Genomic DNA, 60,948 nt, shown 5'->3' with positions numbered 1-60,948 from the left:
ATCACTCCGTCTTTGTTACTTGGTGCATCTCTGCGTCTCTCTGCCCTACATTCTCTGTGTCATCCCTGCTCATCGCTCTGCGTCCTAATAGTTTCAGGTTAGTTCATTAGTTTTCCCCAGTTTAGGTTTTAGTAGCTCCCAGTTCTGCATTTCCTGTTTTTGCCACTTTGCCACTCCTGTAAATAAAGTTCACTCGCATCAGAGCCTATGCCTGCATCTTGGGTCCTTACTCTCACACACCACACGACTGCAGCCGCAGCTGTGACAAGGACTCTTCTACTATGAAGCCATGTTGTTATAATAGATGAGACTCTGACACAGAGTTTTCTTCTGCTACCAGGTGGTTCCTGTTTTATTTACTATAGTTTTTTTTTTGTTTATCTGTTGTTTATTTTGTTTTCAGTGTCCCTGCAGCAGCCCAGCATTTCTGTGATATCTCCAAATGGAGGACTGGTCGAGCGCCCTGAAGGTCAAAAGATCATCAAGGGTTACAGCTTCGTCTTCACCTGCACAAATAATGAAAACTATCCTGGAGGAGTTTTCAGTCTCATCTTCTATGGCTCCAATATGAAACACACCAAACTCACCAAGCCATCTGTCAACAACTCAGCCTCCTTTAGTTTTCCTGTAGCTGACTTTGGACATGAGGGCGAGTACAGCTGTGTGTATGAGACAACTCTGTTATCAGGGACATTCAAGTCTTATCAATATTCGAGGACTCATGTTTCTGTGATATGTAAGTAGACGACAGAACTCAACATTTGTACATCATATAACTGTGACTACACAACTGTTTGACTATCCAAAGATTTACAAATCTAAATGTAGGTAATTCATCAGTGGCTGCTGTTCAGTCTGATGCAATGTGGCCACCATATTGCTCCTAAACCATGTGTGTCTGAAGTGTCTAAGTGTGATGTAGTAAGGTTGTGGGTGGGCTGACTTTAACACACCATTCACTGGGAGCCCATTAATAATAATAATAATAATGGATTGGATTTATATAGCGCTTTTCAAGGCACCCAAAGCGCTTTACAATGCCATTATTCATTCACGCTCACATTCATACATTGTTTCATAATCATGTTCATTTTAACATGGATGGTTTATGAGGAGGTTTTTCCATATAACCTGTTTTAAGGCAGTTAAAACAATTGAAACTAATTATATCCTGATGATGACTGATCTCTTTTCACAGATTCAAGAATTCCAATCCTGAGATATGTTTTCCTCCCACTGATTCTGCTTTTGGAGAACATTGCCCTTCATTTCTACTATAAGGTACATCAGAGTAAATAACTGCATGTATGAAACAGAGTAGTAGCTGAGAAGTGTAGGAACAGTAACATGGATCGTGTCCCGTCTCTCCAGGTCATCAAAAAGCAGAAATCAGACAAAAAGCAGAACGATGAGACGGATGATTCCAGAGCTGAAGAAGTGGAGGCCGAGGAGGAAACAGTCCAAGAAATAGAATAGAAACATAGAAACAAACACACAAGTCTAAAGTTTTGCTAGAATTTATATTGAGACAGTTTAAATACTGTTTAATTATGTTTGTTTAAATGTCTGACAAATTACTGCAGCTACTCTATTTAACCTGCCTTTACTGTCCAGTATAAACTCTTAATAGCATGACTGTGACTTAAGTTTGAAAATAATCCTTCATTCTCTCCAGTCCTCACTTTCTTACATCTTCCTCCATCTCTGCCAGTGAAGTTTTCACACATTAAGTTTCTTACTTCTCACTAAACTGTATCTTTGGCTAACAGACAGAATGTGTGTCAATCTGGACATAAACAATATTAATTTTTTTTTGAAATCTTAAATTATCTGCCACTTAAAAAAAGTTCCTGCAATTATACCATCCTCTTCTGTGGCACTAGCTAGATGCTTCAATATTGTGATTGCAACTTTACTGACGGCTGCAGCATGGATGTATGACAGTGATGAGAGGGAGAAAGACCCCTCAGACCCCTAGTGGATACACCTATGGTACTGTTATGACAAAGAAATCAACATATATTTACATGTATATTTAACATGTATTTGGGTTATTTTCAATGCAAAGTATAACAGTGGGCCTCTGTCAAGAAGAAGTTCTTAAGGAAGAGAAACAGGGAGAAAAGGCTGCCAAATTACAATAGCTGTATCCCAATTCAGGGTCTGCATCCTTGGAGGACCTGGCCTTCGCAGTCTACGTGGGCCACGTCCTCCGAGGGCCGGAAGTGCGAGGCTTGTGAAATGGGACGGTCTTTTCTGGCTGGCAAGCGGAGTATCCTACAGAGTTGGTTCCAGAGTTTTCACAAGACCTCGTTTCACTGTTCACCGCATTATCCACAGGGTCACAGAAGAGGTGGTGGCCATTCGCCATCAGATCATCCACCTCCCTCGGACCCCTGAAGATCTAGACGCCGTGTCTCATGGGTTTGCAGGGCTGGCAAGACACAGAGCCTTTTTGAAAGCTGCTGGTGTAATTGACTACTGCCATGTCCGCATCAAGCCTCCCAGCGGCCTTGACGGTCCGTGCTATAGGAACAGGAAATAGTTCCCCTCCATAATCCTGCCCTCTACATGCCTTGTACAAAATGTAGGCATTCACTGCCACCAGGACCAGCATATTGTAGAAAACCGCTACGGGCCACCTGCGTTTTGCTGCTCTTACAGAATACATCCGCCCCACTTGGTCCAACACATCTACACCACACTGTAAAAGCAGAGCGAGAGAGAGTCATGAGTATATGTGCTTTTTTTTTCTATAGGCCTGTATAGCACACATCAGAAAACATTGTAGCACTGGTGTAAAATTATACACACATTCACATACCTTCATGTGGTTATAGTCTGTTATTAGGTTTCCTCTTTCTGCCGTCACCGATCGTCACGTCTTTTTGCATGGTACGTAGAACACACACAGTCTTGTTTTTTTAGGTGCATAAATTGTCAAGGAGACGCTGCCACTTCTAAGCACTGAAGTGGAGAATACCTCTCGCTGTGCGGTGTGTTTTGCAAGTTGAGGAAGTTCACGCCAGACTTTATTCACCGTGCCCAGTAACGTTGTTTTGCGCTGCAGCAGTCTGTGCGACAGTGACAGTGAAGCAAAGAAATTGTCCGCTGTGACTATTCTCCCATCATCCAAAAACGGCTCCATCAGTTTCATGACCATGTTCTCTGACAGCCTCTCTCCCTTCCGACGGCTTGGGTCCTTTCCCAAGTAAGGAGATGCATTGGAGACATATTTGATCTCCAAATCCGTGGCCATCCAGAACTTGATCCCAAATTTGTCTGGCTTGGTTGCGATATACTGTGTGAAAGGATAACGAACCTTGGTAGGGAACAGGTGTTCATCTATGGTCATGTGTTCTCCTGGAGTGAAACTCTTAGCACAGTTCTCGTTGAAGCATGTCCAGATGTCAGAGATTGCCGCAAATTTGTCTGTTTTCACCCGTTCTGCCCGCGTGTAGTTGTCATCAAGTCGAAGGTGTTGCATAATTAAAATGAGTCTATCTCGGGGTATTGTCTCTTTGATTACTGGCACCAGAAATCTTTCTGACCAGCAATCCACAATGGCACCAATAGGATACATGACTGCTCTTAGGGTTAGGGTTCTTTTTTAATTTTTGCTATTTTTACGTGAACAGGCAGAAGAGAGAACATGCAAAGCTGGAGAGATCACACATGTCACTCATGTCATTGTATTAGCAACTCGTCATTCTGTTTTCACACAATTTTTTATATATAAAACAGACTTGTGTTTCCATATATTGTGAATGTGTGTCTTTCATATTTGCAGGTCAGTCAATGTGTGGGATATTTTGTATAGATACAGCAGGCATTTTTGAGGGTTGTAACACAGATTTTCCCCAAGGAAAAACGCAGTGTTTTGAAAACGCTCTCGAAAACCCATACATTTCAAAATGGAGCTGTCCCGTCGCAGTGTGGACACTCGAAAACGCAGACTTTCGAAAACGATGACACATGTTGGTCATATGATGCAGTCAAGTGACTACTTAAACCAAGATTGCGGACAGCATCGGACAGCAGTTTCACGCATGCACGGAACTGCAACGTCATCGTTTTCTGCCATTTTAGTGTGGACGCGCAACACTTTGAAAACGACTGAAAACGCTAGTGTGAACACGGAGCATTTTCAGACGAAAACGCCGTTTTCAAATCTATTCGGGCTAGTGTGGACGTAGCCTGAGTGAACAAATGCAAATGTGCCAGGCCTCAAAGATAATGGGTGGTTTGCACAACAAAAGCAGGAGGCGAATCGAGCTGACGACCTGTAAAAATCTCAGCAGGGGTGAATAACACCTTGGGACTTGCACCAGAAAATAAAAAAGTCAATAATTCTAGTAGGTTTTAGGTTCAGGGAATTTACGCAAATTTGCGCAGGGTTAGTAAATCTAGGAGCTTGGAAAGAAAAGCGTCTGGACTTCTTTAAGTTGCTTGAAGACGTTTCACCTCTCATCCGAGAAGCTTCTTCAGTTCTAGGGTCAAATAGTGGAGAGTCCCAGATTTAAGCCCTGTGGGAGTGTTCCCCCCCAAGAGTTAAAATGGACCCCCTGATGATCCTCTACCTAATCACATGAGCCAAGGTGTGAAAATGGGTGTAGGTCACAATCAGCCAGGGTTAAGGATGAGCTCATTGTGAAACCTAGCCCCACCCTATCATGTGATTTCCTGAGGTCAGAAGGGATCTCAACACTGGATTATAGATGGCAGACAGTTGGTGTCGTAAGCCACCGCCTCTGTTCAAAGATGGTCGCTCACAGTGGACATACATGGCTTCTTTCACTCCTCTTTCAAACCATCTGTCCTCTCTGTCCAAAATGTGAACATTGGCATCCTCGAAAGAGTGACCTTTGTCCTTTAGATGCAGATGGACCACCAAGTCTTGTCCCGTGGAAGTGGCTCTTCTATGTTGTGCAATACATTTGTGAAGTGGCTGTTTGGTCTCTCCAATGTAGAGGTCTGGGCATTCCTCGCTACACTGTACAGCATACACCACATTGTTAAGTTTGTGTTTTGGAGTTTTGTCTTTGGGATGAACCAGTTTTTGTCCTAGTGTGTTGCTGGGTCTGAAGTACACTGGGATGTCGTGCTTGGAGAAGACTCTCCTGAGGGACTGTGCATTTACAGTCACGTAAGTGTAACGAGTGTCACAAAATTTACCTTACCATTTAAAATTAAAATTCCATTAACTTTTTTCATCTTAACATTTGTGTCACTACTTCAAAAATAACGTACATTTGACAGTGTGGGTGTCCTCCACCGTGATTACTAGCGTCTCCGAAGCTGATGCCATCGTTACAAACTGAATTGGCTGGGCTGTGCTATGAATCCTGGGATAGGTTGGACCACGAAGGATACACCTGAACCATCCTTCAAATTTGGGGAAATGAAGGACAGATTTTCGGCCGCATTTGGAGTAGCCTTTGAATTGGGACAGCCTTTGTCATGTTGCTGTGACGTAATTGGTCTACAAATGCGGCCTTGAAGGATGTAGGCCCTGAATTGGGACACAGCAAAGAACTGGATTGAGAATCAGAGGCAACTGATGGTATAAGGTTAGGGCCTATTGCTACAATATGTTGGCAGAGAAAAAAACAAAAGGCACTAAAAAGATTTGTTTGTGCTTTGAATCATCATCACGCCTGGAGAATTTTTTCTGAAGACTACTAAAGAAATTAGAAGAAAGCTGGCTAAGAGAGTTCAAGCTGTGTTGATCAAAAAAGTTGATCACGCCAAATATTAACTTTAATGCACGTTATAATTGCACAAACTGTTTTTGTCTTATATACTGTGTTTGTATAAAGAAAACAAGTGACTTAAGACTTTTGCACAGTACTGTAATGATGAACATGAAGCTGTCTCACATTCATGCAGCTTACAACTTAAAATACATAAAGTGTGAAAACAGAGCTGACAGCAGACACAGGAAGTCAGTGAGAGAGATAAGGGAATGACAGGCTAATAAACCTGAGATGTGTAACGCTTGACAAAAATAGACTAAATGCTCGCTTGAATTTGGTTGCATTACTTTCATTTTATTAAAGTAAACTGCAGGAAATTCAAAATCGGTTTTATTGTTGACATTGATTTTATGAAAATATATGTTTGTTTTATTTTAATTCTAAAATCAACTTTTATTAATTAGACAAATTTTATCTGTGACTGTGTGATGGTGAAAAAATATACACAGATACAGTGGGGCAAAAAAGTATTTAGTCAGCCACCGATTGTGCGAGTTCCCCCACCTAAAATGATGACAGAGGTCAGTAATTTGCACCAGAGGTACACGTCAACTGTGAGAGACAGAATGTGAAAAAAAAATCCATGAATACACATGGTAGGATTTGTAAAGAATTTTTTTCGTAAATCAGGGTGGCAAATAAGTATTTGGTCAATAACAAAAATACAACTCAATACTTTGTAACATAACCTTTGTTGGCAATAACAGAGGTCAAACGTTTACTATAGGTCTTTACCAGGTTTGCACACACAGTAGCTGGTATTTTGGCCCATTCCTCCATGCAGATCTTCTCGAGAGCAGTGATGTTTTGGGGCTGTCGCCGAGCAACACGGACTTTCAACTCCGCCACAGATTTTCTATGGGGTTGAGGTCTGGAGACTGGCTAGGCCACTCCAGGACTTTCAAATGCTTCTACGGAGCCACTCCTTTGTTGCCCAGGCGGTGTGTTTTGGATCATTGTCATGTTGGAAGACCCAGCCGCGTTTCATCTTCAAAGTTCTCACTGATGGAAGGAGGTTTTGGCTCAAAATCTCACGATACATGGCCCCATTCATTCTGTCCTTAACACGGATCAGTCGTCCTGTCCCCTTGGCAGAAAAACAGCCCCATAGCATGATGTTTCCACCCCCATGCTTCACAGTAGGTATGGTGTTCTTGGGATGCAACTCAGTATTCTTCGTCCTCCAAACACGACGAGTTGAGTTTATACCAGAAAGTTCTACTTTGGTTTCATCTGACCACATGACATTCTCCCAATCCTCTGCTGTATCATCCATGTGCTCTCTGGCAAACTTCAGACGGGCCTGGACATGCACTCGCTTCAGCAGCGGAACACGTCTGGCACTGCGAGATTTGATTCCCTGCCGTTTTAGTGTGTTACTGATGGTGACCTTTGTTACTTTGGTCCCAGCTCTCTGCAGGTCATTCACCAGGTCCCCCCGTGTGGTTCTGGGATCTTTGCTCACCGTTCTCATGATCATTTTGACCCCACGGGATGAGATCTTGCGTGGAGCCCCAGATCGTGGGAGATTATCAGTGGTCTTGTATGTCTTCCATTTTCTGATGATTGCTCCCACAGTTGATTTTTTCACACCAAGCTGCTTGCCTATTGTAGATTCACTCTTCCCAGCCTGGTGCAGGACTACAATACTTTTCCTGGTGTCCTTCGAGAGCTCTTTGGTCTTGGCCATGGCGGAGTTTGGAGTCTGACTGTTTGAGGCTGTGGACAGGTGTCTTTTATACAGATGATGAGTTCAAACAGGTGCCATTCATACAGGTAACGAGTGGGGACAGAAAAGCGTCTTACAGAAGACGTTACAGGTCTGTGAGAGCCAGAGAGATTTTCCATGTTTGAGGTGACCAAATACTTATTTGCCACCCTGATTTACGGATAAATTCTTTACAAATCCTACCATGTGAATTCATGGATTTTTTTTCACATTCTGTCTCTCACAGTTGAAGTGTACCTCTGGTGCAAATTACTGACCTCTGCCATCATTTTAAGTGGGGGAACTTGCACAATCGGTGGCTGACTAAATACTTTTTTGCCCCACTGTATATGTAAATTTCAAACCACCTCTCACCATCAGTAACACAAAAATATTCTTTGACCACCCTTTACTTTGTTGGGATCTGATCACTTCAGGCTGGAGGAGGTCAGTGGGAACCATTAAACCCTCTAACAGATTTAATCAGCCCTGTCTTTGACTCCCTCCTTGAGGCTCACAAATCCTGGTGGGACATATGTGGTGTTTTCATTCCACAATCATTTACAAAAGAAAGAAATCAAGGAAAATATACTGATTTCTGAGAGCATGTCAGACACCACTGATCCAACATGTGGCTGTATTGTGCTGAGTAATTCTGACACAGTATAGGATCAGTGAAATTTCTCACATCATGATCCCACTTAACAACATCTTTTGTTATACTTCCTGTATTTTCCTGCTGCACTCTGAGCTCTCACTGCTACTGTGATAATATGGTAAAGCTACGTCCCTGCTGTTGTGTGCAAGATCAACACTGACAGCAGGACTGTAGAGAATTTTCTTCAGCAGTTTGATTTCCTATTAGTACATTAAATACTTTTATTACCTGGTTAAAGAAAGTTTATTAACTTTATGACTGCTCATCACCAGTGATGGGAATAACAGCATTAAAAGTAACAGACCCGTTACCTTTTTCAGCAATTAGTTATCTAACAAATTATTATTTCTATTAATACAACGCCATTACATTACTAACAAGGAAATGCGGTGCGGACGCATTGGAGGTGGGGGAGAGGCGAAACAATCGCACAAGTGCTGCTGATTGGCTGAGGAAGAATAAAGTATGGTAAACCACATGACAAATTTAAGAGGACATAGGATCAAGATACTAAGACAACATTAAGTCTCAATTTCTATGTTAAAAGTGTGGACTTTAAACTATGTTCCAGTCTTTAAATTATGTTTATAGGCCACGTAAAACCAGAGTTACGATACAAAACATATATGCGATGTTTTTTCCTGAATATAATCGTTGTTTATGTTTACTGCAGGAGGAAACTGTAAAAACTGTGTTTTCTAAGGAAAGCGCTCGAAAGCACTCTCCGCTTGCAAGCAAAAACAAAAACAAAAAACCCCACCCTATCTGGTCTTTAAGTGATGACATGATGAACCCTGCTTCTGGGCCCAAACTACTCTGCATTTAATAAGGCTCTTGTGCTTTTAACATATTTTAATGCTTTGTATCTTGTTCTATTTAATCTCAATAAGCCCCTAGAAACAGTCAGTGATCACTGTCGGCCTCTCTCAGTTTCTATTATGGCTATTCATTTTGAAGCTCAGTTTTTAAAACCTTACAATGTAACTACAGCCCAGGCAATGCAGCAGTATATTAATGACTAACCTTGTATTGTGGATGGATTATCTCAGTTGTTCTCCTGACTGAAGTTTGGTCCATTTACAGCATCCTGCCATGCGATTGCATTTGCCCCTTAACCCTCGGGAACCCTCACGTGAATTTTTATTGAGTGGAAAAAAGTTAGCATTCATCCTCCAGCTTCACTGTTTATATTATGCTATGCTAACCCCAGAGGGTTAAACTTTTTTTTTTAAGTAACGCAATATTTACTTTTCCTAGTAATAAGTTACTTTTAAAATATTGTAACTCAGTTACTAACTCAATTACCTTTTTGAAGAAGTAACTAGTAACTACAACTAATTTCTTTTTCAAAGTAATTTGCCCAACACTGCTTATCCTACCTACAAAGTTCATGGTACGCCTGCTATTTGTGCTTAACCTTCTAAAGAGTCGAATTAGTGTTAGCAGCACAATGCAGTTGTTTCTGTCCTGGGTCCAGTTTCCAGTTTAACATCCCACCTTTGTTATTTTGTGTAATAAAATATAAATAAAATGTTCGTATCCACACTGTAGATTGCCCCATTATTTTTCTCGTTTGACACACAAACTGAAATCAGCTGATGTATCAAACCAATAAGCAGAATCGATATGCAAGCAGATAACATTCCCAAGGAACTGACTGACTGGGAACCAGTTCTCTTCTGAAAAGAAGAAAGCAAACATGAGAAGACTGTCAACAGCTGTCCGAGCTGTTTAAGAGTCATATGTAGGACCTCCAGTGACTTCATGCTAAATCCACACTGACTGCTCCATTAGCTCAGCCAAGACTTTTACATTTTCATTGTGGCATGATGTTATGCATAATTTATACCCATTACAGTGGTCCCCCGCTATAACGTGGTTCACTTTTCGCGGCCTTGCTATTTTGGATTTTTTTTTTTGCATGCTTTTTAAAAAATTTTGTTTACAGCGCATTGTGTTCTGCGGCCTCATCGGGTGTAGACCATTGTCAATCAATCACCTTCGTGCCGTGTCTACTTTATAGTACAGAATGTGATCAGCTTGTCAAATTTACATAAATCTTCGATCGCTAGCAGTGTGACTCTAAAGTGCTGTACTGCATGTTTGTAAGGTTTCTCCCCAACAAACACAACAATGTCAACAAAACGTTTTGCACCGTCAAAGGCACCTGCAGTGGCACCCAAAAGGCAGAGGACGATGCTAACCATCGCACAAAAAGTTGGACATCTGGACATGCTAAAGGAAGGTAGAAGTTACTATATTTTTCGGACCATAAGGCACACCGCATTCTGAGGCGCATTAAGCGAAACACAACAGTCAGATAAGTCAAACTTTACTCAACTCATTCTTCTTGCTTCCTCTACTTCCATACCATTGATTCATTAATGTTGAATTCTCTGGCAGCTGCTCTATTCCCATGTTCTGGACCTGAAAACAGGGTTTGATCTTTGGTTTCATTCTATAATGCTAGACTTATTTTTCCACGAAGGTTTGAACTTTGAGTGATTAAACAAGAGAGAAAAGTGTGAAGCCATAAGTTTCAGGTCAAAGTGTGAACCAGCATAAATAATATGCCACCCATGGTGACCCTTACATTTTATGTTTCAAACACTGGTTAAAATGTAACTGATAAAATGCTTAATGTATTTGTTGATTTAACTTAACAAAATCTGTGATTAGATTTTTTTTTTTTTAACAAGCTACACAGATTTTTTTAGTCAGTAGGCCAGCATAAATAAGTTTTGGTTGGTCCATGAATGCTGAACATTCTCATTAAATATAAACAGTTGAAGAAAGTTTCACAATTTTAAAAAACTACTTCAACAAACTGTCAGAACTCAAATTTAAATACAGTATGTTTTTAATATCACATGGCATCAGAAAGACATGAATGTGTTTCAGCCTGTGGCTTTCCTCACTGTTTCTCATACACATTTGAGTGTGACGCTCATTTAAATACCCCTTGGTCCTAACCTATGGTGGATAAAATAAAATAAATATCAAATTAAATGATAAATAGAAACACTAAAAGCACGAGTTCCTAACTAAGTTGGTAGTTAAGTAACAGAAGAAAAGATATCTGGCTGTAAAACACTTAGCAGTGTTTGTCCCAGCAGAGCTGTGCTTTCATAAATATGTAATTACGTTGAGTTGCAACATCTGATCAGACATTTGATAAGACTGGTTTCAGACACATTTTTTCAGCTGTCACCAACAAGTATCACTGAGGCTGGAACAAACTGTCAGTGGTTAAAACCTCTGAGGCTGGTGTGAAATGTTGACTTCCTCTTCGTGCAATTTTCCCTCACATTATATCTCTTTATCTCTGTTGATGCAAATTCTGCTGTGAGCCTGTGTATTAGAAGAAAAATAAAGTATTTTTTTTTTACATGTGGATATTAATGCTGTCACTATGAGGAATTTTGTTGACTGCAGATGACATTAAACGGATATGGTCATGATAGTCGAGCTTGTCCTGGCAAATGCATTCATTATTTTATTACCGTGAAACACTGTGGAGAGTTTATAAAGACTTGCTTCACAGAAGTCAAGCCATACCTGATTTAAAGTGGGCTGATCTCCCTTCTGAGTGTTTCAAGTTATTGTAAACCAATAATGCCAAATGCAGGATGTGATTATCCGTAAAAAGATTATTAAATGAAGTAAAATAATGTGAAAGAAGGAATCCAGGAAGATTTGTTATCCAATAGTGATTGAGGAAGATCGGCAGGCAACGAGCCCCTGGATAGTACTGAGACACTGACTGATGCACTGTGGACGAACGACATCAACATGAACTTTGAATCACTGAGGTAACTAAGAGCCTGAGTGTCACTAACACATAAGCAGACAGAACAATCTGAGGCAGAGATTTTAAACAGGAGGTAAGTGGAGTTTGATTGAAGGTGTTTCAGAAAGCAGAGTGCAGGAAACATGTGAAGGCCACAGTTTGAGCACGAGACAAACAACATAGAAAGAGACAGAGGGAAATATAGAAAAGACGAGTCAGTGGTGGAGGACAGGACGGACCATGACATTAATGTTTCAGGGCTTCCAGTGCTGCTATTTTAAAATCACTAAAGACACAAACACTTTTCTGACTCCAGCTCAGAGACTTCAGTTTGTTTCACAGTTTGAATTCGGTTCATCAGGTGAGATGTGTGACTAGGAGATTGGTTCAGTTATTGTTTTTTTGTTGGACATATGCATCATATACATGATTTTGCAATGTTGCATTCAAAAGAGTGCCAACACAGTTTTCTGTTGTAAAGTCTTGAGGCATTCCAGGAAAAACATTTTGTGCAAACAACACTGGTTTGTGCCAACATGTCAGTATGAGTTTTTGATGACAAAAACACAGTTCAACACAATGTCTGGGTCAGTCCAGATATTTAATGATTTCATCTCATAGTGTTGTTGAACAAATGTTTTATTTGTGAATAAAACGCCTCTGTCAGTGCGCCCCAGGGTGGCTGTGGCTACAACGTAGCTTGCCATCACCGGTGTGTGAATGTGTGCGTGAATGGGTGAATGACTGGATATGTAAAGCGCTTTGGGGTCCTTAGGGACTAGTAAAGCGCCATATAAATACAGGCCATTTACCATTTTACCATTGAATATGCTGTTTGGTAAAACTAGTTTCCTGTTTGGGATTGGGAGAGAAAAAAGAGAAACAGATACTCCTAAAGGACTTGTAAGCTGCACATTTGCATGGTTCAGATTAAAGTGTTTTCAGTGTGGGAAAATACTTGATGTACTGAGCTACATCACACACTGAGGTTTCTGTGGTTATTTTGCAGCAAAGTGCCAAAAATATCAATCAGATGATCTAATGTAACTGTGGTTTAACAGCAACATCACATCAGTTTGAGACTGCAGGTGGAACAAATACCTGCAGCCTTTAGATGTCTGCAGAGAACTGCAACTATCAAGAAGTAACCTTCACTTTAGCTTTCTAACTGTTGTGGATTACAGAACTGGTAAGAATACAAATTCATTGTTATTCCATCTGCCTCACAGTTAAATGAAACTGCAAATATTAGCTTCATTTGTCATGGTCACGCAAATTTCAACAAGTTCACCAAGTACAAGTTGAGGAAACAGTTTATTTGAACAATTTCTTTTTTTTTTTTTTTTTTTTTTTTTTTTTTGCCTGACGGCTAAAGAACCATTTGGTTCTTTAGCCGTCAGAATTGTTGTCTGAAGACCAACAAGGATACCAAATGGATTTATTTTGCCAAATGGATCATCATGGCATTGCCGTATTGGTCCATTTGATCAAACTTTGTTGTTATTATTTATTTTATTTTCAGTTGTTACAGATGGGACAGACATGACTGGGGATAGGAAAGGGAGAAAGAAAGAGAGGAAGGAAAAGAAAAACAGAAGGGAAAAGGGACAGTGAGAAAGGGCACTTACAAAGACAAAGAGAAAAAAAAATCTCCTGGATCACCTGTTGAGAGAAAAAGAAGAGAAGACAAGCAAAAAAAAAACAAACAAAAACAAAGCAACATACTAAACACAACACCATCACGTTAATCTAGCTAAGTGTGAACAGCAGTAAATACTAAATATTGAAAGTTGTTGTGCAGCACATAGGACAGACAGCGCACAATGTGCTTTGAAGTAGCAGCTAAGAAAGGTGTAGTTTATGTCCACGAACAGTGAACACCCGTGTGCACACCTGTGTGGATCAGCGCGCTTGTATACAAAGGTTTCCCCATGTAACGGTCTGCTAGAGGGTGTGGAGGCCCATAGCCCCGTCCCCAGGGCATGAAGCAGGCATGGAGGAGATCCAGGCTCCAGACATCCAGAAGCCCAGAGTGCGAGAGCCCAAGGAGTACCACCGAGGGGCATCCGTGCCACCTTCCTGGGAAGGGCTGAGGAGATCCCAGACGAGGGTCACCCAGTAGCCACGGGCAGAAGCCAGAGGGGCTGCACCGGCGTGCCCGCCGGCTCCGCCCGGCAGCCAGCTGTGCCAGAGTGAACCGAGTTGCAGGCCCGAGGCCGAGGCCGAGGGCCCCTTTGCCCGGAAGAGGCCTGACCGGCGACAGGCACCAGGCCCGCCAAGTAGCCACCGGGAGTGAGCTGGTGCATACCTGAGCGCCCAGCCCCGGACACCAAGAACCACCAATGCACCAATCCCTGAGGGCATCAGTTACCAGCAGGGAGTGTGGTGAGGGAGATAGGCCTCCACACTTGGAGGGCCTGGGAGTACCAGGAGGTGGAGTCTAAGACCCGACCTGACATATAGACACAGACAAACAGGCACACACAGACATAAACATGCTTTCCCACCCTCATGCACACATATACAAACACTCAGCACTCACCCAACGTAGGGATAGACATACATAGACATGTACACACAATCATACTCCCCAAACATACTCTATGCCCCGGGTCCAGGTACCCTCGCCCCAGAGGGGAAATGGCACCCAGACCCAAGAGATGTGACCCTTTCCCCGGGGTGGAGGCAAGCAGACCGCCCCAGGCTCCGCAGCAGCAGGGAGGCCAATCGGACAGCCAACACCTCCTCCCAGCCCCCGCCCCGATGGCTAGTAGAGAACGGGGGGTGTGAAGACCCCATACCTCCCTCCTCCCGCTCATGTGTAGTGTTGCTGCGTGTTGTTCTAAAGTGCATTTAAAACAAGGGAGGGCATGGTGCTGCTGCCAGAGAGCAGCAGGTGTTAGCACGACCCCTCCCGAGAACCCTCAATGTTTACATGGATTTAAAATTGAGAGGTGGGCACCGGCGCCAGAGGTAGGGTTGAAAACACAGACCGTCCTCTGGACGCGCCGTTAACGTGGTCACCCTCAAGGCCTATATATATATATATATGTGTGTGTGTGTGTGTTATGAGAGTGTGAATAATGTGGATGTCTAAGTTGTGAAATAAAATTGAGGCACAGGTGGCCAGAAGGGGACAGAGGGGGGGGGGATGCCTCCCTTGCACCCTGGTGACACACCCGCACCCCAAGGCCCTACCTGTGTGGGTGGGTGTGGTGGAGCGGGAAGAGGGAGGTAGCCGGGAATGGGGAGGAAAGAAGGGGGGCAAGATGCCTCCTTAGGCCAACTCGGCTGACCCCAGTAGGCACCCCGTCCTCTAGTACCCACCAAGGCAAGGGAGCCCAGGCCCATCCAGACCGGGGCCTAAGCCCCACAGGACCTGGGAAGCCCACCCACCCCACCGCAGAGGAAACTATACCCACCCCAACATTCAATCATCTCCAGACTACACAAGACAACAGACACCCAGGTTAGGTTTATTCTCCACCTCTCCTGTGTCTCTCCCCCACCTGCAGAGTGTACTTTTGCAAGGATGGAACAACCTCCCTGCCAGTTGAAGAGTCCCCAGTTAGGCCGATGCACCAGAGGCCCCCTGCGCCAGGGCTGAGCCCCGTGCACCCACCCGCCCACAACCTCGGCGACACACCGGCGAGGACCGAAGCCCCAAGGCCCAGCCAGAGCCCCATCACGGAGACGAAGCACCCCAACCCCAAGCCCCCGCCTGCCCCGGAACCACTCAGGGGCAGCCAGGCTACCAGGCCAGTAACCTACGTCCGCCAGTACAGACCATCCCCCAGCCCCACTGCACGCAGCCACGAGGAGAACACCCTCTAAGAGCGACCAGAGCCACTCACCAGGTTATGACCATAACCCCCCGGGTTGAGCCCTCCAGGGATAACGTCTCTAGGGGTTCTCCTGGCGCCCTAAGCCCATCCCAACCTCCACATCAACCACAATGGCGAAGGCAGGACCAAACCATGACCCCCCACCCCCACTAGGTGATGAAGCCGATCAAAGGAGCAAAAAGGGATTGATCACATGTGGTGGCAGAGGCTGTATCAAGACTAATGTGATCTATTAGATGGTTTTTATATTGATTAGAATTAAGATTATTTTTATTTTTCCAGTTAAGGAGGACCGTTTTCTTGGCTATGCATAAGGCTGTAAAAACAATGTGGGCTGTGTTTCTTTCTGCAGTGACCTCATCCAAGTTGCTCAGCAAGCACACTAAAGGGGAGGCTGGAATGTTACATTTCAGACACTTTGATAAGTCTTCACATATCTCACGCCAAAACTTCTGCACTGGTGGACAGAACCAAAGGGCGTGGATGTAATTGTCTGGTGTATTGCCTTGACAGTGTGAGCAGTTGTTGGAAGATGTAAAGCTCATCTTGAACATCCGATGACCTGTATAGTGCACTTTATGTAGTATTTTGTATTGTATTAATTGCAGACTGGGATTTTTAATCAGTTTAAAGGTTTTTAAGCAAATCTGAGACCAGAAGTTTTGGTCTAAGCTTACTGATAAATCTGCTTCCCACTTTGCAATAGGAAGGATATTGATTCATCTATTTTAGAAAGTGTTCTGTATATTTTAGATAATAATTTGGGGGATTTAAGAGTAAGAAAGTGTACCGCACTTGGTGGTGTTTGTAATTCAGCTTGACTGAGGTTAAATCTCTTTTTTACTATGGATTTAATTTGTTGATATTCTAAAAATCTTTTCTTGTTGATCCCATATTGTGTAACTAGTCTGTCAAATGGAATAAATTCTGTTCCCTCTAATATATGTTCTAAGTATTTAATTCCTTTACAACTCCATTCTGGAAAATTAATCATATTATTGTTTTGTAATATGTCAGGGTTATTCCAGATAGGTGTACGTTTGCATGGGATTAATGAGGACGCTGTCACTTTTAGAAACTCCCACCATGCTGTCAGAGAAGAGCTGATGCTGATGCTTTTAAAGCATTCATATCTTTTGATGTTTGAGCCGATAAATAGTAGGTCTGAAATTTCTAGATTATTACATATTACATTATTACATATTTGAACAATTTCTGAGAACAGTTTATGAACACACCAGGGGCGATCGTGGCTCAAGAGTTGGGCGATCGTGGCTCAAGAGTTGGGCGCTCGCCTTGTAATCGGAAGGTTGCCGGTTCGAGCCCCGGCTTGGACAGTCTCGGTCATTGTGTCCTTGGGCAAGACACTTCACCTGTTGCCTACTGGTGGTGGTCAGAGGGCCCGGTGGCGCCAGTGTCCGGCAGCTTCGCCTCTGTCAGTACGCCCCAGGGTGGCTGTGGCTACAACGTAGCTTGCCATCACCACTGTGTGAATGGGTGGATGACTGGATGTGTAAAGCGCTATACAAATACAGGCCATTTACCACACATCAATATGCTGTTTCAGCTGTTTTCGTGGAGTTTTGTAATAATAAACCGTCTGTCAGTAACTTTCAGAGATGAACACAGTTTGAAACACAATCCTTCATTTCATCTAGATTCAGGTGTTCAACTCACTCTAATGCTGGACATACATATTTCTCTCATTTCATTTAGGTGCCAAATGAAACTTCTGTATCAATTTGCTTTGTGTTTGTTTAGATAAAGGTTCACAAGACACTGCACAGGGCTGCTGTTCTACTTATACAAATCTAAAATGATTATATTTTTAAATAATAACTTTTTAAATAATTTTTAAATAAACCAATCCACAAAGTTTATACAGAGTCTTTACTTTAAAATACTAGGAAATAGGAGGAGGCGTTTGAAGGGGACGAACACAGTGTGAAGTGTTTGGGTCGACCACAGACTGAACTTTTCTGTCACTGATGACTCATTTTACAGAGAACACATTTTGAGTCTCAGCCATGTGGACACAGCAGAGAAACTTCTTCTATTTGGCCATCGGTGAGATGAACTTTATATCACTTAATTATTTTCATTCTTTGCTCTGTTATTTATTGTATCCAAATTAGAAACAAGAACAGCTCATTATTTCAGCATAATAACTTATATTTTCTTTTCTACAGTCTCGTATCTGTTTGAATCTTCAGTGTCTGCAGGTCAGTCAATTTTTCTGTGAATGACAGTGTTGGTCAAGTTACTTGAAAAAAGTAATCAGTAACTAATTACTGATTACTTCCCCCCAAAAGTAATCCCGTTACTTTACTGATTACTTATTTTCAAAAGTAATTAATTACTTAGTTACTTAGTTAGTTACTTTTTAAAAACACGATTTACAACCTGAATAGGTGATAAAGCGATAGATCTTTCAGCCCAATTCTACTTTTTCTGCATAATCCATCATACAAAATGTAATCAAATGGAAACGTCTCTTTTTAAAACTAAACTTTAAATCTTTTAACTTTATGCATCAAGCAAAAACTTAATTATATGCAACATTCTCTGACTGGAAGAAATTTGTTTAACATTTAAACCTATTTTCTGCACATTCCAGCACATAAAATAAAATATTTTTTTGTGTTTACACTCACTCTTTCAAATAGATGCAAGTAAAACACAGCAGAAAATAAATAAAATCAAAGACTAGCGGTCCTGTTGCTCTATTTTCACCTGTAAAGCAGGGGTGGGTTAGGCAGAGGTTTACCCTGGTGCAGGTGTGCCGCAGCGGTCAGTGGAAGAATCCACGAGTTTTTCTGTGAATTTCACATTAAGTCGTAGCGCACTTTTCGGTGCTGCTTGCTTGGAAGTTTAGGGTTTTTTCGCTGTAAAAGAAGTTTTCTTCCCACGTACAATGGACACTAATGTTTTTGTCACTTTTATGGAATCAAACTCAAAATAAGGTCAGTACTTCCACGCTTTAAACGCTGCACGCTCATACTCTCTCCCGCACTCCATATATTATCCATTGTTGATCTGTGAACAGCTGTTGTCACGAATGTCGCACTCGCCACGTCACTGTCATGAGACATTCTCATAAAAAATCACGGTTTTAGTAACGCAGTAACGCAGCGTTCCCTACACGGAAAATAACGGTAATCTAATTACCGTTTTTGCAATAGTAATCCCTTACATTACTCGTTACTTGAAAAAAGTAATCAGATTAATTTTTGTTGGAATCAGATTACAGTAACGCGTTACTGCCCATCTCTGGTGAATGATAATATATATTTAAAATAAACTGTGCATGAGTGAAAGCACCAGACTGACAACTGTTCTACCAACCAACATATAAATAGTTTTGCTATATTAAATTACATTAAATCAAGTTTTTTCTCCTCTGTTTTGTTCTTTTGATACATGCAGTGCCTCATGTTTATCTAATTTTTTGATTAGATTAATTCTATTTTTATTTATATTTCTTTTATATTTATATTTTTTAATAATTAAATTAATTGTTAAAAAATATAAAACCCACAGGTCTAGTGAATATTTTAAAACGTGTTTTGAAAGCTACATATTAACCTAATTCTAGTGCAATACAATTTTACACCTAGATTTTGCTGAATGCATAGCACACAGCACAGTACTTGATGCATAACTAAGCTAAAAAGGACAACAAAACAAAAGAAAAATAATAAATAAAAAAAAAGAAATTGAAATTATTATTAAATTAATTTGTTGTTTGTAAAATCTCATAAAACTCAGAACTCATAGAAAATATCATCTTTTCTCCCTTATCATGGGGATTCTAGTTTTTGGAGGTCAAAACATTATTTAAAAAACATTGAATACATATGGCAGAAACTTTATTAATAAGTAAATTCAACCAGAAAAAGAAACAAACCAAGAAGATCATAAAAAAAGAAATAGAAAAAAATAATAAAAAGAATATAAAACAGCTGCAGTCTGCAGTGTTCATATTTTATGAAGAAAAATGTCTTTGAGCTTTTAAAAGAAAACTAAATTACTGGCAACATAATCTAAATGTTACAAAAACAATTTAAAAAACATAATTATTTCAAAATGATTTATTAAAATATGATTTTTAACTTAACATAAAAACAGATTGAATAACTGTAGACTGCATTGCCTGAAACGTTCACGTGTTATATAAAATATTAATAAATAATAATAATAATAATAAAAAATATAATAATAAAATTGCAACACAGTACTAGTTTTCAGTTCATTACGTTTGTTTTTTAAATGTTTTATGATTTAAATTTGAAAGTATGATTGAATATGGGAGATCGGTTACTTATCAGAGTGAGAAGGAGTCAGAAAGAGAGTAACCCTACCATGGTGAGTGTCTTACTTGATAATGGGGGCGAATGGTCGTGAGAGGCGGGGGTCTGAGTGAGTGTCCGGGGCACCTGATTCATACCTGGGGGCAGGCGTCCAGCACTGGTCAGCGTAACAATGGTCTGAAACAAATTTTAAAGTAAAACTAGTATTTCTAACTGAACTATGAAAACATGAATAAATAAAATGAATGGAAAAGATTTACAGAAGAAATTGAAAACTCAATAAAAACAATTTTTAAAAATTTGAATTCAGAATTTTAAAAAACGATTGTTTTTTTTAAAGTTATTTAATTTCCTTTCTCAATTATTTATTAGATTTGCTTTGTCATCCTGATACTCCACACTGTAAAATATAACTTGTTGTTTCAACTTAAAAATATGAGGTAAAGGGCTGCCTTAAAATTTTAAGTTAAGTCAAGAAATAGAGTTTGTTCTTATAACACAACCAATTGTTATCTTAATGAAAAATCACATGTTGTCTAAACTTTCATCTTAGTTTAGCTGACTGAGATTTGTTAGTCAGTTCAACTCCTTTAATTGTCATTTTACTTGGGAAAACCCTTTCAGCTAAATTAAAATAATCTATTGTTTAAACTCTTGTCCTAGTTCAGTTGACTTGGGTTTTTAGTTAATTCAAATACTTTAGTAGTTCTTTTAACTTAGGAATCTATTTTAGCTTAACTAACATAATCTGTTAGCTAAGTTGATTTAAGTTTATTAATTACCTGAGCTCCTTAAGGTAGCTGAGTGAACTTGTAAATCAGTTTCATTTTAATTATCAGAGTTGATTGACTGGATGTAAAGAAAATGTGTATTAAACATCTTAAGTTTTGTTTTGTTTTTTAGCTTTCTAACATCCATTTCAGCAAAACTACCTGTTAGGTTTATCTTAGATCTCAGGTTTAAATATCTACATTCCTTTAAATTAATTTTCTGTTGTTTACAGAAAAAAAATAAAACCCCACAGATTCCATTAAAGTCTATCTGATCATTTCATACAGAAAGTTTGTTTTAAGAACATGACAAGACATTTACTCATGAGCACCCAACATTCACCATTTATTGTGCCATCTTAGTCATCTGAGAAACAGAAAAATCAGTGACGTAGCTCATCAGGCTCACAATCCATCAAAACTCAAAGGCTGCTCCCTGTGAAACAATAAATTTGAACTTGGTCTTGAGCCCAGTTTGGGTGAAGATTAAATTCTGACCAATACTCTAGGAGCAGTAGTGATTCTTGTGAAGTAACAACATAAAGTCTGCATTAATGTAATGTATCAACGGGACACTTGCTATTTTAGAAAAGTTATTCTTTACATTTACAAAATTTTTAAACTTCATTGTGCTCAGTCACACCTGTTAGCATAAAACTTGAAATATTAAAATAGTACAAAACCTTTGATAGCGACAGTAAAGATCAGTTTATAACAACTAAGACATCAAACTCTTGTATTTGTCTTCGTTTACAATTGCAACAAATTCCACAGAACCAATATCTCTGAAAATGAGTGCATGCTTCTGAAACATTTGATAATATGAATATTTCAGAAACATCAGTTTGAGTCTGCTCAATTGCAAAACAAAGGAAAAACTACTGACTTGCATGAGATAAGCATCTGCAAAGTCCACCATTATATTGTTGTTCACATAAGTTTCTTAAACCATGAACAAATGAGTAATTGTCTAATCTGGAATGTGAAGTGTAGTCATTTAGTGACATACAAAAGTGAGAATGAGAACTTGCAAGAATAAAAAAAAACAAACAGTAAAATAAAACTGTCCTTAACACTAAGGAGCATACAATTACAGTTCTGCATGGCTTTCTGCAAGAGTCTGTTTCTTAGACCATGCACTAGTGAGATGCACTGCCTTCCACCAATGTTCATTAGGATGTTCTGAATGACTTCAAAGATGTCCTTAAGTTCCTTTGGATAGTCTATGTTGAGGGCAAAAAGAAGGCCCATCAGCATGGAAATGGCACTTGAGACATCCCTCAGATTAGACAGGATTACTGCCGCCTCAAGGACAACCAACACATCGATGATGTCTTCTTCTTTCACCATCGCAATGCCAACTTTCATCCTCTTAGAAAACGTGTCTTCAATACCTGTCAGCTATAAAAGGGTTCAAAGACAAAAAAAAAAAAAAAATTACACAATTACAATTACACAATATCCCTTCTGCTTAAGAATTCATGTCTTTCAAAGAAGAGCCATACTGATGCTTTGGATGATGGTGATTGGCTTTGGGTAACACTTATTAGTTGTTAAAGTTTTTTCAGAATGAGATATGCACCCCCATGTTACAAATCCATTTCTTGCTTTAAACAAAGACCACTAAATTTTCAATTTAAATGGTAAATGGCCTGTATTTGTATAGCGCTTTACTAGTCCCCTAAGGACTCCAAAGCGCTTTACACATTCAGTCATTCACACACATGGGTGGATGACTGAATCGTGGCTGAAGAGTTGACAGTTCGTCTTATAATTGGAAGGTTGCGGTTCGAGCCCGGCTCCGACAGTTTCAGTCGTTGTGTCCTTGGGCAAGACACTTCACCTGTTGCCTACTGGTGGTGGTCAGAGGGCCCGGTGGTGCCAGTGTCCGGCAGCCTCGCCTCTGTCAGTGCGCCCCAGGGTGGCTGTGGCTACAATGTAGCTGCCATCACCAGTGTGTGAATTTAAATCTACTTATGCTAAATATTGGCTGTGCTCTAAACCAAATCTGGCTGAGAATACATGAAATGTGCAAACTGCAGCTACACTACAGGATCAGATTGTGGCTCCATAGACAATGCTTCTTTAATCAGTTTATTGATTAAAGTTTATTTTTTCCCTATATTAACAGCATGAAAAAGAGCATATAGACATGGCTGAACAGGTTGCATAATTGGCACTGAATATCAACATCCACCTTTACCCAGCTGCCCAATGACTCTCGGCCAGTAACCTTTAATTGCTTACCCAGTCTACACAGTCTCTTTTCCAGGGTCCAGGACATTTCACCAAAGTATTGCCCCCACAGCTGTAGCAGCCACTGCAGCCCCTTAAATATCCTAATATCTCTGCCATTACAATATACAATGTGAGAAATCAAGCGTAAAGCTGAAGTGAACAGTACAGCAGCGAAATGTCAAAGACCCTGGTGAAGACATGAATAAACACAAGACACTAATAATATCAATGCTAGCTTGCCAGTTAGTTTCTCTGAAACCCAGACCAAATCCAGTGTCAAAGATCTTGTAATAATACATTTGGTGAGGAAAAAGTACACATGTACTTTTTAATTTAAAATCCACTGTGGTGCTGTCATTATTAAATTTACTAAAAGAAACAATGCTAACCTTCACAGTCTTGAAAGTGTGTGAGGGATCTTCCTTTAGAAAATGAGGTCCTCTGTCCTCTTCCTTTGTGTAGGGCTCTGGTCAAAGAAGTCAAAAGAAAACAAAAACACTTTTTAAACAGTGTTTATAAAGCATGTAGACAGCTCCAAATTCACAGCTTTTTGATACATAATTCCATCAATATATGATTATCATTGGAGATTTTGAATCAGGCTTATCAGGATATTCAAGTAGAATATGATATCCAACCTACCACCAATATACACAGATTCTGTAAAAGTTACCACACTAAATGTCCAGTTGTGAAATATGATGACAGACTTTACTTATCAGCTTTCTTTCAATGAGTTCATCAGTTGAACTGGATAACCTAAAACTTAAACAAAGGATTAGATTTCGCAGTTGAACACTTACATCATCTCCGAAGCATCTTATGAGCCTAGTTAGCCCTCCTATGCCGCTCTTGATTTTGTACAGCTCCACGAACCTCTCCATAATGGTCAAGCACAGCAAAAGGAACCCTTTCAGGTCAACAGATGTAAGACGGGCAAATTCTGCTTCAACCTGACCAATAGAAGAAGAGGGGTGGAGAGTACAGACAGAATAAAAAAGATTCTTTGAGACCCAAATTTAAGCAAACAGTCATCTGAGGCCCATTAGAGAAAACACAAACACACAAAAGCAAACAAACAAAAGATGCACTTTACCTGCCGTTCAGCAAACAAGGAAGTTCAGAGAACAATAAGCTCTGTCTTGAAATCTTTTAAAGTAGAATGATTGTGAAAATGACTTATGTGATGTAAAACTTTAGTAAACGTGCGATTAAAAGAACACTGAGTAAAAGGACAAGTAACAATTTCCTTATTCCTCAGATGTTTACCTTGATGAGCAATACTGTTTTAGTCCAACTGCCTCATTAAAGTTACACAACAGGCTTTTTACATTAAAGCCAGCAAGTCCATTACATACTCCCTTTTAGATCTGAAATACTGTGCACATTCTGTGTATATGTAGTGGACAGCAATTTACCCAAAAGAGCATAAAGTTTGCAAGTCCACCTCATTTAAATGACAAAGTCAGATGTGATCATCTAGACCTGTGAAAATAAATTAATGACAAACTTGCAGTTATGGATGTTATTACAACCACAAGAACCTAAACAGTCTGCCCCATTGCTTTTGTTAATGAATCATTTGTTGGTAACACGTCTGAATATTTAGTTTATGCCACCTGCATGTGATCATCAATAGTGCCATATTACTTCTTAAGAAGTACCCTGACACTACAATCTTTATATCATTTGTTCTACAGAGCTATTAAATTACAATATAATCTGAGGTGTTTCCAGTATGACAAAATGCACAAATTGTAACTTACCATTTGACTCCACTGACAAAAATAAATCCCCAGCATCAAGTTTGGCTTCACAGACCTAAAATAAGTAAAATAAAAATATATGTTATAATTATATTGTTTTCGCCATTTATTCATGTTTGCTAATTTTCTGACATATAAACAATGTTAGTTTTGTTACAATACAGAGAATGCAGTTTAATTAAAAGGTAAATTATGCAAAAAACAACAAACTTCTGCAGTATACCATGCCAAAAATCAGTGTCTCTGATGCCAATTATTTTATCACTACAGCTCTTTTAGTATGGAAACTCACACAATCTAGTCATACTGATCACAAGAGTTCAAAAATAAGTCAAAATAGTGAGCTGTTGTTAAGCATAAAGCATTTCAGGGTAACAAATAACTGCACAATAGAATTAAAGCAAAAAATAAACACACTGGAGGACTATCTGATAAAAACTAATATAATGCTGGTTTGTAGACCATATTTTGTCTCAGTCCTCAGTGCACTCTTGCAGCTTAGCATGCAGCAGTTAATAACAACTTAAGTGATTACATAGGGGTAAACAGATGACAACAGATGACAACAAGCATCGGAGTCCTGCCAAAAAGTTCTTTTTGAACCCAGTCAGTTATTGGAAATATTGCCAAAATGAACTTCCATCAAAATACAACAGCCTGTGAACTTGAAAGAAATTTACAAGTACAGAGACAATATGAAATAAGCTTTATTAATTAGCTGAGTTAGCTTGCTAATATCGCAACAGTGGTTGAGTGCACAACCTTAAAGCTAGCGGCACAATACTTGTGATTTGGTCAGTGCCACATTAAACCCATAAAAGGCCATATGTCAGTTTATTAGGTCAAGTTTGGTCATGACATACAAGCTGGACCTTGTCGGCTAAAGTTACATTAGCTAAAGCAAACATTTCGGTAAAAGAGAAAAACACACATCATGCCATAAATTCAAAACATGTTCCAACTTTTGTAGCTCTCTTTCCTTATAGTTATAACCAATGTTACTCACCTTGAAAGCATATTCCAAAGAAGACGATTAGAAAACGTCCAAGTAAAGTGAGCATGTCGTTAACCGCCAATTCCCCATGATGCACCTCGGTAGCAGTCACGTGAGGCAGTTTTGAATCCTGCTGTGCTCAACTTACCCACATTGTCAAGTTCACATAAGTTGCTGATTTAGCTGGACATGAGTTTTCAAGTTAGCTTTTTTGGTGTAATTGGGACGTTTTTAACTTGTAATTCTATGTTATAACAACAACTTCAGTCATCTATCGTCAAACTGATATAGAATAATATGTTGAAATAACAAACAGCTAGAATTACATTTTACAGTGCACACATATGTTTCTAAGTTTTAGCTCATATAATGACTAATTTACACCATTATTGCTTCTTTAACTTAAAATAAATAAATAAGATAATTAAAAATATATTAAAAAAAAACACTGTTTAATCTGCTCTTTCTTTTGTCAGATGCTCAGATAAGATTAGTTAATCCTGGGTCAGCTCGTTGCTACGGAAGAGTTGAAATCTATCACAACAACAGATGGGGAACAGTCTGTGATGATGGCTGGGACTTAAATGATGCTAAGGTGGTCTGCAGACAGTTACACTGTGGAACTGCTCTGAATGCCACTAAGTCCGCTCATTTTGGTGAAGGAAGAGGACAAATCTGGCTTGATGGTGTGTCCTGTTCAGGAAGTGAAAGTTCTCCAACTGAGTGTCGACACAGAGGATTTGGTTCACACGACTGTAGACATCATGAGGATGCTGGTGTCATCTGTTTAGGTGAGATGCTTTTCATCTCATACACAGTATTCAGTAACAAAATAGTCCATGCAGCTATAATCAGGACAGAAATCTGTATGTTAATTATTATAATGTATACAGTGTCGCTTTTTAGCTTCACTTCCTGTTCTTTCCCTCTTTTGTGTTAATCTTTGTTTATTTTCCTCTATAGAAGCCTGCATCTCATTCCCAATCACTGTCTGTGTGTTTATACTTTATTCTCCCCCAAAGGGAAGGAGTTTGTAATTGTTTCTCTGTCTATTTGTTAGCAGTCAGCGTCCACAGTTTACAAGATATCTTTTTAAAATTTTGTGTGATGGTAGATACCAATGACAGCTCGAGCTGATTTCATTTTTATAAAAATCAGGTCGAGGTCACACCTAATGTGAAAATCAGTAAAAACTTAATATTACCTACAATTTTTTTTATGTCTTCAAACTTCACACCAATACACTAGGCCTTTGGGATCATGAGTATCTAGGTTAGCTAAGCACTTGATCTTGACCTTCACTGTTCGAGTACAAGGTCAAAGTTGACCTAGAAAGGAAATGTCCAACAACCACATCAAGTAATATATCATATGAAAAGGCCTGAAGAGAGCTGTTACAGCATCTTTGAGATGCCATAACTGACTGACATCATCATAAAGGCAGGCTGACATCAACAAGGCATGATAAAAACGTTTCGGTACAGCACGTGTCCATCAGGGGAGATATGCTCAGATTTTTGCAACAGCCAATGAAGGCTCACTTTTTGGGGTTTGTTCTGTCTCAATGACTTACATTTGGATGCTCAGTTGACGTAGCTGACAGTGTTCAGATGTTGTCATTTGTTTCTTGTTTGCCTTCAAATTACTGGGTCAGCACAGAGGATTTTGTAGAAACTACTGTGGACATTATTGTGATGCTGGTGTCATCTGTTTAGGTACATCTTTTATTATCAAAGCCATGTTATTATAATAGATTAAACTCCAATTTTGCTTCATAATCACCTGCACAAATAATGAATGACAATCGTTACCCCTAGCTTCGTAGCTCAGAAAGAGGATAAAAAAGTTAGGAAACAAAAGGTGGCTCAACCCTTCAGCTTCAGCCTATGCAGACATAAGCACTGAACCTATTTACACAAATCTGGAGGCTCTCAAAGAGGGCACGCTCACACATACACAGAGAACACGAAAAGTTTGGAAGCCAGGGCTGGGTCTGAGTCCGCTGTCAATCTGATCACTTCCTCACTTCTCTCTCTCTCTCGGCAGCTGTTGGAGCGGCTTTAAACCCAGTCACATGATCCATGAACCAATCAGCAGCCCATTGCTCTTCCTCAGAGAAAATAACCTGCAGAGGTCCTTAAATCAAAGTACATAAACACACAGGAACAGCTAACACAGACTTCTTATGGCCACGGGCTGTAACACCCACACCTGTTAAGACCCTGAAAATTGTGGATATAAAATGTTAATTCCTTCACAGCACAATGAATACTTTTGTTGAATCTTTCAAAATCAAGCAGAAACTCACTTTAAGACCATTTACATCATATAACTGTGACTAAACTGCTAAAATAACAAAATATTGTTTGACTGTCTAAAGATTCCCAAACTTATCTGTAGGTAGTTCATTAGTGGCTGCTGTTCAGTCTGAAGCAATGTGGCCACCATATTGGTCAGATGGAGCCATACCTTCTAAACCATGTGCGTATGGAGTGTCTAAGTGTGATGTAGTAAGGTTGTGGGTGGGTGGGGTGACTTCTACACACAATTCACTGGGAGCCCATTGTTCCATAATCTGTTCATGTTAACATGGATGATTTATGAGGTTTTTCACATAATTTGTTTTAAGTTTTTTAAAACCAGCAATGTTTGTTTCATGGTGACTGATCTCTTTCCACAGATTCAATCATTTCAGTGCTGAGATGTGTTTTCCTGCCACTGATTCTGCTTTTGGAGAACATTGCCCTTCATTTCTACTATAAGGTACATCAGAGTAAATAACTGCATGTATGAAACAGAGTAGTAGCTGAGAAGTGTAGGAACAGTAACATGGATTGTGTCCCGTCTCTCCAGGTCATCAAAAAGCAGAAATCAGACAAAAAGCAGAACGATGAGACGGATGTTTCCAGAGCTGAAGAAGTGGAGGCCGAGGAGGAAGCAGTCCAAGAAATAGAAGAGAAACATAGAAACAAACACACAAGTCTAAATTTTTGTTGGAATTTAGATTAAAATTGTTTAAATCTTGTTTAATTATGTTTATGTTTTTTAAATGTCTGACACATTACTGCAGCGACTCTATTTAACCTGCCTTTACTGTCCAGTATAAACTCTTAATAGCATGACTGTGACTTAAGTTTGAAAATAATCCTTCATCGTCTACAGTCCTCACTTTCTTACATCTTCCTCCATCTCTGCCATTGAAGTTTTCACACATTAAATTTTTTACTTCTCACTAAACTGTATCTTTGGCTAACAGACAGAATTTATGTCAATCTGCACATAAACATGTTTTTATGTTTGGTGATATTTTTGAAATTCTTTCAAATTATCTGCCACTTACAAAAAATTCCTGCAATTATAGCATCCTATTCTGTACAACAATATACTGGCAGAGAAAAAACCAAAAGGCAGTAAAAAGTGTTGTTTATGCTTTGAATCATCATCACACCTGGAGGATTTTTCCTGAAGACTACAGAAGAAATTAGAAGAACGCTGGCTAAGAGAGTTCAGGCTGTGTTGATCAATAAAGTTGAATGTTGCACGTTAGAATTGTACAAACTGCTTTTTCCTCATATACTGTGTTTGTATAAAGAAAACAATTGTCTTAAGACTTTTGCACAGTACTGTGATAAGGAAAATGAAGCTGTCTCACATTCATGCAGCTGACAACAAAATACATAAAGTGTGGGAACAGAGCTGACAGCAGACACAGGAAGTCAGTGAGAGAGATAAGGGTATGAACAGCTGATAAACCTGAGATGTTGTGATTGTGTAATGTTGGACAAAAACAGACTAAATGCTGGGCCTGAATTTGGTTACATTACTTTCATTGTCATCAAAGTAACCTGCAGGAAATTGTTGTATTGTTGTTGGCACAAATATATGTTTTATATTTTATTCTAAAATCAACGTTTTTCATTCTTACATTTTGGGGGGACAAATTTTATCTGAGACTGATGGTGGAAAAATATACACAGATATATGACAATTTTAAACCACCTCTCACCATCAGTAACACAAAATCCTCTTTGACCACCCTTTACTTTGTTGGGATCTAAACACTTCAGGCTGGAGGAGGTCAGTGGGAACCCTTAAACCCCCTGACAGATTATATCAGCCCTGTCTTTGACTCCGTCCATGTGGCTCTCAAATCCTGGTGGGACATATGTGGTGTTTTTATTCCACAACCATCTGCAAAGGAAAGAAATCAAGGAAAATGTACTGATTTCTGAGAGCATATCAGACAACACTGATCCAAGATGTGGCTGGAGGCTGTGCTGATTGCTTCTGACACACTATAGGATCAGTGAAATTTCTCACGTCATGTTCCTACCAAACAATTTCTTTTGTTGCACTTCCTGTATTTTCCTGCTGCTGAGCTCTCTCACTGCTACTGCTATAAAATGGCAAAGCTACGGCCCCTGCTGCTCAAGATCAACACTGACAACAGCAAAAGATCAAAACTATGCTTCACATAAACATCATCATGAATTTCCTCTTACTTTTGCTGTTTTGCTTCCTCCATGATAAAAAAAAGAAAAAAAAAAATCACACTTCCTGCAGAGCTCTCTCTCTCTCTCATTTCTGCTGTTCAATACCGAAGAAATGTAAACTTTTTAAAATTATGACAAATTGCAAAACGCTTAGCTTTGTCTCTAATAAAACCTCCGTGACTTTGCTCTGCATCACTCCAGCAGCATTAGATAATGTTTATATGTTGAGCCGTGTTTGTTTTTTGTTTTTTTTTCAGTGTTTGATCTACTGCAGAATATTTTTAACGTTACCTGTTATTAAAAGCCAGGAGAGGAAAATCTCCTTCATATTTTTATGTGTTTTATTCTCAGTTACATTAACACAAAGGCATCTGCTGTGATGCTCACACCTCTTATGGAGTCTCACAAGTGCCAGTACTAATAAATGATCAGAATTATGATATTTCTGAATGTCTAAGGCGAAATTTTCCCGATTCAAATCTAATCTAATCGAAATCGATACCCAGCCCTAACGTGGAGCACTATGTTCATAGGCTTAGGGGCTTTAAACTAGATTGTCCCAGAACATGAATGGTGGTTGATGGGACTTGGCGAGGGGGAACAGTGGTACGGGAGTGGGTGGTGGAAAGTCACTGAAACAGAGGGAAAACAGAGTCAGGTTGGTCCTTGGGGAAAAGACTGAGTTAATCCAAACTGTGAGTCTGAACAGTCTTACGTGGTTGCAGGTGGTGTCATGCGAGAGGGAGGAAGCAGGATGAGGCCTGGGTGAGTCCAGTGAAGTAGTGATCCGTGATTCCAAAACAGAGGAGGGAGGCAGCCAAGTGAGACCGGAGAAAACTGATTGAGAGTTTTTATCAGCTATTTGGAGCACAATGGAGTCCAGCATCCAGGCAAGCGAGGCTATTGCAAGTTTGTAATGCAAGTCAAGAAACAAATGGAAAGACAAGAACACAGTGGTGAGTACCAGAACAATGAGCGCTGCAAGAGACATGAGGCCAAACACTAACGTGGGTTAGTGAAGGCTGGTTGTGGACGCTGGTCTGAAATTTCAAATACAGATGGCTTAATCAGTCTCAGGTGGCACTCTGGGGAGGAGCAGCTAAGGCTCCGCCTAAAGGCAGAGAACAGGCACTGTGGAAATTTACTATGACTCACCCAGACCATGACACACAGGCTGATCTTTGTCTAACAATTATCCAGAAAATATTCATGAAAATGTCAGGGCTCAAATTGAAGTATGGTATGTTTTTAATATTACATGGCATCAGAACGACATGGATGTGTTTCAGCCTGTTTCCTCACTGTTTGTGATACACATTTGGGTGTGACCCTTTTTAAACACCCCTTGGTTCTAATCTATGGTGGATAAAATTAAAGAAATATCAAATTAAATGATAAATAGAAATATTCACAGCATGAGTTCCTTACTAAGTTGGTAGTTAAGTAAAAGAAAAAAAGATATCTGTCTGTTAAGAGAAAACTCAGGAGGCAAGAAACACAGACTCAGCGATATTGCATGTACATGGACGAATGCCCCAACACAGCCTCACACAGTGACGTGTATGAGACGAGTCACGGAGGATTCGCGTCGGGGCATCAGCTTGCTCTTTATTATATAGTCAGTTCTTACATAGCATATTTCAGGGCGCCACCCCTTGTGAGTACGGAAACAACTCCTTACAAGGCACTGGAGTGATAAGCATAAAACATATATGTTCAACTGTCACAACAGGAACTGGTCAAGCTTATCTCAGCAAACTCAGCAAGGGTGAGGTTTCCTATAGCAGCTTCCTCATGCAAGCTTTGTCATGAAACACAGTATATGCAGGAGTTTAAATGAGGCTAAACAACTAGGGATTTTTAACTACAATAAAACATAATACATATAAAAATCCTTTAACACTGTCTGTAAAACAGCAGTGTTTGTTCCAGCAGAGCTGTGCTTTCATGAATATGTACTTAAGTAGGGTTGCAACATCTGATCAGAGATTTGATAAGACTGGTTTCAGACACCTTTTTCTCAGCTGTCACCAACAAGTATCACTGAGGCTGGAACAAACTCTCAGCGGTTAAAACCTCTGAGGCTGGTGTGAAATGTTGACTTCCCCTTCATGCGTTTTACCCTCATAGTATATCTCTTTATCTTTGTTGATGCAAATTCTGCTGCAAGCCTTTGGATTTCTTTTCACCAGTCTTTAGAAACAGAGAAGAAAAATATATGCATATACGCAAATGCATTCATTATTTTAATGTCATCAAATACTGAGCTGTCGTCATCACTGACACTGGAGAGTTTACAAGGAGTTGACTCATTTATGAGAAAATTATTTTGAGTAAAGAACAGCTTAATTTGAGTGAACAAAATTAATTGCTGCGTGCAAGAAATGTATTTCACTGTTTGCTATTATACATATACACACACAATAACAGCCCTCTTGCTCAGTTGTTGGCATTTGCTCTTGCTCAGATCTCTGCTCTGTGATCTGACAGACATCTGCCACCTGCTCTCAGTGAGTCGCTCCGCTCCCAACATCTCTGCTCCCTGCACGTTCAACTCTTCCTGTACACCGTTATGAATTTGCCACAAAACCAACCAATCAGAGAGGTGGATGCAAAAATTCTGATTGGCTGTTTTGTTCTCCAATCAGCTCACTAGCTATTGCGTTCCGGAAACACTGTCCAAAGTGTAGCTAAACTCATTTTCGGTTAGTATGTTTAATTATTTTATTTTAAAATATATATATTTTTAAAGACCATTGTTGGTTTTAATCTAATTTAAACCAAACCACTCCACTGGATTTAGCTACATTTTGGACAGTGTTAAGCTGTTCTTCACTCAAAATAATTTTCTCCTCAAAATGCAACATTTGCAAAAATAACACCATACAGCACTGGTTTGTACCAGCACGTCAGTATGAGTTTTTAATAACATGAACTCAGTTCGATACAATTTTTGGGTCAGTCGAGACATTTAATGATCTCATTTTATAGTGTTGTTGAACATGTTATGTTATATGTTATGTGTATTTTTTTTTATTATGATTAATTTTTTCATATATATACATGTATGTTTCTATCTATCCATACATACGTATATACACATACACACATATACACATTTTCAATAATCCCAGTAACACCTCAAAGGATACACAACCTACAGATATATATACCCATACCAACATACCCGTGCATCCGCACACACATGAAAATATTGGACAAGAACACCCTATCAAATCTCTACCTCCTCCCTGTACCCTGTAAAAACCATATCCTTAAACCGCTTTTTAAACTGTGCCATGCTTGGACATTGCTTCATATCTTTACTTAGTCTGTTCCACAGCTTCACTCCACACACAGAGATGCAAAAACTTTTTAATGTTTGAATGTTAATGATTCAAACTAGGTTACATTCAAATGTTTTATTTGTGAATATATTGTTGGGGAAACCTAGTTTTCTGTTTGGGACTGGGAGAGAAAAAAGAGAAACAGATGCTCCTGAGGTACTTCCTGCAGAGGTTTTAAGTGAGCTGCACATTTGCATGGTTCAGATTAAAGTTTTTTTTAGCTTGGAAAGATACTTGATATACTGAGCTACATCACACACTGAGGTTTCTGTGGTTGTTTTACAGCAGAGTGCCAGAAATATCAATCAGAGGATCTAATGTCTTCTAATCTGTGTAACAGCACGAAGCATCACATCAGTTTGAGACTGCAGGTGGAACAAATAGCAGCCTTCCCACGTCTGCAGAGAACTGCAGCTTTCAACAAGTAACCTTCACTTTAGCTTTGTAACTGTTGTGGATTACAGAACTGGTAACAATACTAATTCATTAATTCCACATAGACCACATTTTGAGCCTCAGCCATGTGGACACAGCAGAGAAACTTCTTCTATTTGGCCATCGGTGAGATGAACTTTACATCAATTAATTATTTTCTTTCTTTGCTATACAAACAGAGTTTTTCAGAGGACTAATCTGTGTTCAGTTCAAGCTCCTCAAATGTTTTCTGTTTATTGTATCTAAATTAGAAACAAGAATAGCTTTATATTTCAAAATGATACGTTATATTTTCTTTTCTACAGTCTCATATCTGTCTGCATCTTCAGCTGCTGCAGGTCAGTCAAATTTTCATATTTTAAAAATAAACTGTACATGGTTGAAGGCATTACTGAAAACATCACACTGACAAATATTCCACCAACCACCACAAAAATTTTTTTGTTTTGGTATTGTTTACATGAAATTACATGAAATATTTTTCTCCTCTCTTTTGTTCATATGATACATGCAGTGTTTTATCTGAATGTAATTATTTTAAATTGATTAATTCTGCAATTTTATTTGTCTTTATTGTAATTTCCAGTCCTGCCAAAGCATGTTGTTGTGGTTTTTATAATTACTATATTCTTTTAATAATTAAATGACTTGGTTAGAATATAAAACCGAAACATCTAGTGAATATTTTAAAATGTGTGATAAACCTAATTCTAAAAAATGTGAATGTACTGAAAGCATAGCACATAGCACAGTACTGGATGCATAATTTGATTAAAAAGGACAATAAAGCAAAAAATAGAAATAGAAAAAATATAATAAAAAGAATAGTAAACAGCTGCAGTCTGCAGCATTCATATTTTAAGAAAAAATGTCTTTAAGCTTTTACAAGAAAACTAAATTACTGGCAATATAATGTAAATGTTATAGAAATAATTTAAAATATTCAGAAAAATTGTAATTATTACACAATCCCCAAACTCATTTATTACAAATATGATTTTTTAACTTAAATCATAAAAATATTATAAAAATAATGCAAAGCAAAAAGAAAAAAATATCACATCAGGACTGGTTGTCTGGTACCACGCTATTAGATCATTTGAGGACGAAAAACTGAGTGAATAATTCCACACACAATTGCCTGAAATTTAGCAAAAGTTTAATTTCACCACCACTAAAACTTGATTCTGCATGGGAAATCATAACCAAATAAAAGCACAGCATAGTCATTACTCTGTAATGTAATGGTGCTAAAATATTAGCAAACTGACTTCTGACTTAGATATGGCCAAATATTATTAGCCAAATACATGTCATGTCTTCAATATCAAATTAATTAATTTAAAAATAATTTAATACATATTTCTAAAGATTATCACCCCAATTCTCTTTGCTGATTTGAAGAAAATACTTGTCTTTAAAACTATTTTAAAATTAAAAGGAAGATCCATTCCACCTGGTTCTGCACACCTGAATATGTTTGAACACTTTTTAGCAAATTATTTTTTATTGCAAGTGCAGTAGACAATTTGGGTTCACAATAAAACATCATGAAAAGGTTGTCCACCCTCCTTAAAAGGTGACAGATGATAATTTTTAAATAGTGACACATTTAGGTCTTCAGGTCTTTGTCTAATATATGTATTTGCATGTTGTGTGTTTATTGAAGTTTTCACTACAAAAATCGTAATAAAAATGTTTCTACTGAAAAATTATATTATTTTGAGTGTTTATGTTCAGTTGTCTTAACTGAACATAAACACTCAAATTCAAGCATGGCTCATTATATCTGAATGAATATAACTTGCAGACCATAAGTAATAAAAGATAAAATTCAAAATAGGTGCAGTTCAAACTGTTGTCAAGGGGCTCGGAAAGCTGTGTGTGTGTCTTTATAATTCAAAAAGACTGCATTCTATAACAGTAGCATACAGACCATCTGAAACAGAATTAAAATGGAAAGTCAAAAAGACTTGAGCAGTCACATTATTACGATGCTTTAAGTCAAAATAATATTTGTTTTTGAAAAATAAAACATTTTATTCTTTTACAAAAGGACAGTGAAGTGTCCTTTAATAACTGGGACGTGGGAGAATACCCAGTGTGCTTTAGATTTTCATACATGAGAAGGCAAACTTTAAGTAGTCCTCATGGAAATGTTGGTGCAGCCCAGTGTTTCCCAACCTTTTGGAGCCACGACACATATTTCACACAGTAAACCACCAAACAAAAATATCACAAAAGCATATTGACAATTTCCCCCCGTTCACTAGGTATAGCGGAATTGGCTCAGTTTTCCCTGGTATACCATTTTTGCTCTCACTACTCATGCTAGGGCCTTCATTTGGGTCAGAATTTTCTCCAGGACCCAGGTCAGATTGACTGCTTTTTCTTTTTATATATTTATCTATTGCTATTACACACTATGTTGTCTTACAGCATGACTATTATGTAATTTCTTCTTCTCTGTTTTACTGACAGTTGGCAACCCATTTAATTAGAGCAGGTAGTTGTACTGCCCTCTAGTGGAAGAGAATGTAATTGTTCTGCTGGTTACTCATGCCAATTGCTTAGAGCAGGGCCCCGGGCCACGTTTGGTAGCGGCCCGCGAGAGTTGAGGCTCAGGTGTGAAATTGATGGTTTTCAGGGTTTTTAGCGTTATTTTTTTAAATCGTTTTTATTGTTAACTCGGTTCCCTTGGGTCTTTTCCCATGTGTTATGAATAAATCTTTTTTGGTACCGGTACTGGTTTTATTTTGTTGTATTTATCCGCGACACCTTAAATGGCGGTCAGTGAAAATATTGTCGGACAAACCGGTCCGTGGTGCAAAAAAGGTTGGGGACCGCTGGCTTAGAGTACTAATCAGGTGGAACCAGATAATCTTCCACAGCACACCTGATTGTTTCTCGTGGCCCATGGTTGGGAAACACTGGTGTAGCCCACAAATATGTAAAAACAGATCTTTTAGTGCCACCTACTGGCAAAACAGGACCTATCACAGCATACCGTTGGACACTGTTGGATCCCGGCATCTCTTGCTGTTTGGAAGCTATGACCTTTCACCCAGTGTACCTTCTCTCAGATTGCTGACTAAACCTGTGCATCTTAATGTTTGTACCACACAATTATCAATTACACATACTTTACAGCTCCACCCACCGTTTTGCCGTACTTGCAACAACTTTTCCTGCACTTTGTAAATATGGAGAACTTGAAAAGACATGAAAATAAATTAGTAACTCATTTAATTAATTAGTAATAAATTGTATGATAATATTAGACATTCTTAAAGCAATTGTAAATTAGTTTATGAACATCAACAAAGTTTAAATAAATAAATTTGATTATTTGATATTTTAATGGGAAATACATTTGAAAGTGAAACAAGCATTTCTAACTAAACTATGAAAGCATGAATAAAGCAAGTGGAAAAGATTTACGGAAGAAAACTGAACACTCAGTAAAAGATTTTTTTTTAAATGTAATTTAATTTTTTTCCATTTCCTCACTGCATTTCCTTTCTTATTTAATTATTACATTTGCTTTGTCATTCTGACCCTCCTAACATAGATAGGTTTTAGCTCATTTAGCTTCTACTTTGTTTTCAGTGAACAAAATACACCATGCTTGTTTCTCTGACTAAAAATAAAATAAGAAACACACAGTGTAATCTCCTCTTTCTTTTCTTAGACGCTCAGATAAGATTAGTTAATCGAGATAAGTCTGGGTCAACTCGTTGCTCTGGACGAGTTGAAATCAATCACAACAACAGATGGGGAACAGTCTGTGATGATGGCTGGGACATAAATGATGCTGAGGTGGTCTGCAGACAGTTAGACTGTGGACCAGCACGGAAAGCCCCACGACCATCTCACTTTGGTATAGGAACAGGACAAATCTGGCTGGATGATGTGTCCTGTTCAGGAAGTGAAAGTTCTCTAACTGAGTGTCAGCACAGAGGATTTGGGACACACGACTGTACACACAGTAAAGATGCTGGTGTCATCTGTTTAGGTGAGATGCTTTTTGTCTCATACACAGTATGTTCTTGTACTATTGTAAGGTGACCTTGAGGGTGCCTATAAAAAATGTATTATTATTATTACTATTATTATTATTATTATTATTATTGTTATTCAGTAACAAAATGGTCCATGTAGCTGTAATCAGGAGAGAAATATATATGTTACTTATAATGTAAAACTAACTTAACTTTCTTAAGAATCTCCTGCGTCACTTTATGTGGCTATTATTTTTTTGGCATCATTAATTTGTTTTGTTTTTCTGGTTTGACTTTGGTAATAATGTTTTTTTACTTGTTCACTTATGTTTGATTTCTTCTATAGAAACCAGCTTCTCATCCCCAGTCACTGTGTGTCTATACATAGATTATTCTTGATAATGAATTTGGTGCCTCAGGTGAGACTGAAAATCAGGTCAAAGTCAAGGTCACACCAAATGTAAAAATCAGAATCGTCTTCCAACTTTACACCAATATACTAGGCCTTGGGGATTATGAGTATCTAGGTTAGCTTAACACTTACGTGTGACTAACTGTTAATGCTAAGGACAAAGTTGATCATGAAAAAGATGTCCAGCAACCATATCGAGTGATATGTCATATGCAAAGGGCATGGAGAGAGCTGTTACGGCATCATAATGAAGCCATAACATGTTGACATCATCATATTGTAATAAAAGCAGCCTGATGTCAGCATGTTGTGGTAATAATGCTTTTTAAAATTGTTTTTTAATAGTCTTTTTACTTGTACAGCTCTACAGCCTTTGTTTCAGTGTCTATATGAGCTTATGTGTTCTCCCAGTGTTATTTTTCTCCTTGTTGCTGTTTTGGATTTTTATTTTTGTTTTCTCATTTGGATTTTTTCAATAGACAGTGAAGGCTCACTTTTTCATGTTTGCTCTGTCTTTGTGTCTTACTTCTGGATACTCAGTTGACAGTGTTTAGATATTGTAAGTTTTTCTCGTTTAAATTCAAATTACTGAGTTTATTTAAACAAATGTATCAAATACAAATGTTGAATTATTTACCTTCAATAAAGTCACTATCAAGTATATGCTTTATGTTTCTTTGCTTAGGAATCAGATTAGCTGGGCCTCAGTCAACTCGTTGCTCTGGAAGAGTTGAAATCTTTTACAACAACAGATGGGGAACAGTCTGTGATGATGGCTGGGACCTAAATGATGCTGAGGTGGTTTGTAGACAGTTAAACTGTGGAACAGCTCTGAATGCCACTAAGTCCACTCATTTTGGTGAAGGAACAGGACAAATCTGGCTTGACGATGTGTCCTGTTCAGGAAGTGAGAGATCTGTGACTAAGTGTCAGCACAGAGGATTTGGGAAACACAACTGTACACACAGTAAGGATGCTGGTGTTGTCTGTTCAGGTGAGAAACTTTATTGATCAAAGGTAAATAACAAATAATAACTGTTACAATATTTTTACAGTTTTAGAATAGAGTCATTATCTCATGTAGTGTGTGTTTATATCTACCCCTGCATTTAGGTGGGGACCATGAAAATGGCAATTTGTTTGACAATTTGTTTGACAATATCTGGATTTAGCACTTTAGGTTTCATAAACAATAGATTTCCTTCCAAGACTTCTTTCTTTTGTTTTATTTTAATTCCAAATATGAGCACCTTCCATAAATAGAACCTCATTGTATTTCATAACAGATCTCTGGAAAAACAGTACAAGTGTTGGCAGGGAGAGTTGAAATGAACCTGTCCCTTTACTGTTTTTTTATAATTCATGTATGTAGACTAAGCCAAGGATTGCGGTCATGAACTAATTACACACTGAATAACACTCATTCAATCAAAATGTTCAATATTATTGCTATTGATGTTATTTATCTATTAATTAGATTTTTCAATTATGTTTACTGTACCTAGGTGTGCCAGTCAGATTAACTGGGTCCACTTGTTGCTCTGGAAGAGTCGAAATCTTTTACAACAACACTTGGGGAACAGTCTGTGATGATGGCTGGGACTTAAATGATGCTCAGGTGGTCTGCAGAGAGTTAAACTGTGGAACAGCTCTGAATGCCACTAAGTCCACTCATTTTGGTGAAGGAAGAGGACAAATCTGGCTTGATGACGTGTCCTGTTCAGGAAGTGAGAGATCTCTGACTCGGTGTCAGCACAGAGGATTTGGGACACATAACTGTACACACAGTCAGGATGCTGGTGTTGTCTGCTCAGGTGAGAATTTAAAAAAAAAGTATTTATAATTAATATAATAAGGTATTTTTTGCCATTTTTAATTGAGTCATCTCTCCATGACTGCGGTTTTCTCAGTGATCCTCCCAAAGCCCAGAATCTTCATGAGTCATGCTGGTAAAGTTGAGCGGAGAAGCAACGTCAGCATCACTTGTTCAATATCACCTCAAAGCCAACAGCTTCTACAAGGAGAATTTACTCTGAAGCAGATTTCAGGCTCATTCAATCAGACAAAACCATCAACTACCAACTCTGCTACATTCAAGATCCTCCAAGTAGATTTTGACAAGGATGGATTGTACCAGTGTGAATATTCACACGGCTCCAGCATCTCCACAAGTGACTCTGTCAACATCTCTGTTACTGGTAATAAAATTTACTATTGTTTATATTCAGTGTTGGGTAAGTTACTTTAAAAAAGTAATTAATTACTAATTACTTAGTCAATATTGTATTTAAAATACTTATCTAATTACTGTATCAGAAAAGTAACTTAATTACCAAATAAGTAATTTAACTGAATACTTCTTAAAATCCTTATAAAGCTTGAGTGGAAAAACGATAGAAATTAAACTCTCTAAATAATAAATACATTATTTTTTTTAAGACGGAGACTCTACAGTACGCAGCGGTAGCATGTCTTCCACAATGTAGCCTGCAATCATTTTTTAAGCTCACCTTCAGACGCTTTCTGTGCTACTGAAGTAAAATCAAGTTTTGCCTGCTTAGCAGGAGTTGCCGCGGTGTTATCCATGGATGATGAACAAGGATCACTCAGGAGTGTTCGTCTATGCTCTTGTGTCAGGCGCTTCAGTAGATTACTCGCGCTATTAACAGCGGCCGATAGTTTTTTTCTCCCCAGGACATAGCTTACATATTACTGTAATATTCTTGTCTGCTTGTTTCAGAAAAGTGAAGAGTATGTCCATTTCATAAAACAGCCACTCGCTTCAGCCGAGTCCGACATCTTCCACTTTAGAATACGACTGTGCAGCAAACTGGTGCGAAATGACGTGCAGCTGCACTACAGCGATGTTAAAGCGGCAGAGTTTACTTCTACGTTTAGAAGATAAATTATTGAAATTAAATAATGCTATTCAGCGAGTTTAATTATTTTACAATGTAACGCAAGTACATTGTAAGTAACTGTAATTAAAATACCTAAAAATGAACAGTAATTAGTTACTCTACTTTTTCAGTGGAAAAGTAATTTAATTACAGTGACGCGTTACTTAGTAACGCATTACACCCAACACTGTTTATATTACAGTGATAAAGTGACGGGAAAATACTGTTGTTACTCGTAACACCCACTACAGGTTATTAGCATGATATCACATCTATTAACATAAGAACTAAAGTCTTTATTTCAATAGTTTATCAATTAATAACAGCAACACTCAAAGGTCACTCCTAAGTCACCTCTTACAGGTTATGAACCAAAATCAAAACACACACTAAGGCTACGTTCACACTGCAGGTCTTAATGCTCAATTCCGATTTTTTGATCAAATCTGATTTTTTTGTCTGTTTGTTCACACTACAAATAAAATGCGACAGCAAACGCGCTCTAGTGTGAACCCTCATCCGCAAAAGAAGACGTCGCACACAACGTGCTCTGTTTAGACCCAGAGCAAACAATATTGTTTGACTGATGGCCCTTAATATAAAGACTTCGGACTTTACGTTTCCCAATTTTTGCTTTAAGTTATTTTGCTATTTACATAATAATGTAGATAACCTAATAATTATCCTTATTGCTGTTTTAGAGAGGAGCGGTGCTTCAAAGGATAGTTGCAGACTTCTGTCAGAATCTGCAGATTATACAGTACAAATAAAATGTTCACGTTGTCTTCCCAACAGTTTCACTAACATCTACACTGGATGGCCAGGAAGCGTTCGCGATGTCTTCTCGGGCGCTTCTCCGGCGCTGATAATTGCCGTCTGTCTTGTGTCAGTGGCGTAAAAAGCGAATTTAATGCGACATGACCGTTCAAACAGCAGTCGCTTTCTAAAACATCGGATATGTATCGGTTCAGTACCACATACGAAAGTGACCCAGATCGGATTTGAAAATATCGGATTTGTGCCGTTCAGACTGTCATACCATGATCGGATATGGGTCGCATAGGGGCAAAAAAATCGGATTTCATGCACTTTCGCCTGCAGTGTGAACGTAGCCTTAGTGAATAAACATCTTTAACGTTTTGTCTGCAAAAGCTGAAAATACCCATATTCACAAGTTTTGCTTTTGTGTCTGACTGGGATCTCACCTGAATGAACTTTAATAGATAATTGCTAAGGAGAAGTGTTACACTTCCCTAGGTCTAAATAAAACAATATGCAAAACAAAAGGCCCGTCTAGCTGCTTGACAAAAAAAGGTCAATAAAAACATACAAAAGTGGCATTAACTGCATAACCCCAGTGTCTATAACAGTCAAACCTCTGGTGCCAGTGTATGGGGTACACCAAGCTTACCTGTCCAGCCTCCCACCAACACACTCTGTTTTACATACACAGAAGCCTTCAAAAAAAAGTTCCTCAAGAGTCAGAAGCCGCTCAGCTGGCCAGGGAGCTGCTCTTTTGTAATGATCCCTGGCGAGTAATTGGCCTACTGTGCTCAGACCAGCCAATAGACACATGCCAATTATCTTTGAATTGGCCAGTAGGTGGAGGCTTGAAACCTGAAAGATAAGAGCAGCAGAAAAACAAAGCAGCGTATCTTGGAATGTAACACCCCCACCCATTAAGATCCAATCTTAGGGTTTGGCAACATGTCTAAGTAACACAGGAGAGTGCGTCTGCTACAATGTTCTCCGAACCTTTTTTGTGATGGATTTCGAGAACATAATTCTGAATAATCAGTGACCAATGCATAAGTCACTGGTTGTGATTACACATCCTAGACAGGAACACCAAAGGGTTGTGATCCATGAAAACTTGAACTGGATTCGGACTTGACTCTATATAAACTTTTCAGTGGTAGAATACCTGAGCTGATGTTTATCAAACTTGCGAGAGAATTAACTCACAGGATGGTCAATGCCCTGGTTATCCTCCTGGAGAAGCACTGCTCCTGCCCCAACTGCATCTATTTCCAGTTTGAATGGTAAAGAGAAGTTAGGAGCAGACAAAATGAGGGTGCAACAAAGTATGCCCTTAAGGCTTTCAAAAGCTTGTTGGCACCCATCAGACCAAACGAAAGGCTTTGAGGGACTGGTTAAGTCAGTGAAAGGGGCAGCAACAGAAGAGAAAAATTTAAGAAAAATATTGGCTGAGCTTGAATTTAATGACAGCGTGTTTCAAAATTTGGGCCACTTGGACCACTGTGAGGCATCCACTCTTCACAACAGTTAAGAGTTGTTAAGAGTGGATGTAACCAACAGTCTGTAACAAACTGTGAACTGATGAGACCAACTGCTGAACTTTTGAGACAGGAAAGTTGTCCCAGACTGATAAAAGATTCAAGGTGATCTAGAGTCCTGGCTCTTCTTTGTAATATTTTTCTTTGTTTGTTTGTTTTTGTAATGCATCAGTTGTTTTTAATTGGTGAAAGCTCTGGACTGCAGACAGGCCAAGTTTACCACCTCTATGAAGGCTCTATGAAGACATGCTGTTATGGGAGATGACACTCTCTTTTTCCTTCAGCGCCACCTCCATCCATTCATCCATTTTCTTCCGCTTATCCGGGGCCGGGTCGTGGGGGCAGCAGCCCAAGCAGAGAAGCCCAGACCTCCCTCTCCCCAGCCACCTCTTTCAGCTTATCCGGGGGAACACCAAGGCGTTCCCAGGCCAGCCGCGAGATATCTGCGATCTGGTTCTTTTGGTCACTGCCCTCAGCTCGTGACCATAGCTGAGGGTAGGGACGTAGATTGGCCGGTAAATTGAGAGCTTCGCTTTTTACACTCTGCTCTCTCTTCACCACAACAGACCGGTACAGCGTCCGCATCACTACGGCCGCCGCACCAATCCGTCTGTCGATCTCCCGCTCCCTTCTGCTGTCACTCGTGAACAAGACCCCGAGATACTTAAACTCCTTTCAGTGTGTGCAGTTGGAGGAATGCCACCTGCACACACTGAAAATAAAATGTCTTCATATAACATCAAAGCAGTGGAATAGAGTTTGGGTTTTTTCTGCCACCAGCTGGTGCCTGTTTTATTTACTACAGCTTCTTTATTTGTTCTTTCTTTTGTTCTCAGTGTACCTGCAGCAGTCCAGGATCTCTGTGACATCTCCAGATGTAGGAATGGTCAGGGTTCCTGACGGTGCAGAGATCATCAAGGGTTACAGCTTCAGCCTCACCTGCACAAATAATGAACACTATCCTGGAGGAGTTTTCAATCTCATCTTCTATGGCTCCAATATGAAAAACACCAAACTCACCAAGCCATCTGTCAACAACTCAGCCTCCTTTAGTTTCCCTGTAGCTGACTTTGAACATGATGGCAGCTACAGCTGTGTGTATGAGATAACTCTGTCAGGAGGGACATTTACTTCTCCTAAAGATTGGCTTTATGTTTCTGTGATATGTAAGTACATGACAGAACTCAACATTTGTACATCATATAACTGTAACTACACAACTGAAATAACAAAAACTGTTTGACTATCAAAAGATTTCCAAATCTAAATGTACTGTAGGTAGTTCATTAGTGGCTGCTGTTCAGTCTGATGATGATGCAATGTGGTCATCATATTGGTCAGATGGAGCCACACCTCCTAAACCATGTGCTTCTGACGTTTCTAAGTGTGATGTAGGAAGTTTGTGGGAGGAGAGACTTTTACTTGCCATTCCCTGGGAGCCCATTGTTTCATAATCTGTTCATGTTAACATAGACGGTTTATGGTTTATGTTTTGAGGTAGTTAAAACAATTGACACAATTGATATCCTGATGGTGACTGATCTCTTTCCACAGATTCAAGAACTCCAGTCCTGAGATATGCTTTCCTGCCACTAATTCTGCTTTTGGAGAACATTGCCCTTCATTTCTACTATAAGGTACATCAGAGTAAATAAAAGCATATATGAAACAGAGTAGTAGCTGAGAAGTGTAGGAACAGTAACATGGATTGTGTCCCGTCTCTCCAGGTCATCAAAAAGCAGAAATCAGACAAAAAGGAGAACGATGAGACGGATGTTTCCAGAGCTGAAGAAGTGGAGGCCGAGGAGGAAGCAGTCCAAGAAATAGAATAGAATAGAAACACATACAAGTCTAAATTTTTGTTGGAATTTAGATTAAAATGGTTTAAATCTTGTTTAATTGTGTTTATAATTTAAATGTCTGACACATTACTGCAGCAATTTTTTTAACCTGCCTTTACTGTCCAGTATAAACTCTTAATAGCATGACTGTGACTTAAGTTTGAAAATAATCCTTCATCCTCTCCAGTCCTCACTTTCTTACATCTTCCTCCATCTCTGCCAGCGAAGTTTTCACACATTCGTTTTTTACCCCAAAAGGTTGATTCTGTTCAAAAATTTGATGGTAAAATTTCTCACCCGTTCCTTGAGCAGCTGGTGCTCTGCCTTCTGAAGGAGAAATTATGTCCTTATGGGCTAAACACTGGATTAGCCAATTCAGATTGAGGAGATTCAGATTTTCGGAAAACAAACAGTTTTTCTGAAGGCTGGCTGGATCATGGGGGCCCCAGCGTTAACTGATGTGGGCTGGGAATCAGTCTCAGGCTTAGGCATATAGAGTACCCGGCGGCGGGATGCCGCTTCCTCCGGGAGGAGGGAGCAGGTGTCATAGGCAGCAGAAGCTCCGTTGGTCCAGATTAACTGGTGTGGCAAATTAACTGGTTACGGTCAAACAGATGTGGGGTATTGTCTCTCTGCTATTGGCAATCCAGCAAATAAACACTGCATATTTCATTTGTGAGGTTAATTTAAACACAGTCCATAGTCTTATTGCTCTTTATCAATAAAATATTAAAAACTGTGGCGAGTTTATCTGGTGATATTCTCATGCACGAGGCGACTGCGAAAATGGCAAACTAATAAACATCACCACGGCAATGCTGTTCACAAGGTGCCAAGAGTCACTGATCTGGAGAATCTTTACTGTCTCATCATTCTGCTATCATTATCATTTTATTACTCCGATTTCAGCGTTGTCACCTCACAACTAAAGCGGGCAGTTTACTTTGTGTGCACTCAGATTGAGTCAAGTCAACTGGTGCCCCCGGTGGCAAAGTGGCTGCTCTATCACTGTTTTAATTCCCATTTCATCCACAATACATTTGTAACTTTCAATGTTTTCCATTCTTGCATTTTGTAAATAAACCATAAACTAAATGAAATGTCATTGTGTATTTATTTTTGGCCTACATCAGCAAGAAATGCCAAATTATATACACAAAGTTCTAGAAATCACCATTCCTATTGTTCATGATGATTTTAATATTTTTTCCTGTAAAAAAGAAAGACATGTTGAACAAATATTGCACATTAATATTTGACTAGTGTTACCACTGTGCAGCATCTCTTCTGAATCTGAAAGTGAGGAGACCGGCTGCTGGATTTTTGGAGAGGAATGTTGTCCCATTTTTGTCTGATCTCGGATTCAAACTGCTCAAAAACTACTACTCAAAGTAGGAGAGACATGATCAGATGATGTCATATTCTTGTTAGAACATGAATTCATTGCTTGTTTGCAGCAATCTCTTGTTAATCAACAGCTGGAGTAGGAAAGTTTCAATTGATTTGAAAACGTGATGCTCAGCCTTGCACACCCTTGCCAGAAAACTCGAACAGTTTTATTTGTTGTTATCTATCGTCCACCTGGGCTTTACTCAAAGTTTTTGATTTCTCAGACTTTTTTTCTGATCTAGTGCTCAGCTCAGATAAAATAATTATTTGGGTGATTTTAACATCCATGTAGATGCTCAAAATGACAGCCTCAACACAACATTTAATCTATTATGAGGACTCAACAGGCTTCTTAAACTGTAAAAGAACCCAGCCACCACTTTAATCACACTCTAGATGTTGTTCTTCTGATATATGGCATCGAAAATGAATGAATTTAACAGTATCTCCTGAAAATGCATTTTTGTCTGATCATTTCCTGATACCATTTAAATTTATAATAATTGGTTACACAAAATCGCTTTCATCACAATAGATGTCTTTCTGAAAGCACTGTAAACAAGTTTAAGGATACATTTCATCCAATGTTATCTTCTACACCTTGTGCCAAGACAGAGCAGAGCAGCTACCTTGTTATCTTGTTAATAATTACCTACTATGTACAACTGTGAATACTGTAGGAGATACTGTAGCTGCTCTGAAAAAGAAGGCCTCAAATTAGAAGTCCTTGACTTCCTGGTATAAGTGTCAAATGGGCATCTTAAAGTAGATAACTCATAAGCTGGAGAGGAAATGGCATCTCACTAATCTAGAAGATCATCTTTTAGCCTAGAAAACAAGTTTGATGCTTTATAAGAAGCTAGAACATCTTATCATTCATCACCAAATAAAACCACACAGTGTTTTGCTGACTTGGTCCAGTGTTTCCAGTAGGTTCATCGGTGAGATTCGGTGTCTCAGATCTGCACAGTCCAGTTACTTTGTTGCCCAGCTGAGATTCTCTCTTTTCGCTATAAATCCCAGCATTCTGCTGCCTCTGATGGTGGTTTTTCTTTATTTTTAGGGGATACTGTATAGGTTTCTCCTTTCAAGGGGTTCCTACATGGCATCCTCCCAGACCTAGAGAAAGCCTGGCAGCCCTGTTTAAGATGGACAACAGCAAAAGATCTACTCTTTAATAATATCACAATATTACTCTATTTCATAGGCTGAAATAAAATATCAAAATAACTAATAACCAGAAATATACACAGCCTTTTTAACTTCATTAAGTTGTTAGTTGAGTAAAGGAAAAAGCTCTGTCCTCAACATAAAAAGACTTTAATTATACATTTGGCTTTCTGTTTAAAGTTTGTTCCAAAAGAAGTACTTCCACTAATGCATGAGTAGGATTGCAAAATTTGATCAGACATTTGATAAGACTGGTTTTGGATATTTTTTTCTTCTTAAGGTGTCACCAACAAACACGACTGAGGCAGGAAAAAACTGTCAGTGGTTAAAACCTCTGAGGTTAGAGAGTGAAACGTGTACTTCCTCTTCATGTGCTTTACCCCCATAGCTCGTTATTTTTCATGCAAATCCAGCTGTGAGCCATTGGGTTTCTTTGAATTAGTCTTGGTAAACAGTGAAAAGCATTTTCTAGTCGGAAAATATGTCTTTATATGACTGTTTTTACATGGATATATTAATATTGTCACTGTGAGCTATTTTGCCTTTAGCTTTAAACTACTTTTAAACACTGAGTTGTCCTTATGACAATGTGCCAAGTTTATCTCAGTGTAAACAAGGGGTGATCATAAAACTCAAACCTGCCTGACTTAGAGTTGTCTGAACTCCTTTTCAACATGTGATGACAAAATTAGGACACAAGATAATTCGAACATTTAAGGATTTATTAAAGTAAGTAAAATAATGTTCAAGGAGAGAATGTGGGTAGATTTTGGTAAGTATTGAGCATTGGCAGCCAACATGCTGGATAGCACTGAGAGACTGGCTGATACACTTGGGAGAAATCTGTGACAGAGGAGAAGAAAGAAAAGATGGAAACACTGATATCCCTAAGCTGTCAGTAACACATAAACAGACAGAACAATCTGAGCCAGAGCTTTTAAACAGGAGATAAGTGGCATTTTATTGTAGTCATTTTGCAACAGTGTGGCAGAAATATCAAGTAGAAGATCTAGTGTTTTAATCAGTGAAACTGTGGTTTGACAGCATGCAACATCCCATCTGCTCGAGACTGCAGATGGAATAAATACCTGCAGCCTTCAGACGTCTGTGGAGAACTGCAAATATCAAGACGCAAACTTCACTTTAGCTCTCTAACTGTTGTGGATTACAGAACTGGCAAGAACACTAATTTTCTTAGTCTTAATTTATTTCATTTGGCTGACCGCAAGATGAAATATTAATTAATTAAAACATGTACAAAAAAATATAAACTTTTTCAAAAAATTCTCACATGTAATACAGACACCAAACTAAACTTTATTCTTTAATTTGCTTTGTGCTTGTTTAGATAGAAGGTCACATGACACTCCACACTCTGCTGTTGTTTATACAAATCTAAAATTATTATATTTTAATGATAAATTTGAATTATAGTTGCAAAGTTAATTCTTACTTTTCTCTGCTGAAGCAATAGATATCTTGCTATATTGATGCAGACTCAGTTGACTGTGTTGTACTTTGTAAGCTTTTACTTTAAACATATACCAGGAAGGAGGAGGTGTTTCAAAGGGAAGAACACAAGGAAGTATTTGGGTAGACCACAGAATGAACTTTTCTGTCACCAGTGACTGATTTAACAAAGAACATGTTTTATTTCTCAGACATGCGGACACTGTCACGGACCCGGTTCCGGGGACTCGGGGTCCGTGAACAGTGTGGACCTTTATTATTATTATCATTATCATTATTGTTATTATTGGATGTATGTTTGCGGCACTGTGCTCTTGTGTTCCATGCTGGTGTGTGTTCGTGTGTGTGTCTACGGGTGTGGCTGGAGGATGAAGGACAGCCACCTGCAGGCCTGATGGGTGTGGTCCTGCCGGCTGCTGGGCACGCCTATGTTCCCACACACCTGCTTCTGATCAGGCTCGTCGGGGGAGCTACATAACAGAGCGATGGGGCTTCCTCTGGCGCAGGATCGTTGAGTTAGACTCCATGTCAGTGTCTCAAGTACTGTTTAGTGTATGCCTGCTGAGTTGGTGTCATAACGGCTGCGTCTGCTGTTTTATCCTCAGGAGAGTGGAACACGGGACTGCAGGACGCACGGGGTGTGCGTAGGCACAGAAGCAGAGAGCACGAAATACCAGCACTTGGGAGAAGGCACAACACAGGAGTTGAGGGAGCACTCTGGAGAATTATTGTGTGGTGTACATTTACCCCCACTGTAAATAAATGCACTGCTCATTCCACTAAGTCCAGCGTTTGGGTCCTATCTCCATCATTCCCCACCGTGACAGACACAACAGAGAAACTTCTTCTATTTGGCCATCGGTGAGATGAATTGTATTTGATTTAAGTATTTTCTTTCTTTGTCAGAGTACTCTGATAATCAGTGTTCAGTTTAAGTTCCTTGATGATTTTTCCTGCTATTTACTGTATCGAAATTAGAGAACAAGAAAAACTTGATTTCAGCATAATGAGTTATATTTTCTTTACTACAGTCTTCTATCTGTCTACATCTGCACCTGCTGAAGGTTAGTCATGTATTATCAGTTTCACATACAAATGTTTACTGCAAATAGTATTCACATATTGTAAAAGGTATCATATAAATGAACAGAATATCACTATTGAAGAGAAAATGAACGTACTACTACCCACTACTTGATCTCACTGAGAATAACAGAAAGGGAACTTGAGCTATGTGTGAACCCCTTAATGGCTAGTGTATCATATTTGATATGTACTTTTGTGAGTTTTTCATTGATTTTTTTTTTTCTGTCCTCTCCAGAAAATCTGAATAAATTTCCCAGTTTAATTTGAATCCGTAAATTGAAAAGTAAAATACAGTTTATAGGTGAAAAAGAAAAAAGGTTAAACACTAAATTTTCAGAAAAAAAGATTTTTTTGTGACAAAGTTTTCATGTTTCAGGGTTTAAATAATAAATAAGTATAACTTGCATGTTAAACCAAGCCTTTGTTTATGTGAGAACAAAGATGATGCAGTGATAACATGAAATTACATTAAATTTATTTATTTCTTCTGTTCATTTTGTTTTTCTTATGATACATTTTGGGTTTTTTTATTATTATATTATTTTTATTTATTATTTTGTTTTCATTTATTTATTTTCTAACTATTTTGCAAGAAAAGTCTCTAAATGGGTGATTTAGCTATTCTTATTTCTGTTAATGATAACAGACAATAATGATTTGGGGCATCAAAAAAAACATTCAAAAGTCACGCCCTTCCCTACTGATGTGTGAATTTGGGTGGGATGTATGTGTGTGTTCAGGATAGTGACATGTTGTGGAAAGAAACTGCTCCTGAGTCCATTTCTCCTGGTTTGGATTGACGTAGGAAGGCCAGAAGGCAGCAGATGAAATGCTGGAGAGTTGGAGTCTCTCAGCAGGATGTGTAGATGTCTGTGACACCAGAGAGGGGGCAACCAATGATATTTTTCACTGTGTTTGCCAGTCGCTTCAGCTCAGCCTGGATGCAGTGTGCAATCACACTGTGATGCAGTATATTAGGATGCTCTCAATGGCTGAACGGTCACCAGCAGTTTCTCTGAGATGTTTTTCCTTCTAAATTTTTATTTAATTAATTAATTCCAATTTTAATTAATTATTGACATGTTTTTATTTAATTAATTAATTCCAATTTTAATTAATTATTGACATGTTTTTATTTAATTAATTAATTCCAATTTTAATTAATTATTGACATGTTTAATGAATTATTTAATGGTGTATTTAATTCATTCATTTTGTCACTTCTTGCCCTCCATAAGTTCTGAGTTCATTCTTGCTATGCCTTTGAGTTTCCTTGTGATCCCTATTTAGTTTCTTTTCCCTGTGATCCCAGTTTAGTTTCTTTGTATTTGTCCTCTGTGTCCCTCTTTCTGTTGGTGTGTGTCCTTGTGTCCTGTTTCCCTCTTCTTTTACATGTTCCTTTCCTTGTGTTTGTCTCCCCTATCTCTCCACTCCATGTCCCTTGCTCCCTTTTGTCCTTGTTCTGGGTCCTAGTCATGTCTTCGTGTTTCGTCTCCTAATTCTGTTCCCATGCCTGTTTCTCCCCTGGTCTCAGAGTCAAGTCTGTGTCTTAGTATGAGTGTTTCCTGTTTTATTTTGACAGTCTCTCTTCCCATATTCAGTGTGTTCTGTTTTTCTTTCTCCTGTCTCTTCATGCCTAATTCGTCCCAGCTGTGTTCTCCCTCTATTTCCACTTCCCTCATCACCAGTGTTGGGCAAGTTACTTTGAAATAGTAATTCAATTATAGTTACTAGTTACTTCTTCAAAAAAGTAACTGAGTTAGTAACTGAGTTACAATATTCTAAAAGTAATTAATTACTTGGAAAAGTAACTATTGCGTTACTTAAAAAAAAAACAAAGAACGTTTAACCCTCTGGCGTCCAGGGTATAATTGGCCATTTTTTTTACTACTCTTGATTTTGCCTCCACATTTTACCTTTAAAAACTATTTACTTTGCCTTGTTTGGTATCATTCTTTTTAGCGCAACCTCACGTGCCTGAATTTACAGTTATGTTCTCATTTTGTCATACTGTATAACCAGAATTGATCTAAAATCAGACAAAAAACATAAAATCACAGTAGAAAAAGTTATATTTTTATTGTAACAACCATAAACATGTTTAATGAATCATTTTTCATAACTTCAAAGGCAAATATTAATTGTCAATTTTAAAATCCTATGCACAAGTTTTGCAAACAACAAAGTTATTTGCATCCATTTACCTTTTACCCTTTTTTTAAATAACCATTTCAAACTATTTAAAGAACAATCAGCTGTTCTTCAATAAGATGCCACACAAATTATTTGTGCCACTCCAAAAAAATAATTTCTGTCCACTATAAAGGAGAACATCACAGCCTGATACCTGCAGGTCTGACAGCAGCAGGTGTATCACTCCTGTTTCTACCTGGAGACAGCAGTCGCCTCATTGTTCTGACACACAACACAAAACTATCCACAACACTACACACTAACTACACAAGACAGCACATTAACTACACACTCCAAACATGCTAAACGTCACAAATCTCACATCTCAAAACTCGCTCTCTCTCTTTTCCTGCTCTCTCTCTTTCTCTCTCTTTCTCTCTCTCTCCCTCTCTCTCTCTCTTTCTCTCTCTCTCCCTCTCTCTCTCTCTTTCTCTCGCCCTCACTCCTAAAACTTTTTTCTTTTGTTTTTTGCTCATAAGCAGAGAGTGCTTGCTAGCGCTAACGCATGGCGAAACTATTGAGGAAAAAAAACGCCCGGCGATATATTGTTTATCATGACTCTGGTTTACGTGGCCTATCAACACAATTTAAAACTGGCACCTTGTTGCTTTGTCTTGAAGTGGTCATGTGATTGACTTACCACGACTACTTTATTCTTCCTCAGTCAAACAGCAGCACTCATGCGATTGTTTTGCCTCCTTAGCTCCAGGTGTTGTGCTAGACAGTGATCGTGATTACCGTCCGCGGGAGCGCGCAGCTGCTTAAAGCTGTGGCCAGATTACTTACAGCTACTTCCGTGCAACTGATATAAGATGCGGTAAGCTGAACACAGCTTCAACCGTCTGTTTGTTGAAAAATAGTAACGGACCGCGTTTCCTTGTTAGTAACTGTAACGCCGTTGTAACGATAGGAATAGTAATTAGTTAGATTACTCGTTACTGAAAAAAGTAACGCCGTTAGTAACGCCGTTACTTGTAACGCCGTTATTCCCATCACTGCTCATCACCCTCATGTGTGTATATTGTGCTTGTTTCCCTGTTTTCATTGTCAGATTAACCCTCCTGGTGTCTCCTTGTGTCACCTTCTCATGCTTTTCCTAGTTTTTCAGGTTTCATGTATTTAAGTTTTATGTTAGCTTTTGTATTGTTAGTTTCCTCTTTTGAACTGTTTGTCACCTGCCACAACAAAGGCTTGCTTTCTGTTAAGTTCAGTTCCACCGCTCATTTGTCTGCATTTGGGTCCGCACACCACAACCTCTACACAGTCTTATTTGTGTTTGATTTTTATATGGAAGTTGATGCTAAGAGTCAGTTTTGAGCCACTGTTTCCTGTTACATTCACTACAATATATGTCTTTCATAGATGGCATAAAAGATGAACACATCCACTGTGTTGTCACCCACAGGCTTTGGACTTGACATTTCCAAGTTTCAACTTTAGCATTTTGCAACAACCACATTGGCTTTTTTTATTTGTTTTGACTTCCTTTGGAGCCCCCCCCAAAAGGAGTGGTTATTAGAGGAACTGCAACTGTCTTTGCAACTTTCATGTTGGCTTCATTTGTAACACACCCAGATCTACTTCTCTATCAGGATTTTATCTTGCTCTGCTGTTGGACTCAGACATGGGCTTGCTTAACTATCAGGGCATAAATTGGTTTTACACAAAAGTTTGCTTCATACTCAGAAGTTAAATTAAGTAATTATTAGGCCATCTCAAAAGCCCAATACAGATATTTTGGATATAATAGTGTAATAATCATTTGTTCACAATCAGTGGCTCCTTTACAGCATTATTGCTTCTTTTACTTTGAGTAATAATAAACTAAGAAACGCGCTGTGTAATCCGTTCTTTCTTTTGTTAGATGCTCAGATAAGATTAATGGACCCTGATAAATCTGGGTCCACTCAGTGTTATGGGAGAGTTGAAATCTATCACAACAACAGCTGGGGAACAGTTAGTCATGCTAAACATTAAAAGAACATGAAATATTTGCATTTTATGTTTTCTGTTCAGGAATCAGATTAGGTGGGTCCCAGTCAATTCTTTGCTCCGGAAGAGTTGAAATCTATCACAAGAACAGCTGGGGAACAGTCTGTGACCACAGCTGGGACTTAAATGATGCTGAGGTGGTCTGCAGACAGTTAGACTGTGGACCGGCACTGGAGGCCACTCAGTCAGCTCACTTTGGTGAAGGAACAGGACAAATCTGGCTTGATGACGTGTCCTGTTCAGGACGTGAAAGTTCTCTAACTGAATGTCAGCACGGAGGATTTGGGACACATAACCGTACTCACAGTAGGGATGCTGGTGTCATCTGTTCAGGTGAGATACATTCAGGATCATCCAGAAAATGTGGAATGCGGTTAAATGACGTTTTTTTTTAACAAGTCATTGATCTGTTTGTTTGTTTGTTTTTATTATTATCAGTGTGTGGTTTGTGGTGAAATTTGGCTCATACAATAACAGCACTATGGAATTTACAGTAATAACATGTTTCACAATGACTTAAAGTGTAATACAAGAAGAAATATGTCCATTGTTCATCAAACTATATCTTCAGGTGGCTATCCCTAAAAGACTACAGTACTGTGTTTGAGTAAATGTCATGTAATTGAAACTTGTGCACAAATGTCTCTAAGATTTTTAAGTAGTTGGCATCTTCAAAAAGGAATAAAAAATGAAAAAACATTTAAAATATAATGTGTGTTATATTTAAAATAAAGGAATTTGTTTTCTGTGTTTAGGTGCATCCATCAGATTAGCTGGTTCTGGGTCCACTCAGTGCTCTGGAAGAGTTGAAATGTACTATCAAAAAAAGATGGGGAACAGTCTGTGATGATGGCTGGGACTTAAATGATGCTGAGGTGGTCTGCAGGCAGTTAGACTGTGGGATGGCACTGAGTGCTCTTCAGTCAGCTCACTTTGGTGAAGGAAAAGGAGACATCTGGCTTGATAATGTGGCCTGTTCAGGGAATGAAAGTTCTCTAATTGAGTGTCAGCACAGAGGATTTCGGATGCACAACTGTAAGCATCATGAGGATGCTGGCGTCATCTGTTCAGGTAAGATGCTTGTTATCTCATACACAGGGTTCAGTAACAAAGTGGTCCATACAGCTGTAATCCAGAGAGACTGTTTATATATTTCATAGTCCTTTTGCCTTCTCCTTGGTCTGTTTGAGCGCTCGTGTTGTCCTAGTGTTTGTTAATTTTGTTTTCTCTTTTGAATTTTTGCAACAGCAAGTCTTACTTTTTGGTATTTGTTGTCCTTCTGTGTCTTGAATTCTGTGTCACGAAACTACGTGACTACGTGTGTTCTGTTAGGAATCAGATTAGCTGGGTCCCAGTCAGCTCTGTGCTCTGGAAGAGTTTAAATCTATCACAAGAACAGCTGGGGAACAGTCTGTGATGATGGCTGGGAGATAAATGATGCTGAGGTGGCCTGCAGAGAGTTAGACTGTGGAACAGCCCTGAAGGCCACTCGAACTTATTTTGGTAAAGGAACAGACAGGATCTGGCCTGATGATGTGTCCTGTTCAGGAAACGAGAAATCTCTTACCGAGTGTAATCACAGAGGATTTGGGATACAGAACTGCACACAACAAATGGATGTTCAGGTGAGATACTTTTAGAATCCATTTCAAATTCTCTTTTTTTTCTTCAAATTACTTCATTATCAAATGGTTTTTTTTTTTGGAAGGGGGGGGGGTTGTCAATGTGTGTTTTGTGCTGAAATTCAGGGTAAGCAAGGGACATGAGGTCATACAGTATTGGGGTAAAAACATGTTCCCCAGTGCTGCTGTAATCCAAAGAGGAATATGTCTATTGTTCATCATAGTTTCAAACTGCCAGTTGCTTTGCCTACAAACCACAGTGGGACCACTCGTTGCTCTGGAAGAGTTGAAATCTACTATCAAAAAAGTTGGGGAACAGTTTGTGATGATGGCTGGGACTTAAATGATGCTGAGGTGGTCTGCAGACAGTTAGACTGTGGAACAGCCCTGAATGCCACTAAGTCAGCTCATCCTGGTGAAGGAAGTGAGCCAATCTGGCTTCATGATGTGTCCTGTTCAGGAAGTGAGAGATCTCTGACTGAGTGTCAGCACAGAGCTGTAAAAAGGAGCTGTACACACCATAACAATGCTGGTGTCATCTGTTCAGGTATAATTATTCACAGAATATTGGGGTTATTTTAATCTCTGCATCTCTTTCCTTTCTCTTTATGGTGGTAAAAGTATGTACACAGGAGACATGTAATTAATGAAAAACTGACTATACAGATTCCACAGATTCAATAATTCCAGTCCTGAGATATGTTTTCCTGCCACTGATTCTGCTTTTGGAAAACATTGCCCTTCATTTCTACTATAAGGTACATCAGAGTAAATAACTGCATGTAATAAACTGAGTAGTGGCTGAGAAGTGTAGGAACAGTAACATGGATTGTGTCCTGTCTCTCCAGGTCATCAAAAAGCAGAAATCAGACAAAAAGGAGAACGATGAGACGGATGTTTCCAGAGCTGAAGAAGTGGAGGCCGAGGAGGAAGCAGTCCAAGAAATAGAATAAAATATTACACACACACAGAGATGCCTTCAGAAAGAAATTTTGCTTTGTGGGGGAAAAAAAGTTGCACCTCAATCAGATGCTTTTAGCAGCCATCAACAAGTTCATGATAATATTCTGGTTGGATATTTGAACACTCTTCTTGGCATAATTGGTAGTCTAACTTTAAACAGATCCACTACAGTAGTGCAACCCCTCTGCTGTATTTAATGTCCAGTAGAAACTCTTAATAGCATTAAATTATAATTTTTCCACCAGCTTTCGTAAACCTCTTTACACATTAAAATCTAAAAACATGAAGTTATTATTTTAAAAACATTTTAAAAAAAGTCAGTTTGACCATTCAGACATTTTACACCGCAAATCACAAAACTGTTTCCACTAAACATTTCCTCATTCGTCCATTTTAATCAAATCTAATAAACAGTAACTTTCAATGTTTTCTGTTTTTGCGCCTTGCAAATAAACCTTTAAACCCAAATGAAAAGGTATGCATTTAGTTTTTGGCCTACATCAGTAAGAAATGCCAAATTATATACACAAAGTTCTAGAAATCACCACTCCTATTGTTCATGATTTTAATATTTTTTTCCATGAAAAATATGTCTTGAACAAATGTAATATATATTAATATTTGACTAGTGTTGTAACATCACATCCTGTTAGCATAGTCTGCCTGTGTCTTTTCTCTGGAAATGAACATTTTAAGCAATCATAGGTAATTCATCAGATTAGAGATTAGATTTGATAAAACTTTATTAATCCCTCACGTGGGTTCCACCGGGAAATTCTGTTTCCAGTAGCACAGCACTGACAGAATTTGCAAAAGAATGTAAGCAGAAATAGACATATACTATATATGTACATATATAAATACAGAGACATATATAAATACAGATAAATAGCAATAGGAATACCAGAGAATTGCACATTCCAACTATTTTGAGTCTATTGCACCGTTGAATATAGAAAACTGTTGCACAGTGAAAAGGGCACTACAGATTAGTTGTTCCCGCCCTTATTTGTCCCCGTTTCCCTCCCTCTCCCCTCCAGCTGCTTGAGAGAGTTGTTAGTTAGGCTACTAGTGATGGGATTTCCGGTTCTTTATAGAGAACCGGCTCTTTCGGCTCCGAACTGGCCCTTCCGGCTCCGAACCGGCTCTTCAGGTTGTTTTGTTGTTTTAATTAATTTATTATTAACAATAATATAAAATTATGCACAAAAGGAATTACTAATGTAAAAAAAAGTGGTTTTATTTATATATGTTTATATATAAATATATGCAGTGGCCCCTAGAGACAAAGCACGTACAAACTCCAAAACACATTTCTAGCGTTAACTGAACTTCCTGCTACCTAGATCACTTAAATTACACAATTGAAAGCACATGTGTATTGTTTGTGTATTTATACACAAGCACTCATATATATTCAAATAATTTAAAAAAAAAGTTCATTTACCTGTTGCTACCACAGACCAAATCCAGTCGTTGGTACTTCCTGGCTTGTGTAGCCACTAGGTAACAAAAGCTCAACACTGTGCCTAGCATTCTGGAGCACTTCTGTTGTCTTTTGTACGTGTTTTGGAGTTTTTACGTGCTTTGGAGTTTGTACTTGCTTCGGAGTTTGTATGTGCTATTGAGTTTTTAACGTGTTTTGGAGTTTTTATGTGTTTTGGAGTTTGTACGTGCTTCAGGGTTTGTAGGTGCTTCAGAGTTTGTATGTGTTTTGGAGTTTTTACCTGTTTTGAAGTTTGTACGTGCTTTGTCTCTAGGGGCCACCGTAATTATACTTTTATTTATTCACTCCACATAAAATGTAATAAATAAATCATATAATACATAAACCAACTATTCACATTTCAACTTTTAACTATTTAAATTTTTAGCTTTTTCCTTTTAAACAAATTTAAAGTCAAACAACACAAAACACTGCAAACCACAACACAATTAAATATAAATTAAAATGTGAAAACAAAAAGAACATGCATATTCTCTGTCATATGGGCCTGCATGAATAAACTTTCTGAATCCTTTATCATCCACAATTGACTATACCTTTCTAATGTGACGTTGTTGTCCCTGGCTCTCTTTCTCTGTCTCTTCCTCCCACTCTGTTCCTGTGCTACTGCGAGTGTAACTACCGCCCCTCCCCCCTCTTCCCAGTGCAAAGCACAAGGCTCGCATGCGGAGTGAAGCGGAAAAAAAGTGCGAGAGAGAGGGTGAGAGAAAGGAAAAACAAAAACAAACACGGCTCGCGATAAGGAGCTGGCTTGCGTCGTTCACGTCAAAGATCCGGCTCTAAGAGCTGTTTCGTTCGCGACCGACACATCACTATAGGCTACAGTCACACTGCAGGTGAAAGCGCATCAAATCCAACTTTTTTGACCCTATGAGACCCATATCCGGTCATGGTATGGCAATTTGAACAGCACAAATCCGATATTTTCAAATCCAACCCTAGGTCACTTTCGTATGTGGTACTGAATCCGATACATATCTGATGTTTTAGAAAGCTACTGCTGTTTGAATGGTCATGTTGCATTAATGTCGTCACTGACACAAGACAGAAGCCAATTATCAGCGCCGGAAAAGACAAACGAGAAAGCATGGCGGCGGAAACTAGAAACGGAGCGAGTCAATGGACAGAAACTGAGGTTTTGGACTTGATTAGCATATGGGGAGACAATTCTATTCAAGCTAAATGTCTCCGTGTCCATATATACCTCTGCACGGAGGGAGCAGCCACTTCTCCAAACAAGGCCATTGTTAAAGCATGGGCTTTTTTCCCATTGTCCTTCTTTCTCTAATTAATTTGTCAAAATCCTGTCGGTTACGACTGTGCAGAAATTGAAAAACTGCTGCAACAACACCTACTAGCTCTGTAGCCGCCATTTTTACTTCCGTAAACAGAGTGCGTTGTGTGTGACGTCTTCTGTTGTGCATGCAGGCAGCTTTTAGGGCAGTGAACCGTTCAAACTAGAGTGTGTTTGCTGTCAGATTTTATTTGTAATGTGAACAACCAGACAAAAAAAATCTGATTTGATCAAAAAATAGGAATTTAGCATTAAGACCTGTGTGAACATAGCCTTACATACAGTCTGCATACGAGTGGTTAATTTAACAAACATTTGTAAGGAGATGGCAGTTACTGTGAATTTTCAATCTCATCTCCAAATGAAGGACTGGTCAGGTAGGGCAGGGCGATATGGCCAAAAATATTTATAACAATATAGATTTGAAAATTTGCAATAACGATATAACTGACGATATAATTGATGCGAGACAGAATACAACTCTATTAGTGTAAAAAACCCATCAATTTCTTTTCGCTTAAACAAGAAGCTGTTTTTTATGTGCATTGCAGCTACATAGAATTTAACAGTGGTTATCCTGTTATATTCATGGTTATCCATAACCATGTATATCCACAAAACTTAAAAGGTGCTTTGCAACAAAACTGCAGTGTGCAAAATCAATAAGTCGAATAATAATATTGCACAAACTCTTGAGTAAA

General features: G+C 38.8%; 1 protein-coding gene and 4 long non-coding RNA genes across 5 annotated transcripts; all 5 read left to right on the top strand.

Moving 5' to 3' along the window:
* Nucleotides 1–13,034: 13,034 nt before the first annotated feature.
* On the top strand, nucleotides 13,035–41,271 carry LOC120436897 (deleted in malignant brain tumors 1 protein-like). The gene is made up of 8 exons (XM_039607731.1): nucleotides 13,035–13,101; nucleotides 17,665–17,824; nucleotides 34,416–34,448; nucleotides 37,802–38,125; nucleotides 39,209–39,517; nucleotides 40,029–40,337; nucleotides 40,434–40,757; nucleotides 41,264–41,271. The coding sequence occupies exons 2-8, from the start codon at nucleotides 17,785–17,787 to the stop codon at nucleotides 41,269–41,271; spliced, it is 1,347 nt and encodes a 448-aa protein (XP_039463665.1). The 5' UTR covers nucleotides 13,035–13,101; nucleotides 17,665–17,784.
* LOC120436887 lies at nucleotides 28,519–29,379 on the top strand. Its single transcript, XR_005610641.1, has 2 exons — nucleotides 28,519–28,598; nucleotides 28,689–29,379. It is a non-coding gene; the product is annotated as an uncharacterized LOC120436887 (long non-coding RNA).
* Nucleotides 41,272–49,799: 8,528 nt separating the features above from the next.
* LOC120436891 lies at nucleotides 49,800–51,038 on the top strand. Its single transcript, XR_005610645.1, has 3 exons — nucleotides 49,800–50,117; nucleotides 50,196–50,451; nucleotides 50,622–51,038. It is a non-coding gene; the product is annotated as an uncharacterized LOC120436891 (long non-coding RNA).
* A 3,869-nt stretch (nucleotides 51,039–54,907) lies between these two features.
* On the top strand, nucleotides 54,908–56,493 carry LOC120436890. Its single transcript, XR_005610644.1, has 3 exons — nucleotides 54,908–55,194; nucleotides 55,617–55,932; nucleotides 56,194–56,493. It is a non-coding gene; the product is annotated as an uncharacterized LOC120436890 (long non-coding RNA).
* Nucleotides 56,494–56,511: 18 nt separating this feature from the next.
* Nucleotides 56,512–57,900, top strand: LOC120436888. The gene is made up of 3 exons (XR_005610642.1): nucleotides 56,512–57,030; nucleotides 57,150–57,241; nucleotides 57,332–57,900. It is a non-coding gene; the product is annotated as an uncharacterized LOC120436888 (long non-coding RNA).
* The last annotated feature ends 3,048 nt before the right edge of the window (nucleotides 57,901–60,948 follow it).

Source organism: Oreochromis aureus, unplaced genomic scaffold (genome assembly GCF_013358895.1).
Source record: "Oreochromis aureus strain Israel breed Guangdong unplaced genomic scaffold, ZZ_aureus HiC_scaffold_32, whole genome shotgun sequence".
NCBI classification, from domain to species: Eukaryota; Metazoa; Chordata; class Actinopteri; order Cichliformes; family Cichlidae; genus Oreochromis; species Oreochromis aureus.
This window is presented reverse-complemented; position numbering and strand designations above follow the sequence as displayed.

Coding starts and splice junctions, on each gene's coding strand:
- LOC120436897 (XM_039607731.1), top strand. CDS start 17,785: ATGTGGACACAGCAGAGAAACTTCTTCTATTTGGCCATCG. Junction 17,825..34,415: donor CTTCTTCTATTTGGCCATCG/GTGAGATGAACT, acceptor TCTTTTCTACAG/TCTCATATCTGTCTGCATCT. Junction 40,338..40,433: donor TGCTGGTGTTGTCTGCTCAG/GTGAGAATTTAA, acceptor CGGTTTTCTCAG/TGATCCTCCCAAAGCCCAGA.